Below are 71714 nucleotides of genomic sequence, written 5' to 3' on the forward strand. Positions count from 1 at the left end.
ACATACTTCAAGAAAGAAGTCTTGGAGGCACAGGAACAGACTGTCCCTGTGTGCTGAAAGATGAGCTGACAGGGAACACAACCAGCCTGGATGGGCAAGGAACTTTTGAAGGAACTAAGGGGGGGGGGTGGGGGTGGAAGTAGGTGTATCACCTTTGGAAAGAGGGGCTGGCAACTCAGGAAATGTTTAAGGATGTTGCCAAATCATGTGGGAAGAAGAGTAGAGTCAAAAGCCCAATCAGAACTTCAGGAAATCCAGTCACTGCAATCAACCTTCCCTTCCCAAAATGCTATCCTTAGCTGGAGTATAAATGGAAATGGAATGCTGAGTGCTGAGCTCCTGAAGCCCAAGACACACATCCTAATGCCAGGGATGGTTTACTTGGCCTAAACCATTCAAAAGCACCAACACCCCCCTGAGGCCATACGTTAGATTTAGTCTTGGCCCATGTATCTCTCTGAAATGCATCTTTCAAACCAACCTTCTCTTCAGTTTATTCTCATCTTCCTCAGTAGGAAAAGTCTTCCACTGGAAGTGGGCTGTGATGTTACTCCTGTTTTCGATGAGCACGGTTGTGTAGTTTGATGTGGTGATGAAAGTGTTCTCAACCTTCACGGAATTGGCGCTCAACCCAACGTTGACATCTACAGCTTCTCCGTGAAGGTTTGTGCAGATACCTTTTTCACCTGGAACAAAGCAAAGAGGAGTCTTTGCTCAGCTCAGTTGCTGATGGAAGCACAAGGAGCTGAGCAAACCACAGGTTGCACAAGGAAGTGTCACAGTTTTTAGCTGAATGACCATTCTATGGATCAGTACATTTATCACATCCTGACAGCTCTGTGTGTACAGCGTGAGGATGTCCTGGGCACCTCCTCAAACACCTTATTTCTCACTGCGTTGGTAGAGGTTTGGCCCCAAGGTGACAGTATGTACAGTGAGATTGGGCAGATGTGCTCAGGTGACCCACTCAGATCACCAGGATTTCTGCATCAAAGCCCTCCAGGTGATGCTGAGGAGCCCTGTTCAGTCCTGCCTTGCCCAGGGTCTCCCCTGGGTATCCCATGAGACTCCTGTCTCTCCTGATCCGTTGGACCCCTTGTTGCTGACAAGCAAATATGCCTGGGGGCATGTGGGCAGAAAAAGGAGGCCCAGAGGAACCAGTGAAGTGACAGCCCACAGCAGGAGGGGACACAGGTGAGGAAACAACCAGCCCGGCTCTGCAAGATGACAAACCTCTACAAAATTAACACCATGAAAATCATCATCATCATCATCTCCCTGTCCAAACCCACAGCCACATCAGTCTTGAAATATTTTGTATTGTTCTGATCTCAAGACCCATTTAAAATTAAATTTAAAAGGGACAAAAGAAATATTAATAAGTACAGAGCAGCGTCTATATGAAGAATGAATGGGATTCCTCAGTCTACAAATCAAATGGGAGATAGATGTGAGAAATTTGCAACATCCATGAGCGGCCTAGGAAATGGGGACGTGGAAAAATTTGTCTTGATTTGTCACCAAACAGGAACTCGAGGGCCTGAAAATGTTATTGGACAGAAACTAGATATGTGTGTAGAGGCCAACACAGAAAAAGGGTCCGTGCCAATGGAGAAGCAGCACATGGGGACAGAGGTGTGCAAGGAATACATTGCATTGGAGAGACTGTGCTGGAGACCTCACGCCTCACATACAGCACTGCCCAACAATAAAATAATTTAACTGCACCCAGGCATAGCCACACAATAGTGGAGAATCAGGATTCCTCCTTCCTCTACTCAGCAACTCCCAGCAAAACAGGATTCCAAAAATCTTTGCCCTGTTAGAGGGGATTCACTTTATCAACCCCCTAAACACCAATGAGTTCTCAAGATTTCTTTGGGGTAAAGCTGTAACAGGGGTGGTGGTACACCTAGAGGGAATCGAGGGGGATGGGACAACAGGGAGTGATGGTGGAGAACTGTCCTGTGCCCCATGCAGTGCCCAGCACTCACCTGTGTTGCAGCACACTACCAGGGACCCGGAATGGTCACCGACCGTCAGCGGGTGAAATCCCACTGTCACCTGCATGGTGTCACCAGCGGCCAGAGTTCCCCTGTCTGGAACCACGCAGAAAGGACTGCAACACAAAGACAGGGATCAGGACTCAGGGCCACATCTGGGGATGATACTCCTTCTGCAGTGCAGGTCACTTCAGCTCACTTGGGCAAGCAGGGAGCAAACAGATCACAGTCAACAGAAGACAGACAGAACAGACAGGATCAGGAACAGCTACTGACCCACTTCTGAGGAGATCCAGCCCTCAGAAGATCCTGTGGGATAAAATGACCTCATGTCCCCCGTACTCTGCATCCAGCCCCCTGCAAGGAGACTCAAGGGTCTGACTGCCAGCAATCCCATCAGAGAATGGTTTGTGAAAAGCACAGAGAAGTTTAAGAGCTATTTGCATGCACAACTTGACACCGACTGCCTCAGGAATTTCCCTTTTCCTGCTGCCTATAAACCTCATTTCAAGAGATGCAAATGTTAGGGCATTACCTGTCCTGTGAGATTACAGCCTAGGAATCAGACAGGGAGAATTAACTTTTCCTTGAAGAGCAAGGAATAATTTCTGTGAATTTATAGTGTGGTTCTTTGGTTTATTTTACCTTGATAACATCCCGATTTAGCCTAGAAAGGGCAAATTTTATCAGCATTTCAATGGAAGCTGCTCTAAGAAAAGGAGCAGTCCACACTCTGAAACAGAGGGCAAATGCAGAGAATACAGTGACTTTGGAAACAAGACCCAAAAGGAGGATGCCATTTACAGTGTGAAAGATACAATCGGAGCTAAATGTAGCATCCTTATCAGGAGCACATCAAGGAAGCAGAACAGGAGGTTTCTGTGTATTTACCAGCAATGCAGTCTGGGACTCTGGGTTGTCATCCAGGCTGGTAACTGTTTGTTTGGCCCACCAGACAAACTCTGTGCAATGTGTTGGAAATAATTATGCAGATGTGTTGGTGCACTTTGGATTTAACAGGAGCAATTAGGATTGGTCACCAGGTCAACAGCTCTTGCCTGACAAACACAAGGCTCCGTACTTTGATGCTCAGGGACAGCTCAGGTGAAATGTGCTTCTGCCCAGCAGCTACTGGGCTTTGTGCTCTTCTACAGTCCCACTGATGAAACAAAAGTTCCTGGCCTCGGTGATTTGTTGGTGGTCAATCTGTCATTTAATTCTGTGGAGTTTGGTGATGCATGCATCACATGCAAAAATAAGGAGAACATCTGGCAAGCTGAAGTTTATTCATGTGAGCAGTGACAGCTGATGAACTTGCTTGAGGTTGTGCTCATTAAGGACCTCTTGCTGCAGTTATGGGCCTGAGCTGTTCCCATTACCACCAGTGAGAACATCACTACTGGCTGAGGGAGAAGCCTTGGGCCAGCACTGTTCATGTGCTGGATGAGAGACTTAGGAAAGAGGGGAGGGAAGACAAGACCCCACCAGCCCCAGAGCTGGATTACTGTACGTGCTCCTGCATCTGCCCCAGGAGTGATGCCAGGACTGCTGCAGGTCTCTGCTGGAGCTTGGTGTGGGCAAGGCACAGGATATATTCTTTTGCCAAAAATTTTGCCAGAACAGAGAAGCTGCCAGTTAAGGGAATCTCTGGCCACACTTCAGCAGTACTTTCCATGCCATGCCATGCCATGCCATGCCATGCCATCCCCTCTCATCCCATCTCAATCCATCCCATTCCCATTCTTGCCCCATGTTACATACTCCTGCCCTCAGATGACAGGATGGGAATAACAGTCCTGGGGGTGACTTCAGAAGTCACCTGAGAAAGAGGGGATCTTCTTATTTTCAAATGATCAGGAGAAGAGGATCCAGCCAAGTTCAGGACTCAATTGTCAGGACTAAAAACTGAGTGCAAATCAGCCCCTGCATCTCCTACATCCCACCCCAGGCTGTACCCAGCAGACTCCCCTGTTAGTGCTGTAGCAGTCATCTCTCACATAGACCTGGCTCCCCAAGACCCAAGGACACAAGCTCTGCAGTTAATTCCTCTGAATTTCAGCCAACATCACGAAGCTGTTCCCTGAGCCCACAGATAGAAGAGCTGTGAAGGAGACATCGCTGACACTGCTAGAACCAAAAGAAACCACTACCAAGAGATGGGGCTGGCAGGCTAAATTTTGGCCTTTTATCTGTTAATTGTGAGCTGTTCCTTAAGATAGTTCTCATCCTGATCTAGATCTAGATCTACCCTTTCAATGAATCACTACTGCACCCAAAAGGCAGAAAAGAGAAGTTAGGGAGGGAGTTTTTAATGGGTTGTTTTCTTCTGCTTTTTAACTAGGTCCATTTGTATGTTTTGTTTTCTTGTATGGCATCTGAAGGCGGGTCCAGATCTCCCAATGGAACCTTGCAATCCCCAGACACCGGTGTTGCTTTGAGCAGTGGGTCTGCTCAGATGATTTCCAGAGGTCCCATCCAGCAGAAGTTATTCTGTACTTCTATACTTCTATCTTCTAAATCAGCCCAATTGCTTTTCACATATTCACTAAATATCTTGTATTTCCTACACACCTGTGCATGTTCCTAAGGGCATGTGGTATGTTGACAGGCATTAGAGGAGCTCACCCTTTATGAAGGTTCCCAAGGAAGAATTCATGATCTTTTGGCAAACATTGTACACAAACTAAAATGAAAACCCAGCAGAAATACAGGAACTTCAGAGTATTTAAAAAGAAATCTCAAAGAATGGGGGCAAGACCTTATTCAGAGGTTTAAATCATCTGTTTGAAATTTTAAACTGGCTTGCAAAGGCTTGTCATAGAACAGAAGAGGTGATTGATGCCCTCAGCTGACAAGGGAAATCAGATCAGCTTTAAGTGACAGGAACGGCACCAGCTCCCTGTAACACAGCTCATGTTGGGCATTTGATGCAGGGACCACAGGAAAGCCACATGCCTCTGGCCTCCCAGAGAACGGGTCTGTTTGGCTGACAGTGCTGAGTAACCATTTCAGAAGCTGCTTGTGCCCAGGAGGGTTCCAGCAGCCTCCAGAAAATCTGGGACACAGAAAACTCAAAGGCTGCATCCTGCTTAAAACATGAGAAGCACCAGCAAACCCCACACATCCTGCCCATTTCCAGCCAGGGCTGCAGGGCAGCAGCTCCCATGCTCTGGTTCTTTTGTTGCTCTTTACCAGCTCTGTTATCACCCACAGGTGTTTTGCACAAGGACAGATGAGCTGCCTCACCTCTGGGTGCTCAGCTGGTAATGAGCTTCCACGTTACCAACATTGCGAACCAGCAGAGTCTTCTGGCTGCTGTACTTGACTGGGCACTCTGAGAAGTCCAGCTGGTCAGGGAAGTCCAGGATAGCTTGGGCAGCAATGGCCTGAATAGGCACAACTATCCTGTCCCTTGCAGTGAGACAGATGAGTTCGTGGGAATAATCCTGCAGGAAAAGAAACTGTCTCAGCACAGGGCATTTAGTGCCATCCCCATGGCAGAAGAAAAGCCATTTCCTATAACCCTTCGAGGGCATCAATTTACCTCTTCCACCCCAAAATGAATGCTTAAGTTGTACTAAACTGTCACATTTTAAAGGCACCAGTGCACTTTGCAAAACCTGTCTCAGTGGCACTAAAATCTTGTGTCACTTGGATCATACAGAGAACTGCTCTAGGCCACCACAATTTTTACTCTAAATTTTCATGATGTTAAGTAATTCCTAAGTTCCTTCTAAGGAACATGGAGCTAGGGAACACAGGACATTCCTCTTTAGGTTTCTATCCCCGCTATTTGAGAATAGGACAAAGTGTTAAAGTGACTCTAAGCAGCAAAAGGAAGATGAGAAAACAGTTGTACCCAAAGAGCTCCTGCACCTCTGGCCTGGTGTAGAAACATCACTTGGCTCAGAACTGCACTCTAACTTTGCCTCTCCAACCAAGTCAGGAGAAGAACAGTGTTAAGAGGCAGCAGGATGCTACTGGGAAGAGCCTGTCTTTGTTTCCCTCCTCCCTTCCATGCCATGTCCTAAACCCTTCTGCATGAACAAGCCTCCAGATCACAGCGCTGAGATCAGACTTGCCAGGGCCTCAGCACTGGTATTCAAACCTCCACACAAAAGCATGCTTGGCATGGAATGGGTTCCAGTTAACAGAGCAACCACAGTGACAGGCATGAAGACACAGCCACAGCAGTGTCACTGCCACAGGCTCTGGGGTCACAGGTCTGCCTGCAGGTTGTACCTGTGCTACACGAGCTCTTTCAGGCAGGTGTCCAAGTCCCCTGCAGCTCAGCAACCTGCTGCTGACTAAGGGCCCCTAGAGTTCAGTGTGCCTGTGCCAGGCTGGGCTCACAGGCATAGCACGTGCTCTGCCCTGGCCTTGCAGCTGTGTCATGGTCACTTGTGCTCTGGGACAGCACAGCTGCAAGGCTGGAGAACAGAGGGTGTGAAAAAGCACCATCTTTGTTCCAGCCCAGGGTGAGGCAGGGAAACTGTTGCCAGCCAGGAAGGAGGAAAGCTCTTTGTTCCGCTACTGTTTTCCATCTAATTAAACCCTTTCCAATGTACCTAGAGATGGCTGAATATCCATCAACACCCCTCTGTTATTTTCAGACTGCTCCCTGTGCATCTTCCCTCGGGAATGCTCAGCAATGTGCAAGGAGGGCAGGCAGAGCCCGTCAGGCCTGGCTGCAGTGCCTGACAGCACATGCCAAGGTGTGACTGGCTGCAGGCTGCCTGTCCCCAGCCTGGAGCCAAGCTCACAGCATGGAGTGGGCTGTACCCAGAGTGCAGGGAAAACAATGGCATTGGAGATAATTCTGTGTTTTGGCTCCTCCAGTCTCACCTTGGTCTCGTCGGGGGTGAAGCGGATGCGCACATGGGAAGATGTGCCTGGTGGGATGATGTGGTATGCATCATTGGGGCACAACAGCTCGAAATAAGGTGATCTCTCCATGTAGACCTTCACCAGCCGAGTAAACTGCAGGAAAGACATGAAACAATGATTTTGCCGCTTGTGGAAACAGATCAAGAGGAGACCTGTCCATGTCCTGGTGACATCCTTCCCTGACCCCTTTTCCAAAGCACTTGCAGCTGTGGAGGTACAGGTGCATAATTCACAAGGGTGAACTTGAACCCCTTCTGTCTGGGTGCAGCATTTTGGCCAGGGGCAGTAGGGCAATGTCTGGTGGGAAGAAAGGGCTGAGCAGGTCAGCACCAGAAGGATGGGGACAGAGCCCCTGAACCAAGTGATCTGCATCTTCAACAAGGCAAAAACACCTGCTGGCTTCTGCCTGCACACAGCCATGCTGTCGTGTTCCAGAGGGGGGATGTGCTACCGGAAAGCAAAACAGCACATTGTCCTGAGGGAAGGAAGAAATTCCCTTCTAGCAGATCAGGTTTGGGTATGGCAGTTCTGGGGATACGGCCATGCAGGCAGACCAGCAAGAGAGGAGACCAAATATTGTGGCCTTATTGGGAATGGAAGCAAACTGAAAAGCAAAAGAAGGAACACAGCAAGACAATCCCTAAAACAAGGAGCTGGCAAAGAGCATTTAAATTGGCAGTAAAGTAGCAAGGAAGAATCACAAAATGATGAGAGCAATCAGCTTGTTAAAGGTGACAGAAACACAGCCAGGCTGTGCCCATCGACTATGGGCTACAAAGGCATTTTCTTCCTGGAGAAACATGACCAGCACTGACTCACACTCTGGTTCCAGTATTAAAAGCCAGTCTTGGCTCTCCAGGGGTTCCTGCTGCCTGTGCAGGCAAGCTGGGCTCCTGGGCATTCCTGACAGGTCCTGCCCTCTGGGAACCACAGACACAGCAAACGTGCATTTTGCAGCACTTAGATAATCAACCCTGAGCACCTGTAACATGCTCTCAAAAAGTCAAAACCAGCTGATTTTGAGACCCTCCTGTCTCTTCCCACCAGCCCACCCTTGGCACAAGCTTCATTTGAGAAAATGTTTCCCTGACTGAAATTCAAATGGTCTCAGTTTTCCTCTTTACAGTGGAACACAACTGCTGACATTTTCACCTTTTTCCCATTCAGCTCTCTTGGGAAACTGCAAAACAATCTCAACTTCTTCAAGCGAAGATGAAAACCTCTAGGAGCATGTGGCTTTGGATGTGCTGTGGTTTCTCCAAAAGGAAAGCACAGCGCCATGTTGCTTTTGGAAAACCTGAGTGGAGCTGGATGAAGCTTAGCAGGAGCCTGAAGTGGCACCTAAAGGCCTCCTCCTGCTTCTGCTACATCAGTCTGATTGCAGGGATATCTCAGAACACATTTCCTGCAGTGCCAATGCCATAGAGAAGTGATTCCAGCATAAATTGGAGAAGACTCAGCCTCTGGGCTTTGACTGTGAGCTGCACAAAGGGAGCCAAACAGGCTGAGAGAGGCAGAGAGTCCTCCCAGGAACCCAGATTAGCCAAGGAGACACAGGATGTGGCATACACTCAAGACAAAGCATGAGAGCAGGTAAGAGCTGTACAGCCCCCAGCATTCCTATCAATCCAGAGCTTTCAAGAGAAGGAAACTCCTTTGAAGTGGATACCATCAATGCATGGCCAAAGTCAGTGGAGAATTCCCAGCACACAAAGATTTCCACCTGTGACATTTTCTTCTGCATGTGCTGCAGCAGATAACTCGCTTTGCTGTACACTGTGGGAATTACACCACTCTCCTCATTCAGCACAGTGTTGAAGCTCCACGTCCCAGCACTTACCTTGTCCTTGTTTGTGAGAGACAGTACCATTTCCGAGACCTCATGAGCGACGAATTTCTGAAATACCATCTCTGGTGGGGAAACTTGGAGCAAGCTCTCTATCGGGGCAACTGGCAACAACTGGAGAGGCAAGAGAGAGCAGGGAGAGGTTCAGCTGCTGGGAGGAAGGTTCATGAAGGAGAATTTTACACTGATCCCCACTGAAGTACACACTCTGGGTGAGCACATGTGCCCAGGACACATTGGGGAAACAGTAGCTCACCCACCTCCGCTCTGAGCTGATCAAGAGCTGCTGGGCCACACAGAGCAGGTTCAAGCCAAGCTGCTCTTTTGGCATGTATTTCTCCAGGTTTCCTCTCCAGAATGCCAGGCAGCACTTACCTTACGCACAGCTCTGTGCCCATGTGATCACACAGGTCTGGGGCACTGACTGAGCACTCATGGAGTCAGTAAAACCCGCAAATTTACATCAGACCCTTGGGAAACAATTTTGGGATGTCCTTTACTCTGAGAAACCGAGGCCAACACAGCTGCAAATATCTTTTTTGATCTAGAACTTAGACATCAGTAAGAAGAGAACAGTACCAGAGGAGGTGTGAGAGATGAGGTGATATTTTGCTGAAGCCAAAAGGTTATTAAGTGAAAGAATGAAAGTTGTTGGTTCTATGTGTTGTTTGTGGTTTGGATTGTTCTGGTTGGTTGGTTGGTTATTGCTGTGAGCTGGGAGAGGGATGGGCTTGAAGACCTGACCAAAAGGAAGTAGGATGAGAGGGGAGGGCACAGGAAAGTTGGCGGTCTGGAGAGTACGTGAGTTCCCCAGTACCCATCCACTGGCAAAGAGGACAGGGAGTGCCCTGGACAGGTATAAAGGGTATAGAAAGATTGCCATTTTACTTGAGGGTGTGTTTGTCTCAGCGGTGAGGGAGACACGCCTGCCTCAGCTGAAACATTACTAATAAACAGTTTTCTTCTGCTTCAATGATTTTGTCCCCTTGTATTTAAGCGTCAGTGCGTTCCTAACATAGGTAAAGGCAAAAGTAAAGTAATAGAGAAGTTGGGAAAAAGACAAATGAAGTGAATGCTGAATGATGATAAGGTTCAGTTCTTTTCTCAGCAACTTGGGTAAGAGTAGAGTTGGTATCTCCTTTTTCCATGAGCTTTAAATGGGTGCTTTCTTGTAATCTATTATTGCTGTCTTATTTGATATCATTGCAGAGGCACGTCTGGAATGACACAACAGCAGCAAATGCTTCTGGAGCAGACATAGCTTTGAGAAAACTCTCCCCTGCTTTGTCTGCCTTCTCCAGCTGCACTGCTGTCAGTGCAGAGACACAAGCAGGTCTCCTGTGTGCCTTCACAGGAGACACAATCTGCTGAAGGGAATGGCTGCAGCACACTTGTCCCTTAGTTGTGCCCCTCTCTGAGGTGTTCCTAAGGCCCTTCTCCAGGGCAATCCTTAACCCATGTATTACATGTCTCTTGCTGCCAATTTCCTGCTCAACAGCCCACCTCGGTCACCTACCTGTTTGCACAGTGCTTTATACTGAGCCAGTCCTGCAAGAAAGGCAGCTTTAAACACACCTCTCTATGTAGGCACTGATCCAGATAAAGCACATCCATTGCCTCTGCCCAGGGGGAGTCCCCCTGTACATCTGGCAGCCTGCAAAATCAAACACCCCATCCGGGTCCCAACACATTGTTCCAACCCAAAACATTAACACATTAAGTTTTGTTAAATCTGAAGGAATTACTGCAGGTCCTCGGCCTTCAAAGGCCAACACTGCCACTCTGGAGGGAATCCTATGACCCCAAGCATTTGATGGTGACCACACCTAAGCAAGAGGTGGCTATTTCAGCAGGAGAATGGCAAATGGCAATTTTGTGTCTTTGTGTCCCCAGCCTTCCCCCCTGTTGTTTTATCAATGGCAGCTACATTCCAGTAAACCCCAGCAGCTTCAGCAGAGGTTATTTGTGTTGGCTTGGTGCAGATCAGGACTCCAAGTCCACCACTACCAGCAGTTGGCAATGACAACAGGACCTGGACACTGAAGTATTTTGCTGGAGACAAGCCTGTCACAAGCACACGCCCTCTTCCAACTTTGCATCAAACAGAATAGAAAAGAGCAGGAAAAGGCTACCTTTTGACAAGTCTCACTCATGTGTCGAAATGGGCCAATTTTGGGCAGAAAACTCGCCCCAGTGCTGGCCACCTCCTTCACACTGAGAAACTTCTCCTTCAGGAACTTAGAAGGAAGCAGCTGAAAGGCAAAAAAAAAAAAAAAAAAAAAGACAGCTAGAACCTCAGAGATGCACTTGTTCAGAAAGGCTTTCCTTGAACAAGTGGCACCGGTGAATAATTTGTGACCCCATCATCTAGGACAGTTCTGGAAGCCCTGGAAGTTACCTGCTGAAATACTTAGCATCAGTAAATTCATAATGCACATGCTCCAAACACATGGCTCTGTGCCATTAGCTTCTCTGTGATTAGATGTGACATGTTTGGGGATTTCTGCTCTTTGGGCATCTGTTTCCTCTTTTCTGTCATTGGACTGAGGCAGTGACCTTTTCAGAGAGTTGGGAGGAGCTCTCAGAACTCCCCTAACTCCATCCCTGCACAACAGTCAAAACTCACAGCGTGGAGAGAACACCGCCGGGTGCGTCCAAGAGACACAGAAAGCCAAGTTGTACCAAGAGTGAGGTGCACAGGAGTGTGTCCAAGTTTTAGCCCTCTCTGTTAATTAGCATTTGTGTTCTCTGTCTGGGCTCACAGACCCCTCCACAGAAGAAACCAAAGGGATCTCCTTGACAGAACCTCAGCACTGGGGCATCTTCAGTCAAGTGAGCTCCAGCCAGCCATGAGACCTCTGTGGCCCTGACTCCTCCTCTGCTGTCTGCAGGGCTGGATCTGTGTCCCACACAGGAGATGAGACAGAGCAGCTGGTGTGGAAGCTCCTCTAGCTGGGACCAGCTGTGTCTCTCAAGGCTTTGGGCAGAGTTTGAGCTTCCCCCCCCCCTCCTCACATGCCCAGGAGCAGGTTGGTCAGAGCAGCACAGGTGAGTGTCCAGCCTGACAGAAGGAATCACCGTGGGAAATGGAAAGGGAAAGAAGCACATGCTCAGGGCTTCAGCTTTACATTGGCTGAACCTGGCTTAACTTGGCTGCGGTGGCACAGCCAGGCAAGACACTGGACTGTTCCTGAAGAAACACACGATGTTCCCTACTGCACCAGGACAGCCCCCAGCCACAGGAACACGGCACAGAGAGGTGGGGAGGGGTTCTGCAGCTTCACAGTGCTGCTGCACAACAGGCAGGGCAGGGAGAGGAGGGACACGAGGGGGGTTTCCAGCCTCAACACAGCCCCAGTGGGTACTTACAGTAATAGACTTCAGTCTTTCCCTGGACAAAAGACGAGGTGTCGATGTCTTTTTCGGGGATGCAGAAGCCATTGTGGAGGCAGGATGTCGCAGATGAACGACAATGCCTCAACAAAACTGGAAGGAGCAACAATGGAACTCTGAAAACCCAGAACCCAATTCATGGCAGACTCAAAGGATACTGGTGCTAAAAATTTTATATTATTTGAAAGTAGCTAAGTGCTTGTCTGAAGTAAGTAGCTAGTATTGTTAGGCCTCTAGTTGGACTTTAAATATATGGCTATGTTCTGCAATGCAAAGATGGATCATACTGAAAAGCAGAGCTAAAAATCTGAAAATTAATAATAGTTAAAAGAGACAAAGCTGTAGCTAAAATACTACTTTAAAATAGGTAGAGTGGACCTCTTCTTCTTTAGGCTAAACAACCCCTGCTCTCTCAGCTGCTCCTCACAGGACTTGTGAGAGACTGGAATGCTATGCCGAATGGCTTAAATATTGTTTTAAAGGACTTTTTGCCCATTGTGACAAAACTGTATGAAGAAGCTGTGACCACTGAAGCTCACCCCTTGCTGAAAATGCCTCCTGGCTGGAACTTTGGACTGTGAGCTAAGCTGCCTAAAGGAACTTGAGACAAGGTACAGGCAACACTATTGTCCTATTATCTCATGTCTGGGGAGAAGTAAACAAGGCTGAGGGAGAAAAATGTATCCACAACAAAGCCAAACGCAGCAGCTGTCCAGAAAATCAGCTCTGTCTGGGTTCAGGGTGGGGAAGTCATAGCCACAGGCTCCTCTGCTGAGGCCAGGTTTGCACACAAACCTCCCGTCAAGAGAGGGAGAAGGAGGAGGAAATTTTGGGTGTGGTGTAACCTCTGGCAATAGGCAGTGGACACCCATCCTCCATCACACAAACTGGCTTAGCTCTAAAACTCCCCACTCCCACGAGACCACATCCAGAGGACGTTCCCACGGGGGCAGCTGAGGGGGTGTCATAGCCCACCAAAGTGCCCCCAGACCCACGCCTGAGGCCTTGCACCAGATGACTGCATGAGATGCAAAGTAACACAACAGATCTGAAAATCCAGAGCCCAGCTCATGGCAGACTCGAAGGATGTACTGGTGCTAAAGATTCTATATTATTCAAAAGTACCAAGAGACAAAGAGTCAAACTTGCCCCACCCCAGGGAGGTATGGTGATATTTTCTACTTAATCGTCTCTGACATTCTTTCTCCCCCCCCTTCCCAAACGCCTTTCACCCTCCCTCCCTTTTTCTACTTGTTTTTCTCTCTCTCTTCCTCCCATTTCCATGAAATGCAGATTCTTTACTTTGGCATATGGTCTCATTTACTCCTTAATTCAGGAGTGTCTCCCTAATAATTTTAGTAACCAGATGGTAACAACTCACTGAAACTTGAACAGAACTCGTTCACCTTTAGGCAGTGTAAGTAGTCACTATAGGGAAACCAATGTATGGACTAGTATACTTCGGAAAAGTTGCATGTCTTCAGTGAAAAAAAGCCCAATCAGTAGACCATATGTTGTTCATCCACTCAGCCCCTGTTCAGTACATGCCACTGAACTGCTGCACCCGAAGACTGGCATTATCACATCCTGTATTTCCCTTCGGCATTCTCTTTCAGAGCACAGATGTGACAAAACCAAAAAGTGCAACTTTAGTCAACCTTTACCTTCAAACCTAATTCAGCATCGGCTCGCAGGGCCCGACCAAAGCTCTGCGAGTTCAGTTCTCGCCCTCAGAGACCAAAGCTCTGAGAACAATTCACTTGGCCACTGGCGCAGTGTGGCCGCCCGCACACGCTCAGGCTGCGACCAGCGGGCCAGGAGCGCGTTCAGCGGGTGCTGAGGCCACAAAGCCGCCGCAGACGCAGGGGCCGCGTTCGCGGTTACCGGGCAACCGCGGCACCCGACAGGCGGGGCGGGGCCGGCCCGGGGGCGGCGGAGCCGGCCGGGCCTCGCTCCCTCCTTCGGTCCCGTCTCGTTCCCCCCCTCGATCCCCGCTCGGTCCCCGCCTGTTCCAGCCTTGGTGCCCCTCGGTCCCCGGGCCGAGCGGGAGCGATCCGCTCCGGGGCCCGGAACGTGACGGGCACGGCGGCAGCGCTCGGTACCGCCAGAGCCTCGCACCCAGCTCCGCGCCGCCCGTCAGAACGGGAAAACCCAGGGTCTCAACAGTTTGTGTTCGGCGCATCGTGCAAGTGCCAGTCAGCGAGCTGCAGGTCCTGGGCACTAGCGTGCAGCTTCCCGTTCTTCTTAGGGACACACAAGCAGCAGAAGTAATTTCCTGGTGTCATGGTTCAGCACCTAATCAGCAGCCAGGAATTGGTGCTCCAGAAGACTGGCATTACCACATCCTGTATTTATTTCTCTTTGTCATTCTATTTCAGAATAAAGATGTGCTAAAAGAAAAACCAAAAAAGTACAATACTTATCAACCTCTGTCTTCGAATGAAATGCAAGACTGATTTTCAGTTGTATTACCAGCATTGCAGTTAAAACGCGCTGGAACAATAATGGTTCCAAGTTTCCTACTTGCAGTAAACTTGCGGTTTTAATAGTCTTTCCAAGTTTATCTGTAATACATAGGTTTATATATTTTAAAGAACTTAGGTTTGTTAAATAACTGCATACTCCTTCATGCTGTTGAGCAATAGCACAGATCGTTTGTGTCTTCAGAAGTGGTTTGTCTTAGTAAAAAGACCTTGAAGTGAAACACTTTCCAAGTTCCCCAGAATTTTAGAAGTACTTTTGAAAACAAAGGAGGGGGAAGAAAACCCATCAAGCCTATTAATTTAGGATGTTTCCGGGTCTACTACTCTGTGCAGCCTAAGGAAGCTGTAATGGAACAAGGGAAGAAGGATCTTACAGCCGTGTTATCCCTCAGTGTACAGAAAACCTTCACACGGAGCTCCTGCGTGGCTGCTTTAAAGACTGGTGACAGAAGAGCAACATGGGATTGAACTAAAACAGACAAACATCCAATTAAAGTCAAATTGCAAGTTACTTTACTTTCAGATGGGGCTGCAGACTGTATGCTGCTCACCATCCTGGGGGTCAGAATGTCCTGCAGCATGGCTGAGCCATGAGAGTTGTGGAGTAGAATTGCAAAACAGTGAAGCAGAAACATTTCTTAAGTACCTACGTTGCATTACCAACTTGGCACCTTAAAATTGTTTTTTTCTCCTTTAGTGGAAGTTTCTAACTGGAATGGAAGGGTTTTTAATTGTTGAGAAGCTCTGAGTAGAAGCAACTATTCTCCCTGGGTACCTGTGGTAGGTAGGTACCTTGCACCTGGCAGTGGAGGAATGTGCATGTACTTCCATTTAGATCTCTGAAATATTCATTATAGTCAAGAGCATACCCAACCACAAATTTATCTGGAATTTCAAAGCCTGTATCTGTAAGAAAATACAGTTCTTTTTATGCTTCAGTGGTGTAAGTAGCTTTTAAGTGCACAGTTTCTATTCAACACATACTTGAGCTAAGAGTAATAGGCATCATCTCTTTCAGGATGCTTCCTTAAGAATCTGAGCTGTAAATTGATGACAGAGTCTAAACCATTTCCATCAGTCAGTAATATAATCAGGGTGCTAAGAGAATTATTTTTATTAACAAAGTAATTGTTTAAAACCTACTTATGAGTTGCTCCTGGTGGAGAAGACAAGGAGTGAGATTTTACTTGAGTGAAAGTAGATGAACTGTGATTGAGTAGGACTTTTCAGTTTGGAAACAAGGCAAGTTTAATAATGCCAAATGTCAAAACAAATGCCCTCTAGGGTCAAAGCAAAGCAAAACAAAGTTAAGGTTTGATTCTGTTTCTGCTATCTAAATAGTTAAATTTGTATATCAAGTATCTAAACCTGAACTCAGGCCATCCAGGGGAAAAAAGATGGTCATGAGGTCTTGGGGATAACATAGCTGGTCATTAGTTCATAAATTTTTATGCCGCTTCTCCCCATTTCTCTTGGCCTTCATGAAACTTATGTGCCAGTCATCAGATGTGCTACCTGAAGTAAAATCATAAGACAGTGTTTTGGGAAGTACAGAAAAAAAATACTAGAAAAACACAACACTTACAGTCTGGTCTGTAACCTGGACTCTGACATATCCTTTTAACAAACAGGCTGTAAGGCAGAGAAGGATGGTTTATAAAATATGTCTTGCTCTAAGCTGTAGACTTCCCTTCCGCCACACCTCCCCATGAACTTCTAAAATAATGCATTTAAATTAAAACAATTAAATTATTGCAGAGAAATAAGTAGTGTTCAGCCTTGTAGTGGGGGGAGAAGCAAAGACCCTGATCCAGAGTGGGTCTACTTTGTATTCAGATCCCTCCAGTCCTGTGTCTCAGATCACTTCCATGCAGCAATGCCCCAGGACACTAGAATAGCACAGAGGGGGAAGCATGTCCAAATGGCTGGTAATGATTTCAGTGGGTAGGGAGGAAGGGAGGGAGAAAAGGACAATTTCTTCTGCAAAATCATTTCTGTTCTTGGTTTGCCTGTGCACTTCAGAAGAAACTGAGAACCTCCCGGACAGTCACTAGAAGTACTGTCTGAATAACTGCTGCATAAAGCAGCTGTTTCTATAAAGCATTGTGATTACTTGACAGATACAGGGACACTCCACAGAATTTCCTTTCAGAGATCTACTAAATGCAGATCTAGAATGCTACTTGCAGCCATCTCCCAAGTGCTGAGAGACTCTTAAGATTCTGGAAACTTCTACTGTTGAGGATATTAATTCAGAGTGTTGTCATTCTAGTATTGAGGCAGTTGAGGTGGTATTAGAAACCATATGGAGAGAGATTAATTTCCCTCAAACATGAAGTAGGAAACAGGGAATCCATCAGGCATTATGGACTACACAGAAAAAGCAATAAAAACTGTTTTATTATTTTGAGCAGTGAAGATGGTAGTGCATGGCTGAATTTCCCAGATAAAGAAACACTTAAATTTGAAGCATCTGGATAAGGATTACATCCTCCATTTGCTCCCTGCCCCCCAACTTCAAGCCAAAAAAGCACCTGTCAACATAGACTGACTGTTCACCCAGATGATTTGAGTATGTTAGTTAGTAGCTATATCCTTGTGTTAAAAGCAACTGAAAATACTTTTGAAAGACACAACTTGGCTATTAATTTATGAAAGCACCAAAGGCAGGAGCCCAAGAAAAGCTTAGACCCCACTCGGTAAGCCCGACAGGCTAAACCACTACAGAAACTGTGCCCGCAGCACAGATAACTTCCCAGGAGCCCGAGTTCCGTCAGAGGAGCCCAGGACAGCACAGCCGGGGGTTCTTATAGAGCCCGATCCGTGCTGATTGGTGTGTTTTTCAATCCCCTCGGTGATTGGCTCCTTCTTCACCTCCCGATTGGTTCATACCACTGTTCATTCTGGGTCAATCATTTCCAAATCCATCGTTCCCATTGGTCAGCGCATGGTCCAATCATGATGCAGTCCAGTGTCGTCACCTTAGGACATAATTAGTCTGGAAAGTTCTTTCCTTCTCTGTCCAACAAGCACCAACCCAGCGACACCCACAGCTTGTCAACACCCACAGCTTGTCAGCATCCACAGCTTGTCAACAACCACAGCTTGTCAGCACCCACAGCTTGTCAACACCCACAGCTTGTCAGCACCCACAGCTTGTCAGCATCCACAGCTTGTCAACACCCACAGCTTGTCAACAACCACAGCTTGTCAACACCCACAGCTTGTCAACACCCACAGCTTGTCATCACCCACAACTTGTCATCACCCACAGCTTGTCAGCACCCACAGCTTGTCAGCATCCACAGCTTGTCAACACCCACAGCTTGTCAGTGCCCACAACTTGTCAACACCCACAGCTTGTCAGTCATGACCTCCCTCCCTCCCCCCAGTTACCCACAACAATTGAATAACAATTCGTAACTTCAACAATTAATTAACTCTTTACACAACTTATTAATAACAGCACAATCAATCAACAGATTACAATTTTTTCAACTAACTTTCACTCCACCCTCCATCATTTAATTATTTATAACACTTGTACCTTATAACTTTTACCATCCTTGGTTTCTGGTCTTTTATTTTTGAAAGCAGTGCTTTCATTGTTCTACCAGTCTCAATAATGTCCTGAAAGAGATAAAAAAAATAAATTATCCTTCAATTTGAAAGGAAAACCAGACTGTCAGTGATCAAACTACAGGATACCAACCTAGCAGCCCAGTAACACAATTAATTACAATTTTATATGTAATATGTATTAATTTAAAAAGAGGAGAGAAAAAAATCCGGGTCATTCCACCCCTTCTTTAGTCATTACTTACCTCAACTACTAACACATTCTGGAAGAGGTTACATAGGGAAAGTAGGGAGAGAAAGAAAAGAAAAAGAAAAAGAAAAAGAAAAGAAAAGAAAAGAAAAGAAAAGAAAAGAAAAGAAAAGAAAAGAAAAGAAAAGAAAAGAAAAGAAAAGAAAAGAAAAGAAAAGAAAAGAAAAGAAGAATATTTAAATGGTAATTTTCAGCAAATTATACAGCCAACAAAAGGACGCTAAAACCCTGAGTTACAAGGAAATTGCATTGATTTTGAAGGAGATTGTCACTTGAACTACTGAGTTTGGTGCTTTCTGAAGAGTCTTTCTGTAAGTATTTATGAAAGCTTAAAATATGGTGATAAAAGTACCTGTGTCAGGTATATATGTTGCTCTATGCAAAGCACTAGTATTCTAGAGCCACACTGAATGACTCAGTTTAGTGTGGTTCATTTCTGGGTGTTCTGGGATAAAATGGAGAATAGGATCTTTGGGAGTACTCATTATTGATCACTTTAAGTTTACACGGACATCAGTGGGAATTATTCACTGTTTCAATGCCCAGCAACTGTTTTAAATCCATATTAAGTGGCTGGAAGTATGCAATATCAAAATCTTAGTAAAAATGGATTTCCTGGAAAATACACAAGAACAGTTGTTTCCCTTTAAAAGCTGAAGATGCTGATTCATACCTTCCCATTTAGTGTAGACAGTTCCTCTCCAACAAAACTAATATTTTCTGCAGGTGAATCATTCTAGAAGGAGAGAGAAGAGATGGAAATGACATAAAGCATGCCCAAAAGTGTTATCCTCTATATTGGAAAGATGTACTGCTTTTGCTTTTTGCAAGAGGAGTGAGTTTGGGATCTCCCCCTGGCTTTGTCATGTTGAGTGTTCTGCTATATGTTTATTCCAGTGAAGGTATAATTTCCACCCTTGGGGGCAGATCAGTAAATCAGTTCCTTTTTAGTATGTAATTTGAACAGAATGTGTACATACACTCAATTTTTGTGGGGTTCTCATGCAAACTACCAGTATTCAGAATGCCAGTCTATGGAGAGAGTAAATTTTCTAAAGAAAAGAAAGTTGCTTCTGACAAAATTCACGGTAACAGGCACAGATTTATCATTGTTTTGATTTAGTGTTTTTATATGGTCCAGCAAAACAGCGAAGAATTTATAGCCTCCTTTAAGGACACAGAGTGCAACAATGTGATGACTTCCCATGTCTTGCATGATATCTCTAGCCAAACGTTCTGTCGTTCTGTCGTGTGAGGGAAAAAAAAAAAAAAAACAAAAGGAAATTCTGGAAAGTGTTCTGCATATCATAGTTGTTTGTCCATATATTAAGCAATGTTCTAGTAAAAATTCTGATCTTGCTGTTTGGTTTTTATAAGTAGCTAATTGTGACCACAGCAAGTCATAGGGAACTTAATGTATTTGTGCAGCACAAGCTGATTTAATCCATAAACCTAAATACTTCAGAAGAGGTGGGCTTAAAGATATTTGAGGGAATATGGAAGCTTAACTGGGCTTGTAAAGGAATCCACTCCATAACCCCCTTCTTGTACTAGGCTTTAGGACAGAAGTGTTAGGGCTGCAGAGTTTCCATGTTTCTCATGGGCTGCACAGGGCAAGACCTCAGTCTTTTCATTTGTAGGGACAAAAATTGGCATCACTGTCCCTATTCCTTTTTGTTTACCCTCATACCTGTCCAGGATGAGTCCATGAGGAATGAGGACTTTTTCAAAATCTTCTTCATGATGCTTAGGAATGCAAAACAGATTTTCATTGTAGCCACTTTCCTCATCTCCTATCTGCAAAGGAAAAGGGAAGTAGGTCTAAACCTAGCAACAAAGGCATACAAGAAAAAGCTTTCAGTCTCTGATAGTGTGAAGAAAAAATTTCTCCCCCCTAATAATCTGTCAAAATAAAAATATTTCTGGGAGTTTTTGATCTTTCTGCTAGAACCATTCACAGTCTGGTAACTCAGGAACTGGTGGCTGAGTTGTGAATAGACTTGTGAATGGATAACAAGTACTTTGCCCCAGTCATTATGAGATAAATTCTTGGCCATCATCAATTCATTAAAAAAGCCACCTAAAATAACAGCAACCTCCCCTCTTATTCCATTTACCCTTCTGCAGAGCTCAGTAGCTTGCTTGTGTGGTAGACAAGCAAAAATTAAAATGTAAGGCAAGAAGATTGGGATTACAGGTCAGCATGTGACTTTGGGGTGCTACTTTGCCTTGACCATTGTTTTCCACTGTGTAAAAGAGAAAACTCTGCCTCCAAAGCATAAATTCAAAGCTGAACTTTTGACATTCCAGCCATTATCAGTCTCAGAGGACAGGGGAGACGGAGAAGCTTTGGGATGGCAGTGGGAAGAGGGGAAGCTGCAGAGGGTGCCCATAGGTGGGAAGCAGTTGTGCTGTTTGCCCTTGGGGCAGAGTGCTCCTCATGGTGGCTGGGGACCAACCACGGCTACATCCCACAGATCCGGATCTTAACCCTTTTGCCACCAGGATTTAGGATTTAAATTCTTAATTCAACATGCTGGTTTCAAGCTGTTGCACCCAGCGGTGCCTGCATGCCTAGAAGTTCCATAATCTCCATTAGGGTTTCTCTTCTGGCCGCAAGCAGATCTGTAACAGTGGATTCCACCTCCCTTCAAGATCCATCCATCCTTGAAGGCTACTTTGTTCATTCAAAAAGTGGTGGCACAAAACCAGGCAAGGAAAAATATAAGGAAGTAGAAAGAATTGTGAATACAATTAATATATAAGTTATAGAAAAAACTAAGAAAACCCCTTCAAATTAGAGAGATTTTGTCACACCTGACACGGCCCTGCTGTTGTTAAAAATACAGAACTAACTGAAAGAACAATTCAGAGCTGGCTCAAAGCTCCACTAGTGGAAAAACAGGTTATCTACATACCAGTTACATTACACAGAACCCAGTGAAGCATCTTGCTAAAAGCACAGAGCTGTGGACTTGGCAGTAATGGTATAAAGTATTGCTAACTAGTTAACACCTGCAAACTCCTTAGATGGATTGTTTTTAAGTTTCCTTTGTCATAGGAGAGATGAGTGATTAGGAAGAAAAGAAAAATGGACTGTAGAAAACAGAAGTAGGTTATTACTTGCAAAACTCATGGTAGCCAAAAAATGAAATAACCTATTACTGCTGTTTATTTTAAATTGGCCACAAATAGCTTCCTGCATTTAAAGATAAAACTAGAGACAGGGTTCAAGGAAATTTCAGGGAACAGATTATAGTAGCAGAAGGCAATGGATATAGAAGCTTATCCTGGCTGGACTAAGCATATTCTGCAAGTACTCAAAATTGTTCAGCCCTAATGGTCCAAGAACATGTAGAATGACCTTGCAGCTGAGCCCTGGGTGGGTGGTAAAAGTGCTGTTCTGCCTAGTTTAGTTACTCTTATCTTTGTGGCTGAAGTCAGTAAAGTGAAAGCTTAAGTATAGGACTGGTTTTATATCAGGGTTGTTCGTGCCTTGTGGATGGTGGAGAGACGCTGACAGTGACACTGGGATTGACTGTGGGTCGGGCTGTGCCACAGCACTGAGAGCAGCTTTAGTGAGTGCAGAGCTGCTTATGGCTTGATGTTTGATTTACCCAGCTGGACAGCTTGAAACTGGCCCATTTCTGCCTCCGGGAGACTGCTAGTGGTGAATACGCAGGCAGGGTATGAGAGTCTGACTATTGGAAGCATTGGTCAAAGACAATGATTATTTGAGACTACTAGAACACATGAACATCATTATCATTTGAAGTATCAAAAAAAGCACCTTTAAGGATAGTCACTGGCACCAGTATAAAAAGTGCTGTTTGTTTTGTTGTTGGGTTTTGGTTTGTTTTGTCTCGAAGATTGCCATGTCTATTGCATTCTACTTAACTGCAGCTTAAATGCAGTGATAATGCTCCCTGCAATTTGAGTAGCTTCTTTCGCCTAATCGTGATACTGATTGCAGTATTTAATGGATTTCAGCTTTACAATCTGCTTTTACGTTTGTAAACGTACAGCATTTCTTCTGCACAGCAAGTTAAAAGTCAGCCTTCTTGCCAATGCTGTTTCCTGCTGCACTTGATGAGTGACACCACAACAGCTTCAGCTTAAGTGAGGGATGAGCTTTGTATTTGTGGAAAAAAGGTAATCTTGAGGCATGCAGGTATGAATAGTCTGTACTGCTTAGAGCTACTCCAGCAGTGCAGTTTTGTAGCTGTTAATTGGTTTAACAACTCTGCTTATTGAGAGTCTTGGGTAAAAACAGTATCTGCTACAGCAATATTCACTGTATGAAGCATTTTTTAAAGCCTAATGAAAGGTTCAAAACCAGAACTTTGAGAATTGCATCAGTTTGAACATAACATCAACACAGCAACTTGCCTTAGGCTCATTAAAGCCTTTGCATTATGGCATATGCTAAGTAATACAGTGGCATCCCATAATAATAAAACAATCTACTAAACCATCACACAAAACCATTAAATTTTTAAATAATGAGTTTATGACTTGAGGAATTACTTGTTTAATTTAGTTTCAGTCTCATCTGTTGTTCAATTACTGATGTTGGTTTCTAAGAGGAAGAAACAACAAAATTAACTACAGCAATTTTGTACAGTAGAGAAATTCATAACTATTTTTTCATCAGCACAGAATGAAAGAATATAGGTATGTTAAAGTCATATAATGTCATGCATTTGTAGAAAGGAGTCTATCAAGATGTCTCTGCTCTGAAAGCCATCTTTTCTGCCAAGTAAATATAAGAACCAAAGCCTTTCATTAGTTAGTATTTCTAATGTTCTGCTATTTTTTTCTGAAGCTGACCTTCCCCACCCCAGCCAATGCTCCCTTCAGGCAAAAAACCAAACCCAAGGATGATATGCTTTCTTACCTGCTGATATTTCCTGTAATCTGATTAGTCTACCAAACTGCACTATTATCTGGGATTAATAGAAAAGTCTGAAATTTCTAAAAATTAATCCTACTTGCAAAATGAGCTAAAACCAGCTTGCATGCAACATATTACAGGATATTCTTTCTAGATGGGGTACATTTTAATAATTCAGCTAGTTTAGTGCTCTCTTGGTGAGGGAGCACAGTAGCTAATGAAAGGAGATTTTCCTCCTTTCTTTGTAGTCCCACAGTTGCTTTTCAGAACTGTGGCTGATGACACTTGGGATAACATAGAAAATCTTCCAAAGGACTAATGGGCATATCCACAACCTTAAGTGATACATTAAATAGTAGTTCTGTTTGGGAACTGTTAGTGCCTTGAGGCTGCCTGGCCCCTATTTTATGTAGTTAGTGGGACCTTCCTTCTATGAATTCCCTACTGTATTTCCTATACACCTGGGAGCTCCATATCCTGAGAAAAGCCTTGCTTTTCGAATTCCTAGTGGAAGGTGGCCCTTTCTAGCTGACACATTGTTGGTTAATTCTCATGTAGTTTTCTGTTTTTAACAGAATTCACCCTAGTTTTGCTAAAATCCACAGCATGAATGCAACTACTTGTTTGAAGCCCCTTTCTAATCAAGGCACCAATTACTGACACTACTCTCAGTTTGTCATTTCCAGCAGTTGAACTGAGCACAGTGTCAGAAATTATGGTGAACAAAAAAAATACTGTATACATATCTGATATGATCTACGGCTCACAGCTTGGTTGTGCTGTTTCAAAATGCCCAGTTCCTCTCTGTATTATGGAATGTTTGATGCTGTATGAAGATCAAACCAAACCAAATCAAACCAAACCACCCTTGAGCCATTGTGCAAAAGAAATATCCCCCACTAGATACTCATTATGTACTTGACACCATTTCTTTCCGGAAGAACAATGAGGTTTGTGTCCAAGAAGGACTTGATGTCATTGTATCAGTTTCCCTTCTGAACAGGAACAAAAAGACCTGAATAAGGGCTAATCACTTTGCTCAGAGAAAGTAACACGTAAACCGCCAAAACAAATCCTCAGTTCAACTGCAGTTTTTTTCTCAGTCAATTTCTCTGGGGCATAATTCAAGTGTTGTCTTTAGAATAAAATATTATAAACATTTTTGATACATAAATTGATTTATTTTTCCAGTAGTTCTACATTAAATTAGAAAATCATACTGATGTATGTTCTGGCTGCTTTAGTGCATGATTGTTGGGGGTTGGTTCTCTCCCTTTTCCCTCTGTGGAATTTTCCCCATTGTCATGCTAAGATACCTGTTGGCTGGGCCCTGGTGACAAGGGGGAGGAGAGAGAAGAGGGAAACCCTGCGAGATTCAAACAGCCAGAAGAGGAAGCGGAAGGCTCTGGCTCGCCCCATTTCCCCAGCAGAGTTTGGACGAGAAGGACGATCGCCGCCTCTGACCCATTCCTGCCTTCCCAGCGGCGGGAGCCATCCTCACTGCTGTCGGACCCTGCACTGCTGCCTTCTCGCTGTAACCTGCCATCATCCAGCACTCTGCTGAGTCGGGACCGACGCCGTGAGCGGAGGGCTCTCTCTCCATCTCTCTCTCCCACCTGGGACAGCGCTGCCATCACCCCCAGCCCTCCTGCAGCTCTGCGGGACCTGCCCGTCCCCAGAGCCGGGAACTGCAGCTCAGGGAAAAGGTGCCTGCAGCCAGAAAGGGACTGGGACTGAGTTACTGTTCTGTTTGTGGGCAATTTCATAGCTGCTGTTGTTCTTGTTTGTCTTGTTAGATATACTAGTAAAGAACTGTTATTCCTACCCCCATCTTTGCCTGAGAGCTCTCTTAATTCCAAAATTATAATAATCAGAACATTCACTTTTTTTTTTTTCATTCCAAAGGGAAGCTTCTGCTTTCCTTAGCAAACACCTGTCTTTCAAACCAGGACAATGATCAGGGCGGTTTTTTAATACATTGAATTTCAAAACATTGGCTTTCTTACAGTCTATTGTCACTGAATTCTGTCTAGTGCCAAAAAGAAATCTGAAAGAAATTACGTTCTGAAAACATGTTCGGAACTCCTGTTTCAGCCGTTGTTATGCCCTATAGTCCACAACACCTCTTATCATTAGGAAAATCGGTTTAATGTCTTTTCCCACCTGTGTCCCTGTGTTGACTGTATTAACAAAGATATTTCCAAAGGAATCTCCAAGAGTATAGGATGCTAGATTTATTTGTTTGGGCTTTTGGAAAACAAGAGACCTGAATTTCCTAAGGTTAATTTACATTAAGATACTTGTATTATTTCATTTTATCTTAGTCAGGGGCTTTCTCTTGCTGGTGAAGCTGTGTATGAGTCATAGCAGCAATGAAGCAATACTCTGATCATAGGCACTAAAAAGAATGGCACAGTTCCTTTCAGCAGATGCAGTTTAGAGCTTCTTGGCATCATCAGAAGTAACGAAAATGTGTTGCATTTTAAACCAAAGAGGACAAGAAATGAAAGCACTGCCACGGGATTTGGCAAAGCCAATTTATGCCAATGTGACTTATCCTCTTGGCTGCTCAGTTATTGCAGCCCTTTGCTACTTTACCATTTGTCTTGTTTGGAGATTGTGCTCAGATAATTCAGTGATGGGTACAACAGAAATTAAATAAATCACGGCTGATCGCTAAATAATACAATTTAGGAAAATTCAAATGGATTGTGAAGTATTTACCTCATGGTGATGACAGTTATCACACAGAGACTAAAATAAGCCCATTTAACAAAACTTCATTTATATCCTTGTTCTTCAAGCCCTACTATCCATTTGTTTGGATGATGTAGCGTCATGTAAAAATACGGTTCAATGTCTTCTATGGTTTATACATTTCAACACTTCTGCTGTGTTTTCTAGAAGCCCTCAGGTTTGTTTTCTTTGAAAAAATGTCTATTATTTTGGTAGTCACATTGAAGTTCTTTGTTTCCTTTTGGAACTCAATTGAAGAAATGAAGGATAAAAAAAAGGTCATAAAAATGCCGAGGTGGATAGTGGATCACCTACAAGAAGCAAAGTTACAGGAGATGAGTACATTACTACCACCAATGCTTAAGAGCATCTCTCATATAAAGCAGACTGGTTACACTGTCCCAACTCCATCATTTCAACTCTCCAGGACTTCTTCCCTGCTTTGTAAAGCTGAGTTGAGCCACTTTGACCTAATATGAATAACAACTAGTAATACACACTTACAGTTCTCTTGTAGTACTGCACCAGCACTAGGTACGGTAGAATTTTTCAGGGTATTGCAATGCCATTCCTGAATTTAAACAGTTTCAAGATATTATTTGTAGGTTAGTCTTTTAGGTAATTTGTGGCAAAAGTAAAAAGTGATTGCACACGTTGAATGTAAGTAAGTAGTAAGGTCAATAACTGGACTGTTACGTGTATGGGGATGCACACAATGATTTATGTACTGCTTTATTCTGTGTAACTGCAGGCTTTGAGAAAGAGTAATCCCACTTGGCATTTTGACTCCATTTGGTCTCAGTAATTATGGATCCAGAGTAACTTGTTAGAAGCTTGTTAAAAAATGTTTCTGAATTTTACAGCAGAGCTGAGGTATACAAAAGAATGAGAATTCAATGAATACTAAAAATAAGTCTGAAAAGCGTATGCAGTCATCCTACTGGCTATGTCCAGTTGTTATCCATTGTAACAGGACAGTGCACAATATCGTCAGGAGCACTGTGAATGTCATCTTCAGACTGATCTAATAAGCCATTGTATTTTTGAGCAAAACTACTTTCTACAAATTACCAAACTGTTCCGACTTTTTGAAGACCTTGTTTTTTTTTCTTCTTAGGTATTAACATGTATAATGCAGGTAACTCCTGAATCTGCTCAAGGAAACCAAAGGGAGCTTTTCAGATTTCTAAGCTGAGGCCTGTTTTGCCTGTTTCTGAAGCTGCAGTCCAAGAGCAATGACAGAAAGGTTGCTGCTCTGGGAGCAGGGATGCTTCTAGCTTGCATTTAAAGCTGAAGGCATTGTACTAATTTACAGCTCTTACAAGACCTCTGTCACTGCACAGGATTTCCATTTACATTACAAAGAACTCTCCCCCACAAGGGTTTGATGCAGCTTTCTGTACCACCCCGCTTGTGCCCTCTGTGACAGACCTGTTGCAGAAAGGAAAAGGATACTCTTTAGCATAACTGTGTTTTTGTGGAATGTTTTATCATGGTCTATTAATACTCTCTTTTCCCCAGTTCCATAGCGGCTTAGTGCTTTCTAACTCATTGATTTTAATAAACCAACTGAGCATGCTGCTGTATTCTTTTCTATTCTCCCTATGGAGGGAAAAAAATCCCATAAAACCAAACATAAACACCAGTTTATTAGGAGATAGGTTTCCTCTGAGCACTTTTAAGATGCTAATGGAACTGGTCATTACATAGCTTCAAGGTTGGATTTCACTTGGGCTGGTAGAAACAGCTATTTTCTAAAATGGAATAAATGCAATGGAGTTTGCAGGCAAGGTTCAGAACCTGTATTCTGTTTTGCTGCAATGGAGTTCTTTTTCTTCATAGTGGCTGGTGTGATGCCATATTTTGGATTTGCAGCCTCAACAGTGCTGATAACACACCGGTGGTTTTGTTCTTGCGGAGCAGTGTTTACACAGTGTCAAGGTCTCTTCTGCTTCTCCCAGCAGCCCAGCAGCAAGGAGGTGCACGGGGAGCTGTGAGGGGACACAGCTGGGACACCCCACCAGACGGAAGGGGAATCCTATTCCACACGGCATCTTGCTGAGCAAGCACTGCTGGGGGAAAGAAGGAGGAAAGGGGGACATTTGGGCTTATGGCTTAGGCCCTACTTTCCTGGAAATGGCCAAACATCTGCCAGCCTAGGAAGCAGGGAATAATTCCTTATTTTGCTTTGCTTGCACATAGAATTTTGCCTGACGTACTAATCTGCCTTTATCTGAGCCCACAAGTTTTCTCAGTGTTGCCCTTCTCTCTGCTCCACCCCGCTGCAGAGGAGAGATGAGAAAGTCTGTGGGGTTTATCTGCCTGTCAGAGTTAACCTACAGCAAAACTAAAACCACAGCTGTCTTCTTCTTATACTGATTTTTTAAAAGTAAACTCATAAATCAGGAAACAGGCCAGAAAAACCTTCATGCCATGTTCACCTAGAGAAGTAGTTCCTTCTTTTATAGTTAAGCATATCAGTGAAGTTCTTTGGGTAAGCTTATACTATGGATAATGGCATTTCTACTAACGATAAGTATTTATAATAACACTAGGATAAGTGTTCCAGTTTTATGACTTTGGGAAGACTGAGAGAATTAGCATTGTTCAGTCCAGAGAAGAGAAGCTTCAAGGCTACCTAACTGGATCTTTCCAGTATCTGCAGGAGCTCCACCATAGATGGAGACAGACTGTTTGCAAGGGCCTGGAGTGACAAGACAAGGGGGAATGGCTTCAAACTGACAGGAGTAGATTTAGACTGAATTTTAGGAATTGATCCTTTACTGTGAGTGTTAGGCCCCGGCACAGGTTGCCCAGAGAAACTGTGGCTGACCTACCCCTGGAGGTTTCCAAGGTCAGCTTGGACAGGGCTTGGAGAACCCTGGGATAGTGGAAGATGTCTCTGCCCATGGCAGGGGGTTGGAATGAGGTAACCTTCAAAGCACCTTCCAACCCAAACCATTCCATGATTCTGTGATTCTATGTACTTATTCCATCTGTAGCTGTATTTCTCCATACTGGAAGCCAATGGAAAAAAAAAAAGGCATTGTAGTCTGAAATTGGAGCATTTGCTGACAGCAGTGTAAGTACACAAGAGGATGGACTGTGCCCCTGTGTTTCTTCTCTCACCCCAGTGTGGGCTTACTGCCCACTGCACGGTGCCAGTTCACACACCAAGACGAGGTATTTCTGTTTTCTGCTCTACTTTGTGCAAAGCAGGGAGCTGGGGGATAAGCCACAAGAGGCTGGCTCTCCGACCATCCAAACTTCACACCATTTTAGCAAACAAAGGCATCAGTATTCATTGGCTAAAGACTACCTGGTCCTCTTATTAACTGGTATCCTACCTTTGATTGGTTACATGATTCTTTGGCTTCCCATGCTAATTAGTCCTACGCTCAGTCTTTCTCTTTTCAGTCATTGGTTTATTGGGTCGGTGGCTGGGAGTTGGTGCTTGCAATATTCCCCTGCCTGAATTGCCTTCTACCCAGCTGGAGATGATTTTAGCATGCTTGCTGAGTTGACTTGGTTTCTTCCTCCTCTTGGGACTTCTGCCAAGTGTTCTTGTGCCCTGTAAATTCTGCACTCTCTGTGCCCACTATCAGAAGCATGTCCTTCTTCCCAAGCTTTGCTAACCTCCCAAAAGGCCTGAGATCATCGAAGCCTGTCAAGCCCTAGACAAAGCAATTCTACCAACAAGTACTTTATGTTCCTAACACCTGGACATCATTTAGGGGCTTTGAAGACGTACTGGCATAATTTCACATGTGTTTTTCAATAATGATCAGCTAAATGTTAGATAAAGGCCATTTCTGGAGACAAAATTAATGTAAATGCTGCATTAGTAAACCTGCCAGGCTGCAACCAAGACAAAGGATTCTTCAGTGCTCCAGTCTTCTGAGAAATCAGATCTGGTCCACTAGATTCCAGGGTTTGTCAGTGTGTTTGGAAATTCAGAGGGGAAAAGGTCAGGAGATGAGAGCCCATAGAGCATTCTCAGACATCTTTCACTGTGGCAAAGTTTGTGTTTTAAGAGAAAACCTTGCTAGCAAAGTAGGATGTGGCTGCAGATACAAGACGGACAACGCATCTGGTTGTGTAAGGGCAGCACTCTTATTCTTCTCCCTCTAGAAATTGTGCAGGTGGATCAGAATGTTGGTAAGTTGTGAGCTAGCGTGAACAAGTGTTCAGGGAAGGTATTTAAAGGTGAATGGAAGAACTCGGCCACGTGAGACTTTGAAGTTCCAGTTAGGGGGTGAAAATGCCAACTTCTTACTGGCACACTGTCCTGGCATTGCCTGACTGTGATCTCTGTGATCACATTTTAAGAATTTCTGTCTTTTTGAGATATCAGTAGAGGCCTTTAAGGTCCTCATGAAATGACCTTCCTCTGTGGAAATTTATATCATACCTGCTATCTCCCTGTATGCCATAACATACTTGGGTACCCATGTAAACCACCGTTTGCTTGATCTTTTTTATCCAGTGTAAGAAAACCTGCAAGAAAACTTGGGAATTCTGGATAATTTATTTTTTCTTTCAGGCTAAAATGGAAGGGCCACAACTTTTTCCTGAGCATGCAGATTGATTTCCCCTTACTTTGAGGTAATTCTATATCTAAAGTCTAGCTGGTCAATTCATCAGATGATTTGAATAAAAATTGGAAAACACTTATGGCAGGAGTTTGAAATTCAGCACAAATATCTTTGTAAAATCACAGTACATGTGCTGGCATTTGCCTTACTCTTTGAAGAAATAATTCAAAATGCAGTTTACATCTATGGTCAAAAATAAAAGTTAGGAAGAAGTAACATGGGAAGCGAAGTCAGGATAAAGGAAACAGGTTTCTAGGCAAATTGGTGTTTTGTCTTATAAAAAGAGATTTTGCCTCCTCCCCCCCATACAAGAAAAAGATACAGAAATCTTATGGCTTCATATGTTAACCATGAGCTAAGCAATGTCCTTTCATGGTAGGTAAGGAGCTAGCCTCTCTCTTTAAATGTGGAGATGCTGACTAGTGTCTGGGATCTCAGCTGGACAAAGGGGATTGTGTTACTAAATCAGATCCAAATGCCAACACTATCTTGGTTGAGCTGCAGCATCAGAATTCTTTCTGCCTAATATCACCCAAGTTTTGTCAGAGACCTTGAAATCAGTGGGACTGTTGAGCATGTGTAGTCCAAAAAAAGACTTTCTGCACTACGAGGCTGGACCTCTAATCACCTTGAAGTCATCCTCTTAGAAGGGAGATGGAAGAGGCATACAGTGCTTTCAAACCTTTAATTTGAGGCTTTCATCTCTCCAGTTTAGAAAAGTAGAATTTACTGTTGGGTTAATCAAGTTAACAGAGAAGACAATGCATGCTAGAAAAGGTGAACAGTGCTCCAGGAAGTCAACATTTATCTTCTTTTAGCAAGGTGCTGGTGGCCAGGGTGTTTGTCCTTCTCTATTTTGAGAGAGAAGCCTGGGTAGGAACATGAAGAAAAGGAGACAAAAGACAGTGCCCTTAAAGAAAAGAAACTGGTATCAGCTCATGGGAAGCAAGCACATTGAAAGAGAAATCCATGTGAAGCAGTTCAAAAAGCTTTGTGAGCTACTTTTGAAAGCATGTGCCCTATCCAAATAAAGCATTCCTTTAGGACAGGCAAGAAATCTTTTCCGTGTTCAGTGCTCTGAGGTACTGTGGGCCAGAAGCATCAGGGACACAGCACACACTTCTGCAGTCGTGCTCCAGCTTCAGGGCTATGGAGCCTGAGGCCTGCAGGAGACTGGGAAAGCTCCACAGAAACAACTGCACAGCACAACCATCAGACAGCTCCCTGCATGAGCAGGCAGACATGAACCGGGCACCACAGCCCTCCTCAGATAAACACAGAGCCAAGTCTTGCTGAGTTTTAGAGGGAACTGACCAAGAATTCTAGCCAAGATTCTCATGGACAGTTAAAGTGATCACATCCCTTGCTGCTGGTGAGCAACATCAGAGAGTGAACAACTGAAGTTAAAAGGGAGGAGGTAATCTTAAATCATTAAAACAAGAGAAAAGTGAGGCCTTTAATTGGGAAAGTGTGGCACAGACACATCAGTCTCCAAAGCAGTGACAGCATATGACCCCCTGTGAGGAGCCAGTTCACTTTTGATTTGTCTCTGCCCTGGTTGTCAGATGCACACGGGGAAGGGGTTGCACAGGGCTTGCCACATCCAGGAGGCACCCAGGAGAAAATGGAGCAAAGCCTTGTCTCTGAGGAGACTTTGCCTGGCAGCCAGTTCACGTCTCCCATGGGACAGGCTGTCAGCAGGGCAAGGGGAGTCCCCAGGACACTGTACCCCAGAGACCCTCTGCAATCAGTCGGCAAAAGGTCTCTGCCCATGGACTGCAGTGGGGCACTGGACTGGGTCAAAGGTCTCCTGGCAGCAGGCAGGCTTTGGGAGGAGACAGGGGGCTTAAAAAGTGACTGCACCACAAGCTGTGGGGGTTTTTCAAAACTTGCTTTTTCACTGGGGGGCTTTGGAGACTGTGCTTTTGGCTTTTGGAGGGGGGCTTTGAGACTTGCTTTTTGAGTCTTCGGGCCTTTTTGTGTCTTTTGTTTGTGTCTTGCTTTGACTCCAACCTGTCGAGGCCATCGCTGCATCTTGCTCGCCCTCACATCTGTTCTGTCTCCCTGTGTCCCTCAGCCACCTGTGTCCAACCCTGCCCATCTCCAAGCCAGGCCTCTCTCTCTCTCTCTCTCTCTCTCTCTCTCTCTCTCTCTCTCGCTCTCTCTCTCTCTCTCTCTCTCGCTCTCTCACACTCTCTGCCCCCCACCCCTCTGCCAATTCCTTTCCCATTTTTCTTCCTCTTCCTCTGTCTTTTCTAGCCCTCTTTAATAGAGTAACTCCTTTTCATTTTGTTCTTTCCTTAGCAACCAATGTTTGTCTTGGTTGACTTAATTTCGTTCCTGACCATCTATTTCTAAAAGAGCTGCTCGCAGTTCCCCTCAGTGGAACGCGACACCCCCCTCATCCAGCACCGCAGTGCAAGAGTAGGTTCCTGCTAGGCTCTGATTATTCTGCTCAAACTGCTCAGAGCCAGGAGCTGGGAGCAGAGAGATTCCTCCATCAGGAGAAAGCCATTTGGACAGGATTAGTCCCGTCTAGTGGCAGTGTAAGCTTATCCTGAACAGGAGCGTGAGGCGTTCACACGGCGCTCTGCCCCCAGGGAAGGCTCCTGCGGAGTTTTCTGAGCTGCAGGAACCTCTGCCTCTCTCTGCAGCAGATGTTGCCATCGTGCAGCTGTTCCTGCTTCCTGGGCTGAGCCACCCAGTCTAAAAACTGCTGCTTCTATCCGGGAGGTAATCAGCAGCACCCTCTGTCCTGCTGCAGTGTTTCCATAGCATGAGGAGACCCCTTAGCAGGATGCAGGCAGGCTTCATCCAGATCCTTCTCCAATTTCCAACTAAAGTCTTTCAAGGAAGAGCCGTTTCTGGGAAAGGGTTAAACCAAGGCCCTGGGAAGCTCCTGAGCAATGGACTCAGGCACCCTCTGGGGCTCAGCAGTGTGACCAAGACTCTGTGCCACAGTAGCAGATGTCCTGGCCCCTCCTTGGTGCCGTAGCAGTCTTCACTTCCCCGGATTATGTATGACCACTTTTCATGTAAAAGTACGATTAAATACACTGTGGCCAAGCAGCTGCAATTGCCAATGGGTGTGGAGAGGATTTGTCTTTCTTTGTAGAGAAACCCAAGCGCTGACTTCTCTGGCCCATCTAGCAAAGGCTCATCTTCCCTCTTCCCCTCAGAGGGACGCTACTGGCTATTTCTCTTTCATAGAAGAAATAAGCAGGTGCACACTGGCAAGGTCGTGGTGTTCCAGCAGCAATGCTGACTCGCAATCCTGCAGCAGAGCAGGAGCTCACGAACAGAGACACGAGAGTGCTTTGGCCAGTGTCAGGCTCTGAGCTCTCTCTCCTCCAGCTCTGCCCACTCACTTCCCAGGCTCCATGCACACACAGAACTTGGTTCTGCCCTGTTCTGGGATCCATCTGTGGCACCGCCGCTGACGTCACAATGAATCACTGTTGGTGCTGTGTTGATGTCAGCACAGTCACACTGGCAGTCCTTGTCTGGACTCTGATCTTGCAGGTTGCCTGCAGCCTTCAAGCAGCTTTTGGTGACCTGAAAGCTAATTTCTAGCAGCTCAACTGAGCAGTGAGCAGTCAATTCTCAAAGAGGGTATTACCTGTCCAAGGTAATTACCTGTCTTCAGCCTCCCCATGAGTCTGAGGAGCATCTGAAGGAGCTGAGCTGTTTTAGTCACGTAAGCAGCCATGTGGCATTCACTTTCCTGCTGTTCCCACCAAAAACCTGTAAAGCATGATAAGGGACAGTTTGGATATTAATAGACATTTGGTTAATAATTTCAGAAAATGGCATTCCCTAAGTGATGGAAAAGGTGGGAGATGAGGAGTGCCAGAAAACTCTGAGTGGTTCATGGGACTGCACCCAAAGCAAAAGGCTGTTATGTTTCAGGGTCTGTTTCTTTTGGGGTTCTATTTCTAGCTCAATTTAAGCTCAGACACTTAAATATGGTCTCAAGATGAATCAGGGTGGGGTGGCCTCATTTTCTTCACTTCTGAAGGATACCACAGCCTGGAGACAGCAGTGTATCCTTCGGGTCTGCCATGAATGGGAGTCTGGATTTTCAGAGTTCCATTGTTGCTCCTTCCAGTTGAGCAAAGACATTCTCCAGAATGGCCTCTGGATTCCAGGGCAGAGGGGTGGAACCTCGTATTCGAATGCTGGTCAGAGAGGCCGAGAAACCTCTTACTGTGAGTAGCCACTGTGAGTGGGCCTGAGCAGTATTGAGGCTGGAGAAGTCCCTTCGTGTCCCTCCTCTCCCTCCCCTGCCTGTTGTCCAGCAGCACTGTGAAGCTGCAGAACCCCTCCCCACCTCTCTGTGCCGTGTTCCTGTGGCTGGGGGCTGTCCTGGTGCAGTAGGGAACATCGTGTGTTGCTTCAGGGACAGTCCAGCATCTTGCCTGGCTGTGCCACTGCAGTCGGGCAGCCAGTGTAAAGGTGAAGCCCCGAGCGTGTGCTTTTTCCCTTTCCCTTTGTCACAGTAATTCCTTCTGCCAAGCTGGACACTCACCTGTGCTGCTCTGACCAACCTGCTCCTGGGCATGGGGGGGGGGAAGCTCCAACTCTGCCCAAAGCCTTGAGAGGCACAGCTGGTCCCAGCTATGTGGTGGTGTTATAAGTGTTTGTCACACACACTGACTCAGAGCCAATTGAACATCAACAAGGGGAATTTATTAAGCAAGCGGTAACAAGCAAAAGCAGCGCTGGGCGGCCGGGAGTTAGCACTCCACCAACGGCGCGCACTTTCCTCTCTCAGTCCTTTGGGTTTTATACCCCTTGTTTCTGGTGTACGTGTCCCTTTTGCAATCGTGTCTGCGCTGGCACTGCCTGTTGATAGGGGTCATAATTTGCTCTCCGGTGGTCGTTGGAATGAAGAAGACTTCTCTTCCCGGCAGAACCTCTGCCTTATCAGTAGATCCTTTTTACACGTTGAACAATGGATACTTAAGTATGGTTAATTAACTCAGCTCAAACTAATCAAGACATTCTTGTGGACTACGGGTGCATGACTTGTGCCCTCTCAGATCTGGTTCTATTCTTTGTTATTTTATTGAACTCTTGGTAGTCCTTCTATTTTAATGAACAATTTTTATGTTGTTTTTATTACAATCCCTCCTTTTCTTCTTTCATAATTTGTTCATTAAATCTTTTTAATTCTTGATACCTCAATGCAAGCTCTTTTTCCACCTCCTCATCATTTAAGATGCGCTCGTATTTAGCTTTAATTAACATCAGGTGAGCAGCTTCTAATTGCCCTTTTACAATTTCTATGACCTTATTAAAGATGCAAGGTCCGAAAGTTAATCCAAACACCAGAAATAACAAAGGACCTGCAATTGTAGATAGCAGAGTAGTAAGCCAGGGAGAACTGTTGAACCAAGTTTCATACCAGGACTGTTGAGCTTCTCTTTCTCGCTTTCTTTGCTCTAGCCTTTCTCTCAGTTTAGCCATTGTATCTCTAACAATCCCGGTGTGATCTGCATAAATGCAACATTCTTCTTTAAGTGCTGCGCACAATCCTCCTTGCTGAAGGAAGATTAAATCTAGCCCCTTTCGGTTTTGTAATACTACCTCAGATAAAGATCGAACAGATTTTTCTAAGGCTGTGATTGATTCTTCTATTCTAGCTAAATCTTCATCTACTGCTATCCTTAATGTATTAAACTCTGTTGTTTGCCTCACTAGGGAAGCTATTCCTGTACCAGCTCCCGCAGTGCCTACCAACATAAGTGTGGCCACAGTAAGGGCAGTAAAGGGTTCTCTTTTTTGTAAATGATGTTCTGGGGTATTTTGGGCTTGATATACATATTCCTCTGGATGGTATATAATTTCGGGGACTCTTACCACTGGGTTAGGACCGACACCCACTAGGTCTTTTGGGGCTATTTCTTTCTTTATTAGTATTAATCCTCCTCAGTCTGTGCCAGGTTCCCAAAACCGAATTCACCAGATTTTCCCAATATTCCACCCTGGATCCTGTGGATTGGTTATGTTAAGGTAAATCATCCAACAGGTATTTCGATTTCCCCCTTGCACTGTGCCATCATATCCATGTTTGGGTATTTGACATCCAGGCGGTCCCCACCCGACTCTAAGGTATCTGTCTTGGCCTGCCCCCGGTTCCCAATCAGAGGCAATGGTTTCACATCCCCAATATGCACAATAGTAATGTCCAGGCCAATTGCAATAACCCCGTCCTGGATTTGAGCTTGGGCACATATAAAAGGCCTTAGATTGTACTTGTCTTTTGTATGTGTTATCAGTCCCTGCTTGAATAATTGAGCTCAAATGTGTTTGGAAGCTTGGGGCTGCAGTCGTAATTGTTGAGTTTATAACTATTGAGTCTTCTATTTGTATCAAAGACCATTTGAAAGGCTGATGCTTGTTCGCATAAGCATCTACTTGGCTGATTTGTATATATATTACAGCTAAAATTCCCATAACCTGCCAAGAAGGGTGTGGTCCTGGTGGATTTTTATTTTCAATTCCTTTGTGTCTTAATGTGAAATTTTTATTTTTGCAGCCCCCCTCTGGGTCTATGAGTGATTTCTGGGATTTAAAATCCTTGAGGCAGTTCTCGGAACATTTCTGAATTGTTCCAGTCTGTGGGTTCTCTCCCCCACCTTTTCTTATCCCTCTGCCTCGCTCGACGACTCGCTTGCTTCGAGCCGCGAGGGGAACCATCTTCTCGGCAGCAAGGATATTCTTCAGGAGGGCCATGTCGTTTTTGTTGCCTCTTTTTATAAGATTCCCAGTTCTTATCCTTCACTTGCGGTGAAGAACACCAGACCCCAGGTACTGCTTTTCTACAATTTCCCTTAATGATTTTAGCTATGAAAGGAACTGGTTCATTAGGATGGAAGCAATAATTTTCTGACCTTGCCCCCCCTTGTGAATACCCTTCCCCTTCACGTAAAATCCTTTTAGTAAGTTCCCGTTCTAGTTGATAGCAATTCTTACAAACACTGCTAGGTGGACTTCGTCTCTAACAATGGACCCACCACCGTTCTTGGCAAATTTTACAAACAAAACATACAAATGGATAACAACCACAATCCTTGTTCGAGCAATATATCTTGAAATATCCAGTTATCAAGTAGTTACACTTAATTTTGCTGTCTCATTGTACCTGAACTACCTTCACAGTGTTCATTTAAGTCCGTTTTAGGGTGACTCTAAGATCTCCTGGAACGCTGGTTACTTTCCACGGTTCCTCGGAGGAGGGGTGTATAGGTCTTTTTATCCTGCTTGCATGAGTCCAGCCTTTTTCCGCGGTTCTGATGGCAGTTTCTGTAGTGAGTAACACAACATAGGGACCTTCCCAAGTTGGAGTTAACGTATTTTCTTTTTATGTTTTAACCAAAACCTTATCACCCACTTTTATATTGTGAATCTCTAAGTCAAGAGGAGGTCTTTGTACCAATAATCCAGCTTTTCTGAGTTTATCACGAGCTTGTGTCAGCTGTATTATGTAATGACTAATTTGTTGATTACTTATCTTGGGATGATCCGCTGGGGCATCCATATTATACGGCATTCTGTAAAGCATTTCAAAGGGGGAAATCCCTACATCAGTCCGGGGTTGAGTGCGTATATTTAGCAAAGCTAAAGGTAAACATTTTACCCAAGATAATTGTGTTTCATACATCAGCTTGGTTAGTTGTTTCTTTATTTCTCCATTTATTCTTTCTACTTTCCCTGAACTCTGTGGGTGCCAAGGAGTGTGATACTTCCATTTTGTCCCCAGGGCTGAAACAATTTCTTTAGCGATTTTAGATGTAAAATGTGCCCCCCTGTCTGAATCTATCACTTCTATTAACCCATATCGAGGGATGATATCTTCTAGCAAAATTTTCACCACTGCTTGTGTAGTTGCTCTAGAGGTAGGAAAAGCTTCTACAAAATGGGTTAAATGGTCAATTATCACTAACAAATGTTTGTATCTCCCTACCTTAGGCAAATCAGTAAAGTCAATTTGAATGTGTGAAAAAGGTCTGTAGGCTAAATCCCTTCCCCCAGCTTCCCGTTGTCTCCACTGCTTCTTATTCACCTTTTGACAGGTTAAACATTGTTGTGTGACCTGTTTTGCTAAATTATACATCCCAATACAGACATATTTAATAGCAAAATGATCTATCAAGGCTTGTGTACCCCAGTGAGTTTTGGAGTGGATGGCTTCCAAAATTCTTCGGGCTACCGGTTTTGGAATAACTTCGCGACCGTCTGGCAATTCTCGTTTATTTCCTTTATTTCACTACCCCCATTTCATTCAATTTCTGTTGTTCTCTCTCAGTGAATGTGAGTATTTGAATTGGCCTGTGATAATAACAATGCGTCTTAGTGGGGTTCAAACAGACACATTCTATCTTATCTATTGTGGAATCTTCCCAGCAAAGCATACAAGGTAATTTGTTTAAATCTTTTTCACAAAAGGAGCAATTTCTCTTAACTCCTGCAGCCTTTTCTTTTAATACCCTGAGGGCTGCGGCCTTTGCTTCGTGATCTGCTAGGTTATTTCCCCTCACTCAATTGTTTACTCCAGTCTGGTGCCCTTTTACATGGACCACAGCTATTTCAGTGGGCCACCTTAGAGCCTGTAAAACCTTCCTTACTAAATCTTCATGAATTAATCCTTTTCCCTGGAATTAATTAAACTTCTCTCTTCCCAAATTTTTCCAAAGGTATGCACCACCCCATAAGCATATTTTGAGTCTGTAAAGATTGTTCCTGCTTTTCCTCTCAATAATTTCAATGCTCGCCACACAGCATACAATTCACAAGCCTGCGCTGACTACACAGAATTTAGTGGTCCTGATTCTATTACCTCTAGGGTCTTGCCATTAATTACTACATAACCAGATTTTCTCCTTCCTTCAACTACTCGGGAAGACCCATCCACAAACAGTTTTTCCCCATATTCTAATTCTTCCTCTTCTAGGTCTGGTCTGATTTTTGTTTGTTCTTCTATTACCCTTAAACAATCATGCTTTAAGTTTTCACTCGGTTCCCCATATAAAAATTGGGCGGGATTTTGGAGAGAGGTAGTCTCTAAGCTTAATTTAGGAGAACATATAAGGATCCCTTCATATTTTAAAAGCCAAGCATCAGTTATCTATTTGTCTGCTTTCTGTTGGAGGACCCCCCCTTATGTTGTGAGGAGACAAAACATGCAACTCTCCCCCAAAAGTGATTTTTACAGCTTCTTCTACTAACAGAGCAGCAGCCACTATCGACTGTAAACATGTTGGCCAACCCCTTGATACCGGATCTAGTAATTTAGATAGGTAGGCCACAGGCTTTTTACTACCAGCCCAATCCTGGGTTAACACCCCATATGCTGTTCCTTCCGTTGTGTTTACAAAGAGATAAAAAGGCCTTTTTAAATCCGGGAGGCTTAATACAGGTGCATTTACCAACTCTGTCTTGAGAATTTGTAATTTGTCTTCATCTAACTGATTCCACTTAAGTAAACCAGTCTTGGTTAATTTTTCATATAAAAATTTTACTTTCCCACTAAACCCCTCAATCCATTGTCTACAATATCCAAATAATCCCAGTAATTGCCTCACCTCTCGTTTTGTTTGTGGCCTTGGCATAGATAAGATCCCTTTTATCCTATCCAGATCTATCTTTTTCATTCCTTGCTTCAGCCTGTATCCCAGGTATTTTACTTCTTCTACAAATTGGAGTTTAGATTTTGATACCTTCAGTCCTTTTAAACTAAGGAAGTTCAACAGCTTTATGCTCTCTTGCCTTACCACCCATTCCTCCTTGCCAGCAATCAACAAGTCATCCACATATTGAATCAACACGGCCCCTTCTCCTAACTTATAATCACTTAGTAATTGTTCAAGTGCTTGGCCGAACAAATTGGGGGACTCGGTAAATCCTTGAGGAAGAACCGTCCAGCGAAGCTGCTGTTTTCTATGAGTATCTGGGTCTTCCCACTCAAATGCAAAATAATCCCTACAATTCTCTTTCAAGGGGCACGCCCAAAAAGCATCTTTTAAATCTATTACACTATACCATTGATTATCAGGTCCTAATTGGCTCAACAGGGTGTAAGGGTTTGCTACTATGGGAAATCGTTCCACGGTTCTTTTATTAATTTCCCGTAAATCATGTACTAACCGGTATTTCCCATCAGGTTTCTTAACAGGGAGAATGGGTGTATTAAAAGGGGACATGCAGGGTTCCAACAATCCTTGTTTTAGAAGTCTTTCAGCTTCGGGTTTTATCCCCATTTTCCCTTCATCTGAAATTGGATATTGCTTAATCTTTACTGGAATGTCAGGGTCTTTCAATGTCACTTCAAACGGTTCTATCTCCAACCGACCCACAGTGTCGGGGGCATACCAAACTTCTGGGTTTATTTCCTGTTCATCCTCTACTCGCAATGGACATAATTTTACTGTTAATCGTTTATTTTCTATACTAATTTCAATTCCTAATTCTACCATAAGATCTCTTCCTAAAAGATTGTAATCAGCTTCAGGTACCAACAGGAGGGTTCCTAAACCCAATTTTGAGCTGCTTTCAAAAGCTACATCTTTAATCACAGGTACACTAAAAGGTTCTCCCTTCGCTCCCACAACTTGGATTCTTTCTTTTGATATTTTACATCCTAAAGGGAGGCTTTGTACTGTGGACCTTTCTGCTCCAGTGTCAATTAAAAACTCTATTTCCTGTTGCTGGGGACCTACTTTCAGCTTTACCAGGGGCTCTGATCTTTCTCAGGTCCCCAGCAAATAGAGCCCCTGACCCCCCTAATCTTCCTTAAATTCTTTCTCATCTGCAATCCTTTTCCGACAATCTCTCCGAAAATGCCCTCTCTTTCCACAATAATAAAGAGTCCCCTGGGTACCCTCCTTTTCTCTAGGCACATTTCTGGTTCTAGGAGGGCCCGCCTTCGAGGGGAATCGACTAGTTGTTACCCGTTGCCCCTCACGTACTACTGCCATCATTACTTTAGCCTGCTTCCTGTGTCCTTCTTCCTCTCTCCGGACATACACCTTCTGCGCTTCCCGCAACAATTCGTCTAAACCACGATCATGCCAATCCTCAATTTTCTCTAACTTTTTCCTGATGTCAGGCCAAGATTTTGCTACAAATTGAGTTTTTAATAACACTTGCCCTTCTGGAGTATCAGGGTTCACCCCGGAATATAGTTGAAATGACCTTCGGAGCCTCTCTATCCATTCAGTAGGGTCCTCATCTTTCTTTAGGCTTTCACAGAAGGCTTTATTTACACTTTGTCCCCGAGGGACAGATTCCCGGATTCCTTGGATTAGGATAGTTCTTAAGTCTGCCATATGGGCTCAGTGCTGTGGATTTTGCTTATCCCAATTAGGGCATTGCAATGGCCACTTCACATCAGCTTGGGGACCTGCCTGGTGGTCCCTGTCCCACACCCTCATTCTCGCTGTTCTGATCATCCTCCTTTCCTCAGAAGAGAACAAAATTCCTATGATAGACTGCATTTCATCCCACGTATATATATTGGGACCCAAAAATTGGTCAATTCTTTCCGCCACCCCAAGGGGATCTTCTAGCAAATGTCCCATCTCCTTCTTGAATTCTCTAACATCTCCAGAATTAAGGGGCACTTCTACATAGCCTATGCCCGGTATTTGGGCAGGCTGCCCCTGTTGTCCAGCATTTGGATTAGGGATCATCCCCAGGCCCACTTCTCTTAATGGATACAGGGTTGGACCTTCTCTATCCCTCCTAGACTGGCTGCGAGTGATCCTTCGGTTATCTTCGGATCTTAACTCGTGGTTCCCCAATTCTCGTTCCCCGGATTCTTCTTCATGATCTGACTCTAGGACTTGTGCCTGGGGAGGTGGGGGAACTGGGAGAGGAGGAGATATGTATGGCAGGGGGGAGCAGTCGGGACCTCCTCGGATCGTTTAGATTTCTTTTTTCCTCCCCAGGTGTTTAGGGCAAACAATCTAGTCCTAGTTTCTCCCACTATCCAAAGGGCAGCATATTCACTTTCTTCCAGGCAAAAAGGTTCTTTAGAGTTTACATAAATATTTAATGCCTGGCAAATCCAATCTTCAGAACTTCCGAATACTGGCCAAAACAGATTATCTCCATGGATCTGTTTTCCTCCCCACACCTCCATACAATAATGTATCATTTTGACCTTATCCTTCCCTTTCCTAGAAGGATAATCATTCCAATATTTAATCATCATCCCTAACGGACTGTCAGGGGGTATCTGGGGGAGCTTTACTGGGGTCCCCTTACCCATGGGATCAGAGGGCTTGCTTTTCCCCTGTCCCATCTTCCAGAACACCAACAAACACTCACACACACGTTTCCCTCTTTTTGTGGCCCAGTCCCTCACGGGATTTGGGAACCGCACTACTCAGAGGTCCGCACTCACTTCGCCCACATTGGGCGTCTCATTTGCTGTGTCCTGGGATACCCAACCCCAACCGAGCGGATTCCCAAATATACTTACGCTTCCTGCGTCTTCGCCCGGGGCTTCGTGCACAAAGATTATGGGGTTACCGGTTTTCCTTTGCTTGTTACCAATTTAGGGTTCGTCGGTAAGGGTCCGGGAGGGTGGACGCAGCACCAAGGCCGCTAAAAGCGGGGCACCTCCCTGGTGGAGGTCTCCCACCGGGTTGCCCTTATCCGAGTCACGGCACCAATTTGTTATAAGTGTTTGTCACACACACTGACTCAGAGCCAATTGAACATCAACAAGGGGAATTTATTAAGCAAGCGGTAACAAGCAAAAGCAGCGCTGGGCGGCCGGGAGTTAGCACTCCACCAACGGCGCGCACTTTCCTCTCTCAGTCCTTTGGGTTTTATACCCCTTGTTTCTGGTGTACGTGTCCTTTTTGCAATCGTGTCTGCGCTGGCACTGCCTGTTGATAGGGGTCATAATTTGCTCTCCGGTGGTTGTTGGAATGAAGAAGACTTCTCTTCCCGGCAGAACCTCTGCCTTATCAGTAGATCCTTTTTACACGTTGAACAATGGATACTTAAGTATGGTTAATTAACTCAGCTCAAACTAATCAAGACATTCTTGTGGACTACGGGTGCATGACTTGTGCCCTCTCAGATCTGGTTCTATTCTTTGTTATTTTATTGAACTCTTGGTAGTCCTTCTATTTTAATGAACAATTTTTATGTTGTTTTTATTACAGTGGTCAGGGTTGTTTTTAGGGTGGAAGCGGGTAATGAAGCAGGAAGGGCCTTTGCATGGGTTCCACAGAGATATTTAGTTGAGCCACGTGTGTGCACAGTCCAAGGCCAGAGGCAAAAGGCCCTGGCCTGGTCTGAGGGCCTGGCTTTTAAGTACACGGGGGTTCTGGGGTGGGGAAAGAAGCATCAAGGACCAATGACCAGGGCACATGGGGGCAGCACAGGTGTGGGGTTAGGGCTTGGGAACCAACAGGGGAACAGGGTGGGAATGACCAAGAGACTGAGGGACAGGGAAGGCATGGGGGTGATCCTCAAAGTGCTTGAGGGAAGGCAAGCTTCACAACTTCTGTGGGTCAAGCCTATAGGGCTGCTGCACACAAATGCACCTGTGAGGGTTGTGCATCCCCGGAGCCTGTGGTCTCTGTAGCATTGCAGAATATCTTTGGAGACCACCTGCAGGGAAAGGTAACTTCATTGGTGGAGGTTACACAGGGGAGACAAGCTGCAGCAATTAATCTGTAGCTGCTCCTCTGGCAGGAGATGCACCCAGGAAGGGTCTGTGGCTTGGGGCTGAGTGGGGTGTGCTCCCTGCTGGAGGGGGAATGTGTGAGAGGCTTGAAAACAGCTTTGAAAAGACATTGGATTTTCTGGATATTGGGTGGGTTCAACTTGTGGAGCTGGTTAAAGCCAGCCCTGACACTGTGGACTGGTTTGTGTTTGTGGATAGAGCATCGGGTGTTGTTTGAGAGCCCAGGCTCAGCCTCCTGGGCCAAGGAATAGTGGGGCAAATTTTCCTCTTGCTGCTTTTCCAGCTGTTTAGGGGATAAATGTGACCCCAAAGTGGGGGATTGCCAGGGCAGCTTTCCCTGACTCCACAATGAAATTCTGCTTTCAGCCTGTGCAGGGAGCAATGCACCTTGGCTGGGTGGGCCTGGCGTGTCAAGGATGGGTTTCACAAGCTCGTACCAGGGCCGGACCTGCAGAGCTGTGTCCGTGCAGCTGTGCTGCTGCAAGGCCTTTCCTCCCTCCCCGGGGCACTTGCAGCTCTCATGCCCCATCTGTAGAGGGAGGTTCATGAGAAACCAGAGGATGAGATGCTTGGGAAGACCAAGCCATGCCCAGAGGGCAGGTCCTGCAGGATTTTTTTCTGCTTCCTGCTTTCCTGCTCTGCTATTTAGAGGTGCCACTTAGAGGTGACTTTTCCAAGGCAGAGGGCACTGGGGCACCTCTGTACAGCTGATGATGGGTGGGAAGCAGGGGTCCCAGTCCTTCAGGGGCTGTTGAGAAGCACTGATGGACCCTGGAGAAAGGAGACTTGGGGGTTTTGCTCAGCTGGCTTTGCACAGCTATTCTTCAAGCTCTCAGCAGTGTCCTCCAGCTGTGTGACGGCTGGGCTGGGATTTGAGCAGGCCTGGCTTCCTCTGATCTTGAGCCTTTGTGCAGACCTAGCTCTGCTGTTGGGAAGCCAGGAGGGAGTCAAGAGCTTCCCTTGGCAAGCACTCCAAAGAGTGTCGGGAGTGGGAATAACCTTCTCTTGAGGAGGAGCATCCCTTGGGTTGAGCAAAACAGGGCTAATCACCTGGGTCTAATACAGGAAGCTAAAATACAGGTTGTATAAGAGAATTGCTGTTGCCAGACACCATAGCTTACATTTAGGGAAATGAAATGTTTGTAGTTTTTCCACTCATCTCTTTAGCCTTCCTGATTCCTGCAGCTCACAGCAGAGCAGGGTCTACGGCTTCCATCCCAAGTTCATGTTTGGCTTGTCTTACAGGCTGGGAAACACTCGTGCTGGAGGGTTGAACCCAGTAAAGGAGTGGTCCCCCCTAAATGTCAGCTGTTGGTGACTGTCACAGCCAACCTGAATGACGTCAAGGAATTGAAGGGCAAGGTGAAGGTGTTCATTGACCTGCGACCATCATCTCTGTCCAGGCTGTGGGCACTGGCACCACAATTGTCCCTGACGTGCCTCTGGATTCGGGGCTCAACCTGAAGTTCTACTGCAGGTAGGAGACTCTCAGCTTCCACTTCTCCTGTGGGTTCAGCAAGGAATAATTTTTCCATAGTCCTTCAGGCTAGATCTTCTTCAGTACTCAAAGTCCCAGCTCTGTTTCCCTGAAGCCACAGGAGTTCCTTTAGAAATATGTCATCTGAGGATCGCTAGATATCCTGGCAAACCACAGAAATGGAAAAGCTAGAAGACCTGGCCAGGCTGAAGCTTTGAGCCTGGGCAGCCTTTTGGGTGGAGGTTTTATTGCAGAGTGTGCATTCAGGGAATACCATCAGGGTGAAGCTGAAGCTGAATGATGGCAGGGAAATGGCAGCTCCTATGACATTTTCCATCTCTGCTTCTCTTCTAGCTTTACTCCCTGCTGTTACCAGTTCAAAGTGACAAACAGAGGATGCCACACCAATTGGCTGTACTGGAGAACAGAAGGTTTCAGCACCTCTTGGCAGACCACTCGTCTCCCTGCCCACAGGGGCACCAAGAGTAAAGATGCTTCCTGGACCTGCAGACCTGGCAACCCAGTGTTAAAGGTCCGGCCGCTGCATGTGGGCGTGAGGCCGGGCCAGAGTGTGGAGATGGTGCTGGAAGGCTGCTCCAGCACAGTCCAGGTGAGGCCCTGCCAAGGGCAGAGCCTTCCCTATCAGATCCCCCCCACTGCGGCTTCTTCTGCAGCCCCTTGGCATTTGCCTGGCAAAAGGAGCAAGTGACTTCAAGAAATGGTTTTAAAGCCAGTTGCTCTACTTGCTGGCCACCATCAGTTGCTAAGGCCCTTTTGTGTTTCCGTAGCTGCCATAAACCCAACTTGCTGCTCCCAAAATTGAGGCTGAAGGAAGTACTGCTCCTTCGGGCAAACAGGGGTTACCACTGCCATGTGCTGAGGCAGAAAGGAAGAGCAGAGAAAATAAATTGAGCTTAGACTAGAAGCCCAGGCAGGAAGTAAATTCAACTACTGTCAAGTGTTTTTTTTCTGAGGGACGTAGGGAGTAAAACAGAAGCCCTGTGAATGGCAGGAATGTCTGGGAGCAGCACTGCTTTGCTTCTGAAGACAAACATGGGCAGAGGGCTGGTCTAGCCCTGAGTCCTGAAGGGGAAAACGCAGTGTGCCAGCTCAAATGATCAGTGTGATGTCCATCCAGGCGGGAAACTGTTCCCAGGGATCATTATAATTGACAAACTGATTTTTGTCAACTTCTCTCTTACTGCATGCCCCTGTCTCTCAGCCAGCCCTGGTGTCCCAGGGGCAGCCAGGTTTTGCAGCACCCTTGGAGAGCAACTCAGAGGGGGAGATTTTAGCAGAGTCTTGGGGTGTTCTCCTGCCAGGACCTTTCTTTGCAGGGGAAATGAAACTCTGCAGAGAAGCTGCCACCTAAGTCTGGTGTGCATTCCCTGGCTCCAGGACCCCTGGGCACAGATACTTAGAATAAACTGGCAGCGGCACAGAAGGAAAAGGGAGCTATTGAGGAGAGCAGAGGCTAATGACAGTTACTAATAATAAGTGACAGGAATAGGGCCCATGGGTGGGTGGCAAGCCACTGGGGGGTGTCTGGCCTGCCAGCACGCGCTGGGTGACAAATGAATCTTGCATGCAGGAGGTGAAGGGCCGGCTGCTGTGTTATGCTGCCTTCGGGAAAGAGATTGCAAAGAAATAGGTCATGGAAGTGGATGTCACCTGCAAGTTCATTTGGCCTGTTGTACAAATATCTTCCAGGGCAATCACCTTCCGTGTAGAAAAGGTAGGTCTCTGGATTGCATCTGGGCATTTAAAGGCGTAACTCTTAAATTGGCTGGAAGTAAAGAGAAATATATGCACTTCTGGTGTTGAAAAACGTGAAATGCATTGGAAGGGGAAGGAGGTCTATGGCCGCTTGAGGTTGTTTTCCCATGTCTCCTGTTTGTGTAGAAGCCCAGTGATGTCCTGACTTTGCAGTACCAGCCTCCGTCTTTAAAAAACATCTGCTCACTGCCATTCAGCATTGTGCTGAACTTGAAGCAGCCGTTCCAAACCTGCAGTGTGGACTGGCAGACCCTCCCTGCAGATTCCAAGGTGAGCATCTGTGGCCTTTTTCAGCGGGCTGTGAAGAGGAGAGATGTGGTGGTGCATTCTGTTGAGAGGTCTTCGAGTTGAGAAGTTTATTCTGTAGTGTCAGCAGTGGATTGGCCTGAGCTGCATCAGGAGAGCTGCCAAAGGAATCAAAATCTTATCTGAATTGGTAACATCCATGCTGGCTGTAAAACATGAGGAGAGGGGAGCGGGAAAGCAGATCGGGGCAAGCCACACACTAAAGGTGTCTCCTAGCAAGCATCCCAGCTGTCCAGCAGCCATCCCCTTGTATTGCTGCTGAGCACAGAAACGTGAGGCTGAGAGAATCTCAGATCAGAGCGTGGTGCCTGCATACAGATCCTCACTGTAAAGAAATGATGGTGAACTGAGAAGCCTACGCTGGGGTCGCACTTGGAACATTTACTGTTTCCTGCTGCCAGGCCTTGGGACTTGATCACAAAGGTGATTAATGCTTTTCATCTATCTCCTTGCAGCCCCTGACGCTGGATGTAGGTGAGGAACTTCATCTCTACATCCAGTTTAACCCAGCTTATAAAAAGAATTTGAACAGCTGGGTGGTAAAGAGGGTGCTCAGGATGCGCTTCATGGAGCATCCTCATGAGAAGCAGATCACTGTTTGGGGAGAAGTCTACTTCCCAAATCTCCATCTCCAGGCTGAGGCCGTGGACTTTGGCTGCATCATAAACCACACAGAACAAGAATTGCATATGGAGATGACCAACTGCGGCCCAATTCCCGCCCAGTACCACTGGTCATTCCTGATAGACCACCAGGTGAACACCATAAGGTATGTGCATCATCCCTGTGCTGCTCCAGCATGGACCTGCTCCAGCCTGCTTTTGGAGTGGCTGTTCCTGAGCTCAAGACCCCAGCAGCCAGCCAGGGGCTGCATCCTGGTGAGGAGCTGCTCTTGCAGGCATCTCTCTCTCCCACTACAAGTCCATGATCATAGCTATGTTATTTTCCAGATTCAGGCCTTCACCACCTCAATTCAAATGGCAGCCATCAGAGAAGAAGGGAGGCTTTCCAAGGAGACACTTCATGACTGAAGGTGTGGAGGAGCCGACCAAAACCCCAAAAACAATAGAGGACTCTGCCCAGCAGCCAGCAGATACAGAGGTAGATTTTCCTGTGCACCTACCGCTTGCATTGCCTCCTCAGCTTGCCACCAAAATGTCATGCTTGTGCCAACGTCCCTTTTTGCTGCCTTTCTGTCCTGTGCCCTGCCTGAGTGCTGGGGGCACCCAGTTCCCTCACGCAAGTTTGATGCAGGAAGTGCTGATGGAGCCCAACTCTCATGTGTGTGTGGGTTTGGACCCACACTTGACTGATGGCATGGACATTTCCAGACTTCACTGATGGCATGGGCATTTCCACACTTGATTTGTGCCCAGGTCCCTTTTTCAGCTGCTGCTGCTGTGGTGAGGTGGTGGAGCCTGCAGCAGAGAGATCTTGCTCAGAGCAGCCAGCTGCTCACTGGAGCCTGTGGTGCTTGTTTTCCAGGTGCTGTCATCCACTGCTGTGGAGCCTCAGAGGCCAGTGAGGAAGAGGGAATTGGGTCAGATCTCAGAGGTGAAGCACCCCAACCCTAGCATGCAGGAGGTACGTGGGAATTTGTCTCATGTCCGTCTTCCCAATGTGGAAAGCGGTTCTGTAGCCCTGCTCCCACTGGTGGCCTTCAGCGTTGGCCACAGAGGGGGCTCACATCCTTCCAAGCCCATCGCAAAGCTGCTGAAGCAACTGGTCACTGCAGAGGCCATGGGGGACATTTTGTAGGGCTGTCCCAGGATGCTCCCTGTGCAGCACCTGTGGAGGGCACTGCTCCCATTTACCTCATCAGGTGGTTGACAGGAAATTGGGGTAGGAACTTTGGCTGTAGCAGCTTGAGAGAGCAGCACGTAAATCAGAGAGAGAAGGAAAAGCCTCAGAAGTCAGATGAGCCTTCCCCCAGCTCCAAGGGCTCTCACCTGCAAGTCTCCTGTTTTTCTGAAGGCAGTGAGAAGTGTTCCCAAAGACAAGTTCTGCAGCAGAGAGAATTTCTTGCTGCTGGGAGACATTGCAGTTTACTTTAATGTAGTGTATATTCATGGAAAGGTGCTTATGGGAGAAGATTTTCCCCATGGTCCCTCCACTGGTCCGTGGCATGAACACAGGATGAGATCAGGGTGATTCTGGCTGTGTTTGGAGGACAGGCCCCTCCAGCTCTGACTGTACTTTACTCCAAGGCACAGCTGCTCTTCTGCATCCATTTCCACACTCAACATCTCAATCTCTCCTCAACCAGGTTTTTGATGTCCGACCGCTGTGGGGTGAGCTGCAGCCGGGAGAGAGCCAGCTGGTCACCTTCACCTTCTTTGGCCACCCCAACATCATCGCCCGTGTCACGGCGCTGTGCCACGTGGAGGGAGGCCCCACCTACGAGGTGGTGGTGACCGGGGAAGCTTCGCCCCTAGCCACCAACTGGATGTGGAAGAGATGGACTGAGGGCTGCAGGTACCACAGGCTTCTCCTGGGCCAGCTCCTTGTCTTGGAATCATGGACAGTGGGTTCCTGCCCACCTCAATCACAGGCTCTATCCCCTTCTCAGCTCCTTTATTGGCTCTGGGGCTCGAACACAACCTTGCAGAAATATGTGCAGCATCCAAGCTGATTTAAAGTGGCCACCTCCACCCCTCCCCTCCCTTCCCCCCCAGCTGAGAGACATCACAGCCTCATCCCCAAGGCATCTAACACAGCCTCCTGGGGAAGACAAGGGTCCCAGTGAAGATGCCCAGAGGCATTCCACCCAACAAACCAACTTGAACAAATCCAAAGAGTCCAAACAACAACACAGAGAACCAACAACTTCCATTCTTTAGCTCAAGAACCTTTTGGCTTCATCTCACACACCTGCCCCCCCCCCCCCCCCCGTCTGTTTCTCCTGGCTGTTGGTTACCCCTCAGAGTGCAGAGGACCCGGTCCCCTGGTTCATTTATTACTGCTCTTGCCCTTACATGGTTTTACCACCTCTCTTTAGTGGAACTGGTGAACTTTGTAATTTCCAAATGGCTCTATTCATGATAGCCCTCATTCACTTTTCTTATTGGTATATGATTCCATTAAGCATTTCTTTCCTGTTCTGGAATACAGACGTTAAGCAGAAAAAAATGTTATTGAAAAAAAAAAGACAAACCCACCAAACTTTTCCTATTTCTATACCTGTATGATGGTAATGATGTGTGTTTTCTGCTTCAGTAATGCCGACCTTGTGAATTCAGCTGAGGATAAAGAAACTGAATCATCCACATATTCTTCTGAAGACAAAGCTGGAGAAGTTCAGTACTGAAATTCTTTCAGGAACTGGGAAGCTCTGCATGAAGAAGATTTTTTAATGCTAAGGCAGTGGGTGCTTTGACATGTGATCACATTGAAACTCACTTACTCTGAAGGACTCAGTGAATGAACTGAAGAACCTGTTGTGTGACCAGAACCTCGAGGATTGGCATTGGCACAGCTCGTTTACCAATAAAGCAGGGAAAATAATGTCTTATGTGAAGAAGTCTGTGAATGCTGAGCTCTCTAGCCAGGCATAGTACAAATTCCATGAGATCCTGTGCAGTCTTCCTCTTCTTCCAGGTGAAGCTTTCAGGGACAGGGAACTGGATTCTGTCCACCTTTGTGAAGTACATGGAACTTTTCGAGCCAGTGTTAACCATTACTTGAAGTCCCGCCATGTCCCTTGCCACTGGAATTGGATAGCTACTACTCTTAAGCCCATACCATGAAGCCCATGACACCCTTCTGAGGATCACCGATGATGATCTGATAGCAAATACGTTACCTTGGTGGTACTTTGGCCCAGATAACACTGGGGATTGTGGCAGACTCGTAGAGAGAAGACTCTTGGTCCTGTGTGAGATGTATGATTATGCGGATCACTGATTATGTGGATCATTATGACTAAAGTTATTGATAATTCAGTACCTAAATATCATCAATGCAGTATAGAATATAAGCAGGTCTAAAGGGCTAGAATAGAAGCAGGTTTGGCTAGAAACCTACAGGTTTACAGTGTTTGGTATTGCAGAGCTCCCAGACACAAAGCAACAAAGCACCTATGGAGCTACTTCAGGATTTGATCTCTGGACATGACTGGATCTTAGTTGGATCTGCAGTCAGAGGCAACAGGAAGTCTGCTGGGGCCTGCAAGGAGCTCAAGGAGGAGGGTGGCACAAGCCTTTCAGCACTTGCTCCTTGCCAGGTGCAAGGGAACCCTGCAAGGCTTGGCTTGATGCTGCAGCTCTTCCTCTACCTTCTGGATAGTTTCCCATCAATAATGGGATTTCAGACTCCAGAAGAGCAGCCTCCGTGAGGTGCACTCCCAAAGGCCAGGGTATTTGAAAGTGAAAACTACTGCTCTAACTTGCACCACTTTGCTTCTGGGTTTAACAAGAGGAGCATCCCCAGGGGCACCCATTTTGCAGCTCTCTGTCTCCAGACTAACTGCAGACGTGCCAGCTGTGCCAAGGAGTGGGGATTTCTAGCTGTGACCACATACTTGCCAGATTGTGCTCTTTTGGTAATTGATTTCTTGACTCAAATTCATACTGCTCTATCTTGTCTTCAGTTTACAGTGTATTTAATATTGGGCATTCAGTCATTAAATGCTCAGAGGCTCTTCCTGTGTGTCATCAATCTCCTAGGATTCTTCAGTGCCTTGTTTTGTAGGTTCTGAAGCCCTCTGCATTGTTCTGAATTTGGTGGTTTACAAGTTGAAATGCCAGCTCTTCTGGGTGAGCCAGGAGAGTGCTTACAGCCTGAAGCTCAACTCACTAATTAAGCTGTGGTGATCTGTTATTAACAGGCAAGACTTCCCACTCACCCCCCTCCCTCCCCTCTCCCTTCACTTAAAACCATGTTATTTAACACTAGCTCTGAGTTGACTAAACTTCTGTGCATAAAGTGTAATGATTTGTGTAGAGCCATCAGGTCCCAACAACAAGTTGCATGCTGTTTCCTTTTTTATATTAGGAAAATTGATATGTTTCCTAATTTGTGAATTTACTTAAAAATATCAGTATAAAAGGAAGACAGCTGTGGTTTTAGTTTTGCTGTAGGTTAACTCTGACAGGCAGATAAACCCCACAGACTTTCTCATCTCTCCTCTGCAGCGGGGTGGGGCAGAGAGAAGGGCAACACTGAGAAAACTTGTGGGTTCAGATAAAGGCAGATTAGTACATGAGGCAACGTTCTGTGTCGGATCTTCCCCCTGGTCTCTCTGACCTGCCTCGGCTAGCTCGGGGTCAGAGAGATGGGGGATTTTTTTATCCGACATGGATAAAGGTAAAAGATTAGAGGAGGCTCTCCTTCCCGGGATGATCCAAGTTTATTGTCCTGAAGGGTTCCAGGGAGAAGAGAGATAGCATGGGAAACGCAGGGTATTTTCAACCCCAACTCAGGGGTGGAGGAACCCCAGGTCACAGCCACTCAGAGCTGGCCAGGGGAAAGGGAGGGGTTAAGGGAAGGGGACAACCACAATACAAACAGAGGGGGAAACAGAACAAACCATCCTCAGTGCAACACAAAACCATAAATGCGCATTACAACATCTCCCCCTTTTTTGTTTAATAAGTTAGAAGAAAGGCATCGGTTTCATTCCGATTCAGGATATGGCAATATTGGATAAGGTTCATCACTGGGATGAGTGGGAGGTAGGATTTTTCTAAAAGGAAAAAGCAGACATTTTTAAAGCATATTAAAGGTTTGTGTCCTTGCTAGAGGTAAAACCACATTTCAAGGAGATGTTTTCTTTTCGGCAGCGTCTCCTTTTTGAAGCAATTGAAACTTGCTTCTCATCCCCTTCTGCTGGAGCTGGATGTTTGGGGACAAAAGGTTTCACCCACTTTTGGGGGATCCACCGAGGGCCTGAGGGGGTGGATACACATGCATAAGCACGCCCCCAGGTAACAAGCTCATAGGGACCTTTGGTTTCCCATGTTTCTGGGTCCCTAATCAAAACTGGTGGATGCTGGGAGAGTTTGAATTGACTGCCACTGTTAAAGTGAAGAACCACAGGTGGACTCAAATTTTCAAAAGAACAGTTTAGAAAATTGATAGTAAACGTGGCTTTATGGAAACAGAACAAACCATCCTCAGTGAAACATAAAACCATAAATGTGCATTACAAAACCACCCCTGTTACAGTTTTACCCCAAAGAAATCTTGAGAACTCATTGGTGTTTAGGGGGTTGATAAAGTGGATCCCCTCTGACAGGGCAAAGATTTTTGGAATCCTGTTTTGCTGGGAGTTGCTGAGTAGAGGAAGGAGGAATCCTGATTCTCCACTATTGTGTGGCGATGCCTGGGTGCAGTTAAATTATTTTATTGTTGGGCAGTGCTGTATGTGAGGTGTGAGGTCTCCAGCACAGTCTCTCCAATGCAATGTATTCCTTGCACACCTCTGTCCCCATCTGCTGCTTCTCCATTGGCACAGACCCTTTTTCTGTGTTGGCCTCTACACACATATCTAGTTTCTGTCCAATAACATTTTCAGGCCCTCGAGTTCCTGTTTGGTGAAAAATTAAGACATTTTTTTCCTTGTCCCCATTCCCCAGGCTGTTCATGCTATTGCAAATTTCTCACATCTATCTCTCATTTGATTTGTAGACTGAGGAATCCCATTCATTCTTCATAAAGAAGCCGCTCTGTACTTATTAATATTTCTTTTGTCCCTTTTAAATTTAATTTCAAATGCTCCCACTTGAGTCTTGAGATCAGAACAATACAAAATATTTCAAGACTGATATGGCTGTGGGTTTGGACAGGGAGATGATGATAATGATGATTTCCATGGTGTTCATTTTGTAGAGGTTTGTCATCTTGCAGAGCCAGGCTGGTTGTGTTTCCTCACCTGTGTCCCCTCCTGCTGTGGGCTGTCACTTCACTGGTTCCTCTGGGCCTCCTTTTTCTGCCCACATGCCCCCAGGCATATTTGCTTGTCAGCAACAAGGGGTCCAAGGGATCAGGAGAGACAGGAGTCTCGTGGGATGCCCAGGGGAGACCCTGGGCAAGGCAGGACTGAACAGGGCTCCTCAGCATCACCTGGAGGGCTTTGATGCAGAAATCCTGGTGATCTGAGTGGGTCACCTGAGCACATCTGCCCAATCTCACTGTACATACTGTCACCTTGGTGCCAAACCTCTACCAACACAGTGAGAAATAAGGTGTTTGAGGAGGTGCCCAGGACATCCTCACGCTGTACACACAGAGCTGTCAGGATGTGATAAATGTACTGATCCATAGAATGGTCATTCAGCTAAAAACTGTGACACTTCCTTGTGCAAACTGTGGTTTGCTCAGCTCCTTGTGCTTCCATCAGCAACTGAGCTGAACAAAGACTCCTCTTTGCTTTGTTCCAGGTGAAAAAGGTATCTGCACAAACCTTCACGGAGAAGCTGTAGATGTCAACATTGGGTTGAGCACCAATTCCGTGAAGGTTGAGAACACTTTCATCACCACATCAAACTACACAACCGTGTTCATCAAAAACAGGAGTAACATCACAACCCGCTTCCAGTGGAAGACTTTTCCTACTGAGGAAGATGAGAATGAAGAGAAGAGAAGGTTGGTTTGAAAGATGCATTTCAGAGAGATACATGGGCCAAGACTAAATCTAACGTATGGCCTCAGGGGGGTGTTGGTGCTTTTGAATGATTTAGGCCAAGCAAAGCATCTCTGGTATTAGGATGTATGTTTTGGGCTTCAGGAGCTCAGCACTCAGCATTCCAGTTCCATTTGTACTCCAGCCAAGGATAGTATTTTGGGAAGTAAAGGTTGATTGCAGTGACTGGGTTTCCTGAAGTTCTAATTGGGCTTTTGCCTCTCTAATCTTCTTTCTACATGACCTGGCAACATCCTTAAACATTTCCTGAGTTGCCAGCCCCTCTTTCCAAAGGTGATACACCCACCTTTTTTTTTTTTTCCCCCTTAGTTCCTTCAAAAGTTCCTTGCCCATCCAGGCTGGTTGTGTTCCCTGTCAGCTCATCTTTCAGCACACAGGGACAGTCTGTTCCTGTGCCTCCAAGACTTCTTTCTTGAAGTATGTCTATCCTTCCTGGACCCCTTTGCTTTTAAGGGCTGTTTCCCAAGGTACTCTCCAAACCCGTCTCTTGAACAGGCTGAAGTCTGCCCTCCAGAAGTCCAGAGTGGAAGTTTTGTTGATGCCTCTCCTTGTTTCACTGAATATTGAGAACTGTACACCAGACAGTGGTGAACAGATGAAGTTCATTAGTTCTTAGGGAATCTCCTGCTGATATCCAGTACCTGGGTCTCAGGGAGGCAGCAGACTTCCCTGTGGAATGGATCTGGTCAATACACAGGGCCCTCAGTTCCCCTTACAGGGGAGTCACCCACTACCCTTCTTTTCTTCTTAGTACTTGAGGCTGTGATCTGGCTGACAGACAAAGTGCAACTGGGACATTCTCCAGACAGAATTTTTTTCTTTAGTGTCATCTGCCTGACCCTCTGGATCCAGGGCCTCATACCTATTCTGTCAGGGCACTGGGTAGGTGATAGGGGTCAGGATGGAATTTTATTACCTCTCCAATAGAGAGCCATTTCCATTCCCCACTGTCTCCTAGGTCTCCTCCTTCTGCCTGATTGCAACAAGGGCAAGGCTCCTCTGACTCCTGCTGAGCTTCTCTCAGGGTTGGAAGGGTGTAACTCCACCAGTTAATTTCTGTTTTGCTCTCCCTAATGCTTCTCAGCCTTTGCACTTCCTCCTAAAGCTTTGCCTCCAGACAGAGCAGATCATTCACCTGCTGACACTGCACGCAGGTGTCTTTTGCACTATCCTCTGATATTAACACCAGGCTCAGACCCTCCCTGCAGCCAGGGGCTGGACAGCTGAGTCCTTCCTGGGGGGTTCTGTTTGAGTTAGTACACTCTTGCTGGCAGCAGCAGCAATGGCTTTTGATCATTTGTAAACCAGTGCTGAGGGGGTTGTAAAGAAAGAAAGAAAGAAAGAAAGAAAGAAAGAAAGAAAGAAAGAAAGAAAAAGAAAGAAAGAAAGAAAGAAAGAAAGAAAGAAAGAAAGAAAGAAAGAAAGAAAGAAAGAAAGAAAGAAAGAAAGAAAGAAAGAAAGAAAGAAAGAAAGAAAAGAAAAGAAAGAAAGAAAGAAAGAAAAGAAAGAAAGAAAGGCAATCACCTCTCAACCAGCCAAAAGACACAATCCACTACACAACGAGGGTGGCTGGCTGCACCCTTTCTGCTCAGCTGCTTGCATGAACTGAAGTGCAAAATTGAAAAAAACACCACACAAACTGCTGTGCCAAAACTGCCATGTAAAAACTGCTGTGCCAAAACTGCCATGCCAAAAAACTGCCATGCCCAAAACTGCCTTGGCAGAACTGTTGTGCCAGAACTGCCATGTCCAAATTGCCAAGCTCCAGTTTCCTTTGGGTCAGGTCGCTCACACTCCCCAGAGTAATTTAAAATTGCCTCCAAAGCACCAGGAGATGGACCCTCACCCACTTGAATGGCTGGCAAGAGGATCCTTTAGTGCCCTGGACTTCTTGGTTTTCCACTGTTCTCTATCAACTTACAGAGTGTCTGACTTCCATACAAGCTCTCTGTGCTGAAAGAAAATCCTCTTACCTTCTCTGGCTACTTTCCTGGGCTGTTGATTTCCATTTTTTCTCACTTGGCTGCCTCAGCCTGAATGCCAGTTGATCCACTTTTCCCTCTGAAGCAACTAGGTTTCCCCAAGGTAAACTTCCAACTGGTTTTAGTTTTCTGGTTTTCTTCCCCAATTACATCTGTCTGCATGCTAGTTAGACTGTCACCAGGACATTTTGTTCTTCCTTCCTTCCTTCCAGTCTTAGGGATAGTTTTAGCTCCAAGGCCACTGTCCTGCTGTCACAGAAGCTTCTGAGATCTCAGAGCAGAGAGGACTTGTTTATGAGAGGAGGTAGTGCAAGATCCTTTCCCTCTCAGGACATTCTACTACCATGTACTGGCATGGGACCCAAAAAGCTCTGGATCATGAAAAGGTCTCTCCAGGAGTTTGCTGTCTCCCTCCTGCACAACAAAGTCCCTCGCTCTCTCAGAGCCTCTCTTTTCATCCATATAAAACCTTGAATGTCACTGAAGGGGTTCGGTGTCTCAATTAATTGATTTCCTTTGGAAGTGCTCTGGGATGCTCTTGTGAAAGACAGAGTAGGGAACAGGTCAGGTCCAAAATGGAAGAAACAAAGAGTGATGCTGGTAACACGTAGCTGCAAACCAGCATTGTCTCCCCTTCCCAGGGAAGTCCTGCAGTGGGCACTCCGTGATCTTTATCTGCCTTCCCCGAGCAGCTCAGGGGTAGGAAAACACAGCTGAGGTGCCTGGGGGATTCTCCCTCAATTTTGGCAGAGGCTTTGAGCCATGAGGTATTTCTGAGGGATGCTGGCTTTCCAAAACTCTCTTGAGCTTGCAAGTGTAGAGTAAAACTACCTGCTGTGCCAGTGAAGAAGTTATTCTCTGATCCATTTGGGACTCCCGTGGCTTGGGGTCAGCGCTTGCTGGGGAGCTGCTGCTGCTCCTCCCCAAGTGCTTTGCTCTCCTGCACTCAGACTTCTCTCTGCAAATGCGTGGTTTATTAAATGATCTGCTGGCTTTGTCTCTCCCTGTGGATGCAGGCAGTGCTATTTTCTGCAGCCACTGACAGAGGTATCACTGGAAAATTTCATTGAGGAGAAGAATATAGAGCAGGAGAAGGGCTATTGTGAAGATAACACTGCCCTTGTGAGCCACACGGTCCAGGAGGAAATGGCAAAGGTGCAAGAAGACCCCATGCTGTTCTCTGATGACATTTTTTCCATTGAGCCAGTGGTAAGTGATAGCTGAGAACCTCATTTTCCTCCTCTTCCTCCTCCCTCTCTTCCTCCTCCCACCCTCCCTCCCCATCCTCCTGGATGCTGATGCACTCACTCAGCAGATCCTCAGGTGGATCCATGTGCTGGGAGGAAAGACATCAAGTCTCTGGTGTGGCTGCAGAGCTCGCTGCTAAAAGCAGTTCTGCCCTGCAGGCTCAAGGCAGGGAGCCTGACAAGGCTGAGCTCTGCTGCCAGGGCTCCAGCTCAAGGGCACTCGTTGCGTGTCCTTGCACTGTCCACAGGGACCAGTTCTTGTAGGTACGTGGTGTGCAGGGTTTAGCAGAGGGTGTTGGAGCTCTGCCAGTTCCCATCTTGACCTGAAGCATGCAATGGTTTGCTGTAAAAAGGAGGCCAAATTCAGCCCAAAGTTAATCCTAGAAATGCCAATCCCTTCCTGCATCCATGACTTGCACTATTTCTGAGTCTCCCTTCCTGTGTCATCTGTGAGCCTGGACTCAAGGCTGGAAGGTCTAAATGGGCCTTTTGAGTTCTCTTGCACACAGGGACAGAAAGCCTTTCCTATTTGTGTAAGCAAACCCCCATGTCCTGCCATCAACCAGAGCCCTGATTCTGAGTATTGGTATTGTGAGAGATGAATGCCTGGTGCCTGCACAGTGCAAAATCCCTTCTCATCCTGGAGTAAACCCTAGAATAATGCCAACCTCCGCTTTCTTTCAGAACACGTGAAACTATTCTTTTTATTTCCAAGGAAGGGGATCATGTTCTCTTCTTGAGAAGAGCCACCAGTGCACAATGGCAGTTCCACACTGCTGTAGCTGACAGCAGCATGATGTGACCAAGAGCTTGTGTCAGAGCAGTAGGATTGTTGTGGAGAGTGGGAGCTGATCAGCTGAGCATTAACACACACTACCAACACTGTGTTGAGCTGGGTTTGGAGTGTTTCCTTGGGCTCCTTGTGTTGTTCATTCATCATTGATGCTCTAAATAAAGGCTTAGAGGACTGAGGTTGAAAACAAGAAATGTGAAGTTGGAAGATTAACGTTTTGCTGTCTCTTTGTGCCTTAGGAGGGAGAAATTGGGCCGAACTGTTGCACCAAAATCAAGGTGACCTTTAAACCTGTAGAAGCACTGGAGTATCGAAGTGTGGCTTACTGCAACATCTCAGGTACAGCTCCTTTCCCCTGCTTGTCTCACCCACAGTGAAGCCATGGTGCAAGCCTGAGCCCGCTGGGCTCCCCTGTAACTGCTGGGAAGAGTCCCTGCTCAGCAAGGCAGAGCTGGCACATTCCCACTGGCCCTGCAGCTTCCAGGGAGTCTCTCGTGCAAGGCCAGGGCTCAGAACACCTGTGTCTGGATAACTGATCCCAGAACAAGCCAGGCAGTGCAGGGAGACGTTTTCATGCCATGACTTTGCCAGCATTTCCACAAAGGCCAAAGAGCTACAGAGCAGAACAGCTTTAGTGAACCAGCACTAAGCCCCTCTAGACCACTGACCTCCAGGATGGGTCCATTTGACATGGATCCATCATCAGGCAGTAGGAGCTGAGTTAGAAATGTGCTCCCTGCCCCTGGATCACATCCCACTGCCCAGACACCAGCAGACCAGAGGTGGCTGAGCCCTGCTGAGCCCAGGGTGTTTGTAGAAGGACCACCCTCAGCCAGCAGCTTCTTCTCTCCCTGTGTGGCAATTGTCACCTTGCAGCTCTGTCTGTGGAAATAGAACAGAGTGCCGAGTGTCAGAAGTTGAGGGCTTTGGCAACAAAGTCGTGTGCTACTGGGCTAGACAGTTTGGCAGTTGCCAAACCATGAGCTTTGTGCCTTCATTGAATGGATTTCAAAGCTCCTCTAAGCGCATGGGAAGGAAGCCATAGAATCATAGTATGTTAATGATATTAAGGATGGAATGGACCTTAGTGGCAAGACCAGGTAGCTCCAAGCCCCATCCAGCCTGGCTTTGAACACTTTGGGGCTGGAACCTCCACAACTCTCCTGGGGAACCTGCTCCAGTGTCTCCCCACCCTCACAGTACAAAATTTCTTCCTAATATCTAACCTAAACTTCCTTTCTTTCAATTTTCCCCATTACTTCTTGGCCTGTCACTACAAGACATCAGGGATGTTTTAAACTCGGCAGATGGGTGGCTAAAATTGGAAAGCAGCCCAAGGAATGGCTTAGAAATTGGAAGTCAGCCCCAAGGAATATCTCCCAAGGGAAGAGAAGAGTCCAGATCTTCTCCTGTAGCAACAGGAGCTGGCTGCATCTAGCTCAGAGTCAGGGACTAGCATTGAGGCAGCCTGGAAAATGCAGTATAACAGAGAGAATTATTGTACTGAAATGGACATCTCTCCCCAGGCCGAGAGAGCAGGCTGCCCCTGCACCTCATAGGGGAAGGCCAAGGACCCTTCGTTGAACTCAGCTCTCATACACTGAACCTTGGGAACATTTTTGTCAACACCCCCTACGTCTATGAGGTGAGCAGCAGGCCTAGGGATGGATCCTGATGGCTCCTGAGGCAGCAGCAAGCCTGGTGGATCTGTGGAATTCCTGCCAACCTGGCTAGTTGTGAGCAGGGAATATTTGATGTACTGGTCAAATCTGGGAGGTCAGGAAGGTGTGTCTGTTGTTCATGAAACCCCAATCCCTGCTTTTGTGTGGCCTTCCTTGGGGATCAGCTGGGAGACTTCCTGCAAAACAGCCCCCTGGCATATGAAACCAGCACTGGGTTCAAAAAGCTGCATGTTCAGAGGCTTTTGTGGCAGCTCCAGACACAAGGCACCTTTGTACTGAGCTGTTCAGAAGCAGCTGGAACAAACTGGCTACGTTTGAGCTTCGGTCCATTGCAACCGATTTTCAGTCAGGTGTCTCCTGCTTATTCCTGGAAGTCACAGGAAAGCCATCCAGCCCTCTGGCTCAGTGCTGGCCCTTTCAAAGGGCTTGGCAGTTCTTCCCTTGCTGACCAGTCCCGCACCACACTTCAGCCTTGGTGCATCTCTGACTCTAGAAAGAGAAGAGTGTTCCTAGGAATAAAGCAAAGGATTTTTCTACCTATTTGCCTTCCCCCTCCCCGCCACAGTAGTGTCAAGTTTGCAAAAGAAAACAGAGAGCAACTGAAAGAGGTAAAAAATGAGGCACTACATCATGCCAGACACTTTCAAGAGCTTGGCTGTGGAAGGGAAAGACATGCTGAGTTTTCTTACCAAAAGATGGTGCTGTCTATACATTTTGATGCTGATGCCTCATTTTCAATGTATTGTTTTCATGATATGGGACAAGGTGAATGAGTAGATGGTACTGCTGGAGCTGTGCTAACTGGGGCAGCAGCAGCTCTGTGGTGATTCACTGTGCAGCTGCAATCACCCCATGCTGCTCTCAGGGCCAGGTCTGAATGAGCTTGCTGATGCTGACCAGAGGTGGACTGCTCTGTGTCCATGGGATAGCCCCAGAGTGACTCCGGTTATGTGGAGTTAACACTGCTTTGCATGAAAACCCAAAGGCAGAACTTGTCCTGTTGTATTTTTGTGACTTCTGCCATTCAGCAGCACAAAGCATCTTCTGCTGCTGTTTCTGGGTGTTAATTGTGTCATTAGACAACAATTCACACAAAGGGAAGACTGCACGTGCATTTCCGTTTTGCTTTCTTGTTGCTGCAGGTGAAACTGATTAACCAAGCACCTATTGATGCTCCCTTCACCTATATCTGTACAACTGCAAACGTGGGCGACTGCTTCAAGTTTGCACCTGAGGAGGGCATCATTGCACCAGGTGGGATCCAGACCATCCAGATCTCCTTCAATGCCACCGTACTGGGGAGGTTTGAGGAAGAATTCCAGTTCAGTGTGGCTGGATCTCCTACGCCTGCAATCCTGACAATCAAGTAAGGACTCTGGGAGCTTGCTGGGCACATCTGTAGCTGTCTCTGGGACATCCCCCACCGACCTCATTTTGGGGTCAGGAGGAGAAGAAAAGTGCTGCCTGAGGTCCTCATCTCTGCTCTGATTGTGGCATTGCCTTAGGGGGAGGTGCCTACTGCCCTGTGTGCTACCTGAGAGCTGGAATGACACCTCCCTGCAGGGATCTCCCTCTGCCTTGGGCCATAGCAGACAGTGGGATGGATCAGCTTTGGGCAGTAGCTGCTCTGGGATGTCCCACCTGAACACCCAGCAAGGCTCCCAGGGCTTTGGAGATGGGCCAGCCTGGGTGACTCTGCACCAGCAGCAGTGATTTTAAAAACTTCTGTGAATAATCCATCCCAAATGGGCAGCAGCAGCCTCACCTCACCTCTCATGGCCATGCTGTGGGGGACAATCTGTGCTCCCAACTCCTGTGCAGAGAGTGCTCTGGTACCTCCTTTCCACAGCCAGGAAAGGGCTGATCCCTTGGGCTGGGATAATCCTGGTCCAGTAGAAGGGAGAAGGGGTGATAACAGGGGAGGCAGAGCTCAGTCCTCAGGACCACAGCAGCATGAGGGCTTGTCCCTGCTAGCCTGAGCCATGTGCTGGAAGGATGATGTAGTGTAAGCAGGAAAGCTGATGCTGGCTGCACTGGAGCTTTGGAGCTGGGCTGTTGCTGTTGGGAGGCCCTGGATCAAGGCAGCAAAGAAACAAAAACAATCTGCAGTCCATTATACCAATGAGATAAGGGAGATGGATAGGAAAGGACGAGCAAGTGATCACTTTGCAAGAGAAAAGTGGTGAGTAGGTCTTCCCACAGTAGAGAAACAATTATGCTGGCTTTGTCTTTGGAGGAAAAGTACTGCTTTTTTTATTTTGGAAATTAAGGGGGAACCTTCCACCATCAAATGATTGATTCTCCTCTGTCCCTCCCCCAAAGTGGTCACAGGATGTTATTGCATAAGCAGCTTTCTCCTTGAGCAAGGGCAGGTGTGCCCTGTTGAGGTGTGTAGAGCAGAGCCAGTGGCAGTCCCGTGAACACAACAGAAGGCACAGTTCACAGGTCCTGGATGTTTAACCAAAGGCCGAGTGGGCATTGATTGGCATCAGCCATGAAATAAACTCGTGAGTGTTGTGCAGCTTCAAGTGCTGATTTCAGTGGATGTTGGGGCCTGTCTGCTGAGTTCAAGCACAGCTGAGGTGGTGTGGTAGATTCAGGACATCCACGTCCTGAACGGATGAAGTGCAGTAGCTGTTGGCTGTGCCAGCTGGTGCACTGGTGACAAGCTGATCCTTTCCTGAAGCGATGCACTTCACTGGGCTCCTCTGAGAACGAGCTGTGCTTTTGGAGCCCTGAGCACACTTGCTAAAAACAAAAAGTTGCTGATAAAACAGGCGAAGGGCAGGTCTTTGTATGGAAATCCGAGGGAAGGTTTATTGGGTCTTGAAGGCAGTCCAGGGACAAAGACAAAACTGGGTTGAGGGCAAAGGGTTAACTATGGGACGAAAGAGGCACGTCCTGAGGATCAAGCTCCTATAGGGACAGGGAAAAGCAGTGCAGAGGAGGGGCAGCCAACCAGGGGAACCAATAGGGTAACAGGGCTGGAGCAATATGGGCATATCAGGAGCAATAGCGATCAGGAGAAGGGAGAACATTCTAGGAGGAATAGCAATGAGGTGAACAGGGGCTGGACAGGGGTGGAACAACTCTACAAGCCAAGAGAACTTCAGACATCAGCATGTGCCTGCAAAGGCCTATGGGAGGGAGGCACTTCTCACCCCAGCCTGGAGGGGTGTTTCTCCCTGCCTGCCCCTGCCTCTACAGAGCTGAAGCGGCACAGCCCCAGTGGCTGACTCCTGAGCCTCCGTGCTTTCCTCTAGGATTCATCTGTTGACTGGGTAGAATTGTTGCTGCTGTTTCCAGAGAATTCTTGAGGCTCCCTTGACTCCATGTCTCAAAACTCTGTAATGATTGTGTGGGTTAAAATCTGCTGAGAAAGCTCCTCCATGGGAAGACCAGTTGCAGCTAAGAAGCAGCAAAGCAGGGAACCTGTGGCTGGAAAGGCTGGTTACAGAAGTTTGTGGGGACACCTTTATGTCTGTCATCTTACAGATGGGGAAACTGAGGCACAGAGCCATGTCTGGGTGTGTGTTCAGGGTCCTTCATGGGACCACCAGCAACTCAGGGGCTTTTCCTGCCTGCCCTGTGCCCAAAGCCCCATCCGTGGCTGTGGCTGCTAGCCACTTGGGCTTTAGCTGCCTCCTGTCCACATGACACTGTGCTGAGCACATGGTGGTGTGTTGATCTGAAACCCACAGTGCCCCCGACTAGGTTTTCTGTCCCCAAGCCACTACAGCCAGACACTTTGCAATTGCCTTTAACCAAGCCATTTCCTCCTCATCGCAGGGGACATGTCTGTGAACCGACTGTACACTTCAACGTCGATGAGCTCGACTTCGGTGACATTTCCTTTGGTGAGTGCTCCCTGGGCTTAGACACAGCATGAGGGATCTGTGCATTCCAAAGTGGAACGCTTGAATGTGAAGGCATCCGTCACTCATGTTCTGCCACTGCAGCAGCCTCTTCAGGGTGTGAACTCCAGGGCTGCTGGTGCCTCAGGTAGCATTTTGCCATTGTGAGATCAAATAGTACCAGGGAATAGAAAGGCATTATTTTCTGGTGTCTCCGTCCTGGTTTAAAAGACAAGATGTCTGCCAAGAAAGGAGGGAATCTTGCTGAAAGGGAAGATGACTCCCTCCCTCCAAATTATTGTACCTGTGGAATTCCAGGGCTTCCAGGCAAAACTATGGGAAAAAGGAATGACAGTTCTTTACTAGAATATAGCAGAACAGCACAAACAACAAGGCAGTAGCAGAAGTTTCCAACCTGCCAAGTACTGTTTTTCCCCTTTGGTATAGTTACGATCACAGGCAGGAGGAGCTGTGGGATCTGGCAGGGCAGTGATCCCCTCCCAGCTGGCAGGGAAGGGAAGGTGTGGGAAGGGAAGGTGTGGGAAGGTGTGGGAAGAGAAGGTGTGGGAAGGTGTGGGAAGGTGTGGGAAGGGAAGGGAAGGTGTGGGAAGGGAAGGTGTGGAAGGGAAGGTGTGGGAAGGGAAGGGAAGTTGTGGGAAGGTGTGGGAAGGTGTGGGAAGGTGTGGGAAGGTGTGGGAAGGTGTGGGAAGGTGTGGGAAGGTGTGGGAAGGTGTGGGAAGGGAAGGGAAGGGAAGGGAAGGGAAGGGAAGGGAAGGGAAGGGAAGGGAAGGGAAGGGAAGGGAAGGGAAGGGAAGAAGGAAGGGAAGAAGGAAGGAATTGTGCAAACTCACGGGCAGCAGGGGATCTCGGCAGTGCCAAACAGCAGCAGGCAGAAGCAGGGAAGGCAGGCGAGTTTGATGATGGTGCTGAGCTGCAGCCTAGTGAAGTGCTGGGGACAAGCACTCAACCTCCCACAGCCCCACACGGCCGAGCTTCCCCATCCCCGAGTGGAAGGAAGGAAAGGTCCGCTCCCTGCAAAACCTCAGGTCCCACTTCAAAAACACCCATGGCATCATGCCACAACTCCCAAAAAACCCTGAACAGAAAAACCCACCCCCCCACAGCCAAAACCCCCCAAACCCCTATCCCCTTCCCAGACCAAGGGGAAAATTCACTACAAAGCCTAAACCCACAACAATGAAGTTCATGAACTTTTTAAGAAAACGATTTGCCTTTCCTGAGCTGCTTCTTCCCCACACTTCATCACCTCTGAGGCACTTATTAAGTTGCTTTTTGAATCAATGAAGCAAGAAAGGCAACAGGTTCTGTAATAGCAGATTCATCCTGCTTAATCCGATTTCATTCCTGAGGTCTCTTCAGCTGAAGGCAGCTGTTGTAGTTTTGCTTCTTTTTAACTGTTGATTGCTGTCTGCATGTGGTGACCTCAGTCTCATTGGAGGTTTTGAAATCTGTGTTTGTCCTTCTTGTGGCCTCTCTTGTCTCCCTGCTGGAGTCACTGCTGGAGCTGGCACTGATCACTGTTGATGTGCGCAGAGAAGCCCTGGGCTGTGCCACAGTTGTTTTTTCCCCCCCATCTGTGTTCAAATGACTCTTGGTGAGCAGGCCTGGAGAGAAGTCTCCTCCCCACCGAGCTGGCCAGCCAAGCCAGATGTCCACTGCAGAGCAGGTTGTGGCTGGTGTCCGGGCTCTGCAGGACATCCTCACCGTAGCAGCGTGCACTAGAGGGTGAAGTGCCGCTACCTTCCTGAAAAGTGCCTTTAGTAGAAGGCGGTCAGGCAGGCACACAGACACACACTAAGTCCACACGGCCGCAAGGAGCAGAAAGGAGCCCACGGAGAAAAGACGAGAGGGATCTTCTGTATGGAGTTCTGATGGAGGTTTCTTGTAGCCACACACCAAAGGGGTCCAGGAGCAGAAGAGCCAGAACAAAAGAGGGTCGAGGCTTAAGTACAAGGCAAGAGGGGGCAGAATAGAACACGAGGGTCCAAGGGGCTGAGAGCACAGGGGCGGTACAAAGGTGCGGCAAAGGGCAACAACCAACAAAGAAATGGGGGTGGAACACTGTGGAAAATTTGGGCCAATGGGTAAAGAAGGAAAGAAGAACTTTGCAGAACTGGGGAGGACATTAGGGATGACATAACTGGGGTACATTAACATAGAGGAGCAAAGAACTGTGGGGAGAATCCCTTTTTGTCACCCTGGGTTAAATGCCCTTTAGACGTCTCCTTGTCTTTCCTTCCAGGGCATGGAGATTGGTATCTCCCTGGCAGGCCCCTGGGTCTCCACGCTTCACCATGTGTGGCTGTATCTCTGGCTTTCCAGCAGGGAAAGCAAATCTCAGAGCTAAAGCGGGGTAAACACTTGCAGGCAGCAATCACAGGGAGCAGCACGGGTGTGATGTCCGGGTATTTTGGGTGAGGTGGGACATGTTATTAATTGCTAATCTCAAAGCAAGACTCGGGTTTGCCTCCAGCTGAGTGGGCTCTGAGATGTCACGTGCTCAGTGTGTTTGGCCCAAACCAAGAGATGCCTTAAGGATCCTGCAGAGAGAAACTGCATTAGGGTGCTTTGCATCATATTCCAGTTCCTGATTCCATCCTCACTTTCTTTGATGTAGCTTCTCTCAATGACGACTCACTGTTTATATCTTAAAAATTGTGAGAGTGTTGGCAGACTTAACAGGGAATTTTACAGCTTGGATTTTCAGAGTAAATGTTTGGTGTGGGTGCACACTCATCAGTGGGAAATAACTGGTGCTGGTTTGGGGCAGGTGAGGGAGCTCCTCCCCATCAGAGAGAAGCTTGCAATACTCAGCAGGGCTAAGAGTGGGCATTTTCAAGGCTGCAGTCTGGAATCAGCGTCAAAGAGAACTAAATGACAATTAATTTCTCATGCAGCTTCTCGGTGAGCTGTAGTTCAGACAATAAAGAGCTGAACTCCAATCACACTTTAATCCTACCAGGATATGCACACCAGGAGTCATGACATAACTGGTGCCTAAATGGAATTTCATGTCCTTTTCCTAGGCTTTCCCTACACCATGACCTGTCGCCTCATTAACTCCTCGCTGAGGTCCCTGAGGTTCAAGCTCCAAATATCTGATGATGGCACTCAGACTGCTGTTAATAGCTTTGATCAAATACACAAGCAGAGTGACCCATCCTGGAGGCAGGGAATTCATTTTTATGTGGAGCCAAGGGAGTTTACAATGAATCCCAGCCAAGGGACCATCGCTCCCCAGGGACACCAGGATATCAAGGTATGGGAAGAATCCAGCTGAAGCTTCACTGCAGTGTGGGAGGGCTTTAGCTCTGCTGCCAGCTTTGAGCATCGTGTGGGTGAGATCTGCACTGGCGTGAGGCCTCTGTTAGCTGGGTTAATCGGGACGCTCCTGAAGAAGCACTGTTTTGTTTCCAAAATCGTACGCCGAGATCACATACAAACAAAAAACTCTGTAGCTATGAACTGCCCAGCACCTGCTGGGCCACACTTTGCCCTCAACTTCCTGCTGTAAATCTGATTCTGTGCAAGTCAGCAGATTTCCTCTGCATTTATGTCATTGTAGTGAGATGAAAAATTTGCCCCTTAATTTGAATACAGTGGTGTGTAGAGCTTTCGTCTAATGTTTTAATTTAGCTGACCTACGCCCTGATAGCAAGGTGTGTTTAACAAATCTGGTATCGCCAGGAGTCTTTTGTTACTCTCAGAGACTGTGCTCTACACATGGACCAGCAGAAGAATTAAGGCAAAATCCTCCCTCTCCTTTAGCATGAAACAAGAACTGGAGGATATCACACATGGATAACAAGCTTTTGTAAGGAGGAATTCTCCTCTCCTCTCCTCTCCTCTCCTCTCCTCTCCTCTCCTCTCCTCTCCTCTCCTCTCCTCTCCTCTCCTCTCCTCTCCTCTCCTCTCCTCTCCTCTCCTCTCCTCTCCTCTCCTCTCCTCTCCTCTCCTCTCCTCTCCTCTCCTCTCCTCTCCTCTCCTCTCCTCTCCTCTCCTCTCCTCTCCCACCAGGTGACCCTGTGTTCCAACACCGTGATGGATTTCTGCCGGAGAATGCTGGTGGACCTGGAGGGTATTGGCAATGGAGTGGCATCAGTGACCATCATGGCCAGGTACCAGCACTTCCCTGGCCTCCCCCAGCACGCTGCCTTGACCTGGATTTTCTGGCTGGAGCTGCCAAGGAGACGTGTTGTTTAATGACCTCATGTTCTGCCCAGCCGGATGAGAGAACAGCAGTGCTTGGAAAGCAGCCTGTGCTGAAAAGCACCCCTGCTCACAGCCCAGCATGGTCCTGGGCCTTTTTCTAAAGGGACCAGGAATGATGTGATTTGTTGGCCTGGTTTTTGGTGCTTGAGGTGGAACAAATTTCCCAAGGGCCTCCTTTCCTCCTTTCTGCAAGAGGTGGAGTCGTGCTGGGTTGTAACCAACCTGCACTGGTTTGGGACACACCAAGCAGCTTGCTGAGAGTCAGGGCCTGCTTCTGTTAATGAGGGCACGTGACCGTGGGGAAGTGGCTCACAGCAAGAGTGGTGAGGGCAGGATCTTACAAGGGGGAAACAGCCCTTGAAGTGACAGGCCAGCTCTTGTTTTTCTCCTTCCCTCTGCTTCCCATTTTGAGCGTTAATGTTCTCAGACTAAAACCAAAAGTTGTTCTTGCTGCAGCAGCATTCCATTCTGCTATGCTGCCGCAGGTGTCAGTTTAATGACAAGAGAGATGCAGTTCCCTGGTGCTGTTCCCTCTCCCAGGCAGAGCCATCCAGTCAATGCCTGGGCTGCAGTTTTTTTAAGCACGTGCAACTGGGAACAGGCATAGACCTGTGGACTGAAGGACTGAGGGAGATGTAGGAACTGGGAAGGGGTGATCACCCACTCTGCAGGACAGGTGGTGTCTCATGCCCTCCAAGGTTAGGGCAAAATGTTGAGTTCTCAGGCAGGGCAACAGTGCCAAGGGAGAGAAGGGAATCATTTTTATTGAGACACTAGAGTTGTGTGTTCCTTGAGCCTTGGTGAGCACTGATCCTTTTTGGGAAGGCTCCCCCAGAGCTCATGGATCACTAGAACTGTTACAGGAGTCCTTGTAAGCCTTCTTGGGTAAAGGAGGGGCTGAGGCAGCTGTGGGACAGCTGTGCTCTGCTTGGGGCACTTGGCAGTCTCTGGGTGCTGCCTCTCAGGATTTGCCCCTCCTTGACAGGACATGTTTGAGTGGGAAGACTTTGAAGGCAATTTATCAGTGTCGGGCTGTTAAACGTCTATTTGACAGTGACAAACGTGTTATGCTCCAATCTTTGAGGGTAAATGTTCTCCATCCTCTCAGTATCTCTGATTCCCCTGGGGTCATCTCATTGCCCAGATGTCTCGTTCCTGAGCTGCGAGTGTACCCTCACGTCCTGCTGTACAATGAGTGCCGCCTCAAGGTGCCCTACGAGAGGAAGTTCCTCGTTGTGAATAACACCGACCTTCCTGGCTGCTACGGGCTTATTCCCCAGGTTTGGCATCACATGCACCTCCTTCTTGCAAATATTACTGAGGAGATTATTCCAGGGGAAAAGGGTTTGGGTAAGTCCTTGCTGGTTTCTATTCAGTCTTAAAGATCTGCTGAGAGCAGGATCCTACCTGAATGTAAACTTTAGGATGCAGTGTAATCTCCTGAGGAAACAGTTTATGTTTTAGTCTTCAGGGTCTTTTCTTGTGGGACACCTTAGAGGGCTGTGAAAAGCTGCTGCACACACAGACACCCATGCCTGTGTTGGCAGCCTCCTTGCAGGATCCCCTGAGGATGCTATGCCTACAATTCTTGCATCTTGTTTCTGCCTTTTATCTTTGCCCTGGGGATTTTTAAAAATGTGTGTAAGTTGCCGTTGTGGTGGATGTTAAGGAGTTTGACATTTCTTGAGAGGTCCCTCCTAAATTGCATTTGATTCTGTCCCTTCTAGAAACGCAAGGAGGACGCTCCTGTGTTCTACTCCAGCCCCAAACCCTGTGGGATTGTCCAGCCTCACAGCATTGAAGAGATTCCAGTTACAATCGAAGTCCAAACATTGGGCGAGCATCGCACCAGTGTTCTTATCAGCGTGTTTGGGGATGAGAGAAACCCACGGGTGAGTGCAAGGGGAGATGTGTGCCTTTGTGCAACTTGTCCTGGCAGGCTGCAAAGGGTATGGGGATTGTTCTGGGGAAACCAGGCACAGGCTGCTTTGGAGGACAGGAGGGATTGGTGACATAAACAGCTCATGCCTTATAGGTGGTAATCTCAGTGTCTGACACAGAAAGTAGCTCATCTAAGCTGGAATCGAGGATAATTCTAGCTAATTAACCTTTAAAATGCTAGTAACTTTGGAAACATCTGTTATAAAATGTCTTGTCATCTCTCTGAGCACAAAAGAAGATGTCAGAAGACTTCTGGGAACCTTGAGCTTTCTCTGAAAGAAAGGAAATGTGACATTTGAAGAGTTGTTGCAAGGATTTCAACTTCCATTAAAACCTATGCAAATGAGGATGCCAAATTCCCTGGATGGCACCAATCATCTGAACCTGGACCACTGTGGCACTGCACA

At 46.6% G+C, this 71714-nt stretch overlaps 1 protein-coding gene across 1 annotated transcript; it reads right to left on the reverse strand.

The window, feature by feature from the left end:
• Window positions 1-13709: 13709 nt before the first annotated feature.
• On the reverse strand, window positions 13710-37404 carry LOC134048149 (hypoxanthine-guanine phosphoribosyltransferase-like). Its single transcript, XM_062499748.1, is given in 10 exon segments — window positions 13710-13758; window positions 15443-15518; window positions 16198-16244; window positions 18160-18242; window positions 18437-18454; window positions 19115-19187; window positions 19509-19685; window positions 20132-20262; window positions 36256-36401; window positions 37308-37404. Coding segments are annotated over 10 exon segments (897 nt in total).
• Between the last annotated feature and the right edge of the window lie 34310 nt (window positions 37405-71714).

Source organism: Cinclus cinclus, chromosome 11, assembly GCF_963662255.1.
Source record: "Cinclus cinclus chromosome 11, bCinCin1.1, whole genome shotgun sequence".
Taxonomy (NCBI): Eukaryota; Metazoa; Chordata; class Aves; order Passeriformes; family Cinclidae; genus Cinclus; species Cinclus cinclus.